This window comes from Microcaecilia unicolor, unplaced genomic scaffold (genome assembly GCF_901765095.1).
Source record: "Microcaecilia unicolor unplaced genomic scaffold, aMicUni1.1, whole genome shotgun sequence".
Taxonomy (NCBI): Eukaryota; Metazoa; Chordata; class Amphibia; order Gymnophiona; family Siphonopidae; genus Microcaecilia; species Microcaecilia unicolor.
The window spans coordinates 179,141-251,229 of NW_021963882.1; positions in this window are offsets into that span (position 1 = coordinate 179,141).

A 72,089-nucleotide genomic window follows, 5' to 3' on the forward strand; every position below is an offset into this window, starting at 1 on the left:
CTGGATTGGCCGCTGTCGTGGACAGGATGCTGGGCTCGATGGACCCTTGGTCTTTTCCCAGTGTGGCATTACGTATGTACTTATGAAAGTGCACAATAGTGTGTGATAAGAAAAATCAGACCAGTGAAACTGCTAATCCAAAAGTAAGGTCCTACTCAGGACTAGTGCCCATGAGACATCAAATGTGGTGTGTTGAAGTGATGAGTAATTCAATTTAAAAAATGCAAAAATATGAGAATGGAAACCTCAAAGATAGAGAAGACAAACTCACCATTGGATATGTGGTTTCTAATGATAAAGAACCAGCTGGAAAGCTTAGGTTCATCAATAAAAAGGAATTTGTCCTTAAAGGATAAATAAAATATATGAATACTTTTGCCAAAACATTATTTGATCTATCAAACATAAAATGACACAGCCTGCCATGACACTGAACAAAGTACGAATCCAAATAAAAGTTGACCGTGTTTTCTTAGAGATTATCTATTTTTGTACATAATAATATTTTCAATTGTTTACAATATAGACCCCTGAGGCAGGCACTGTACCTCGAAACACGGCCTGTGAAGGATTGACGTTATAGGAGATTGATGTACCATTTTGATCCTTGCTGTGGAATGAAAGGATTTGTCCAGATTTTTTTGTTTTCTGGATTGTGCCTTGGGCTTTGAACCCCATCTGTGCTGTTCTGTGAATTTCTTTAACAATGTAATCCAATCTTTTATATGACCCTATAGAAACACTCCCTCTGATATGCAACAATAGGTGGCTCTTGAAAACAATGATGAACCTGCAGCACATTCGAAGATTTGTATAACAGGGACATCACCAGAAACATATGGACAGTGTAGGGAAATACTGCTACCAATCTATCTTGAATACATGTATTACTATATTGCAACAATGTCTCATGATGAGCATACTTAGCTCCATAATAAGCTTTTCTTAAGGCTGAAGCAGTGTAACCTCGATCTTTAAACCTGCAATTATGAATGCAGAGCCCAGATTGTATAGATAAAAGAACTTTCATTGAAAACATGTGTTGGACTCAAAAAAGTAATAGTTAAAAGTCAATTGAGGTATCTAAACTACAAGTTGACCATCTTTCCTGGCTTTACATTACAACCAGGTATATCATTAGTATTACGCTAACATTGTATTATATCTCTGGTATTTGAATCCCACTTTTGTTAAATGTGTATATTTTTGATACTGTTTAACGGTAGTTCCATTATTAGGTTTCATTTTACTGTTTTCAAGTTTATCTCATTTATTGTATTTATGTTTATTCTTGATTGTTTTACTATTGTTATACTGTTAACAAAATTGTAAGTTTTATGTTAAACTGTACCAGCTGTACACTGCCTTGGGTGAATCTCTTCATAAAGGTGGTTAATAAATCACAATGAATAAATAAACCATGCTACTCCATCAAAGCAGCTCAAGTCACAATGTAACTCTACCATCACCGTACAGGATTTCTATGTCCAGCATAAGAATATGTATGAAGTAATGGAATAGTTTGGAGGAGTGGCCTAGTGGTTAGGGTGGTGGACTTTGGTCTTGAGGAACTGAGTTCAATTCCCAGCACAGGCAGCTCCTTGTGACTCTGGGCAAGTCACTTAACCCTCCATTGCCTGCCACATTGAGCCTGCCATGAGTGGGAAAGCGCGGGGTACAAATGTAACAAAAAATAAAAATAGTTGAATCACCCAGCTCATCCCATGTGTTTAAGGAGATCACCATATATAAGTTACATATCGCAAAAGTAATACTATTGTATTGGGCAGCATATTTAAGTATCCACAGAGTTTTCAATTATATCTTTGAGAAACTTCTGCAACTCTTTCAGATCTTTGAAAGTGTGAGTCCTGTTATTTAGAGCTGACCAGATAGTAGAGGCCATAACAGGGATTTACTACTTTTAGCTGCTTCTGGAACCCTAAGAAGAGCTTCGTTGGCTATACATTATTTCCATGTGAGGAGTCTTGCAGTCTGGCACAATTAGAATTTTTGTCCCCATATGTGGGTACTTTCTTTCTGACCTTATTCAATATCTTGTAGGCAGGTAGGAAAGAATGCACCATCAGGGGGCTGGTAAGAGTGGTTACTATTGCTTTGTATTGGAGGATCCTGTAGATCATTTTTAGTGAATTTGATGTCCAACAGTTTAAGCAGAACACAGTTTGAATTGGAACAGAGCCCTCAGTTCCTGCAGGTAGGTTCAGGCTCCTAATGCTGTTTCTTCTACATCTACTGTTCATGTCTTCTACGTTCATTTCTTCTGCAGTAATAGCGATACATTCAATCTGCAGCCTGCCACATAATCAACACTAAGCTTCTTTGAATCCATTCCTTCTAAACAGGATTCCTTTGTATTCATCTCACACATTTTTGAATTCCATTACCATTTTCATCCCCACCACCTCTCGCAGGAGGGTATTCCAGGTACCTACTACCCTTTTGGTGAAAAAATACTTCCTGACATTATTCCTGAGTTGGCCCCCCATCAACCTCAATTCATGTCCTCTAGTCCTACTAACTTCCTGCCTCCAGAAAAGGTTTGTTTGTGGATTAATACAGAATAGGGCCTAGGGCACATTTGTGCATAAACCCTAATGACTGCCAATTAAATGCTTGATATTGCCAATTACTATCACCAATTAAGCCAATCCACGCACAAAATTGAGGGCCTAACTTTAGGTGACCTATACAAAATTCCTCAGTCTATGTGTGGAAGTTTTCTTAGTGAAACTAATGTGACTATTTGGGAAGCCCTAGCTGAGATTCACACATGTAAATACTGGCATTTACACATAGACACATGTAGAAAACCTAATTTTTAGAAAGTTGGTATTTACAGGTATAAAGCTACACTATGCACAGATAGCAAGGGTGCGAGGCTTGAGTGGGGCTTGGACAGGACCATAAGCTATACGTGTTTTTCCAAATTCAGAAGAGGAATGTATGTGGATGCCTTAATTTATCAACATCAGGATTTACAGCTGTTCCCAGGCATGTATCGGTTCTCCAAAAGTGCTCATTTTAGGTAGCCTTTAACAGAAGGGATTAATGCCTCAGAAGATTGTGGCCTTTGTACTTAATTAAGAGCATTTGCATGTATAGGATTTTAAAATGACAAATAAACAAGTATGAGGCAGGAAGTTATGTACATGGGCCAGTGGCGTACTAAGGGGGGGGCGGTCCGCCCCGGGTGCACGCCGCTGGGGGGGTGCCACATGCCTCTTGGCTCCGAGTCCAATCGTTCCCTCCCTGCTGCTCCCTCTGCGCGGAACAGGTTACTTCCTGTTCCGGGGCAGAGGGAGCAGCAGCCAGGGAACAAGCGGACTCGGAGCCAACAAGCGTGCGGCACCCCCCCCCCCCCAGCAGGTAAAAATGCACCCGGGGGGGGTGTAATTTCACCGGTGGGGGGGGGGTGTCACGCTGCACCCGAGGGGGACACGCATCGGCGATCCGCCCCGGGTGTCAGCCAGCCTAGGAACTCCACTGACATGGGCTACCGTTAAGACATGTTTATGTTAACCCCAGTTATCCATCACTAGGTCGCTGTGCATAACTTTTGATTTGATTTGATATAGTTACTTAATATACCACTTAATACAATGAAGTTTTAAAACAGTTTACAAAATTTACAAATAAAAATAATTTAAGTAAATAACAAAATTAACAAAAAGCTCAGACAACAAAATTGCCACTTTAACAAAATTTATAAAATTAATAGAATTTACAATCTAACAAATTAGAAAATATAACACAAAAAACTAGAATAAATAACACTAAATACATTTATAATCCAAGAACAGCTTACTCAAAAATCTAAGTTTTCAAAAGCTTACGAAAACCAGGATAACCAGAAAAACATGGGACCTGAGCAAAACTAGCACGAGTTAGTAGTAAAACAACACATCCTAACAGTAGCCCTTAAGTGTTGGCACTTACATGTGTAAGTTCTAAAATACCATTTTATGCATTTAAATTGCCAAGTTCCCTCCATTGATGTTTTCCACATTGACAATTGTAAAATAGATGTTCCTGTTGTATGTAGCCAGAATATACACGTGTATTCCTGCATGTATTTTAGAAAAGGCTCTATATTGGCATGTCCTTTTCTGAAATATGAATAGAGGTGTCCATGTCCCAACCTGGATGTACCAGTTCTGATTTCTACATTGCAACACATTGAGAGAAAAGTCTTTTTCATTCCTGCAGCACTTCTGAAATGCAGAAGCACTGATGCCATCTTCTTTTTGAAATTAGTAGGCCACAAACAATTTGGTAACTCTGGCAGAGGTGTAAAATTCTCTTACAAAATCCTAGAGTCTTCACCTCAAACCCAGATATTTCATAGGCATAGTAATAATTTTACCTTAAGAGAGATGGGAGAATTTGCTTTTAATTCCCCTCCTCCTCAAATATGCTGTATTTATAGATTTTTGTACATACCATGTTCCTGATATAAAAAAAATACATACAAAATGATTTACAGATTACAAAAATACAATAAGAGCAATTATAAAAATTGTAAACATATGCAATGTACTACTAATTAAGAGGCCTTTTTATTAAAGGTCATTAGAATCTGGGCTTGCTACATCTTAAAGTGGGATTTTCCTGCGAGCTAAGCCCAGATTTAATGCAGCAGTATTTAGGTTTTTTTGTTTTTTTTTTAATTTTGCAGGTCCCACACTAATTTTTCCATTAACCCATGAAATTTGTAAAAATAAAAAAATGCAGGAGCATATACCACCTCCTATTAAGTAGATGCTGAGGGGTTCATTTTCAAAACAGAAAAATGTCCAAAAAGCAGCACAAAGCAGCAGATGGATGTTTTTTCCCGCAAAAAACATCCAAATTGCTGTTTTTGAAACTAATTTTAAGAAATGTTTCTAGGCAGTTCATCTAAATCTCAAGGGGGTGTGTTGGAGGTGGGACAGTTTTTCTGCAATAATGGAACATTGTAAAAACATTGAGGGCAAAAAAAGCATGTTTTTGGCTAGATTTGTTTCAATAACGACTAGGTGCCAAAAAGGTGCCCAAATTGACCAGATGACCATTGGAGGGATAAAGGCATGACTTTCCTTAATCCCCCGGTGGTCACTGATGCCCTCCTATCCCCCTAGCACAAAGCAGCCTCTACTACAACTGCAGATATAATGACCGTTCCTCTTAGAACAGAAACAGGTCCCTGGAATAACGTAGTGATTGGTGCAGTGGACTGTAGAAGACGACCCAGGCCCATATCCCACTCTAACTGGTACATGTGATGGAAAGTATGATCCCTCCAAAACCCACAAAATACCTACTGAACCCACATATAGGTGACACCTGCAGGCATAGGGGCTAGTGTAGTGGTGTACAGTTGGGTGCAGTACATGTTTTTTGCTTTCCTGGAGGGGTCATCATAGAATATCAGGGGGTTATGATGTTATATATACCTGGGACCTTTTATGTGAAGTTCACTACAGTGACCCCTAGGCTGCCCCACTGCTCTACTGGGATGTCTGCAGACCTGCCAAGTCTCCCGTGCTCCCGCCAAAGCAGGAAATTCTCCCGCTCATTGCTGACACTGCACCACTGTTGCTGTTCCTCCTGATGAGCAGCAGTGGTGGCAAAACAGCAAACAGTAAGCACGGTGCTCCAGCCTTCAGGCATGAGCTGACAGCTCTGCCAGTCCCCTGCCCCTGGTGATATCAACTTCCCATTCCGGGGCAGAGAACCAGCAGAGCCGATAGCATATGCCTGAAGGCTGCGGACCTGCATTTCCTATTCCTGCTCTGCAGCTGTTCATCAGGAGAAACAGCAGTGGCCAGCCCAGGAGGACATAGAATGCCGGGTAAGAGGGGAGGGAACAGGAGGGGTATGGAGAAAGGGGCTGCCTATCCATGGTTTACCATCCCCAGCAGCTGCTGCTCCGCTGCTGTGAAAGGAGCAGCGTCGGCAGGGCAGGCGAATCGGGTGTTCAGCTCAGCGCTGGGAAACAGTCGAAGCATGAAGCAAGGGGGGTCTCGAGGTTGGAAGGAGGGAAAAGCGGTGGTGTTTAGCTGAATTGATCAATATAGATACAAAAAAGCAGCCTTTGAGTAGAAGGATGGCGGAAAAAGTGCGAGGGTGAGGTAAATGTAGTCAGTAATAATTACACTAAGGTTTCAAAACAGATGGAATAGAATGCAGGACTTTCCCAACTTGTACATAAACATAGAAATATTTTATAAAATGTAATTACCCCAAATTTGTCAAGCATGGCATCAGCAAGCTATTTGCCACTTCAAACAATTTAAATTTATCTATCTATAATATATATATATATATATATAGAGAGAGAGAGAGAGAGAGAGAGAGAGAGAGAGAGAGAGAGAGAGAGAGAGAGAGATCTGTCTATATTGATAGATATATAAAAGTGTAATAAGGGAATAACTTTTCATAGGTAGAGTAGTAATTTGTTAGAAATTGTAATCAGTGTGTCATTTTGGAGGGGCTGGTTATAGGGATACCCTAGTACTGTTATATTTATGCTGATATTTTTTTTCTCAAGGTAAAGGGCCTCTACAACAGACATCATGCTATGAGAATCAGGTGTTCAACATTCATAGTTTCTATTTATTTACTTATTTATATCATTTATATCCCACATTAAACATGAATTGGATTGAAACCTGGGAGCATTTAAAATCTTTTTTTTTCCTATGCCTACACCAAAAGAAAAAGATGACGTGAGTCTGAGTTGGCGGAGTCATGGCAGAGTGGATGGAGCCAATGCCGAGTGGGCATGGCTGGGGGAGTGTACTAAAATCTCCCTCTCAAAAATTGAGACCCCCTTGGCAGCTCTGTGTCTGTGTGGTCAATCTGGCTTTTTTTTGTGTGTGCATTTTTCCCTTGGATGTTTTTTAGTTTAAAAATGACCCTTAATGAAAGACACGCTAAACATGTGTCTAATGTATAAAATAGGGTGATTTTCAAACCAAAAAAGATAGTCTTTTTCTGGTTCGAAAATGACCATATTTGGTACTAGCTTTTTGGACATTTTTAGTAAAACATCCAAAATTGGAATTGTTTGTCATATTGAAAATGCTCCTCCACTTGCTCCCGCATTAACTCAGCTTCATCCAGCTTGCACGCTCAAATGTGAATGCGCTAGCTGGTTATCGCTTCCATGCCCATTTCCCACTAACACGCTCCCTCTAAAAAACATGCTCCTTCTAAAAAATATTTTTCAGACTAAGTTATTGTTTGCTTAGCATGCACTAACAGACAAAATACCACAAAATGCTCCCCTCCCCCCCAATGTTCAAAACCATTTAACTGGCCAGGAATAGTACCTGGATGATTAAATAGTACTTAGCTGGCTATCCAATGATACTCAATGGGAGATAGCTGGCTGTCTCCCGCTGAATATCACCGGTTAGCACTTAGCAGACAGCCAGTTATATCGTACGATATAACCAGCTATCCGCAGATTTTCAGCTCATTGGTGGCTACGTTTGGAGGCCAAATCTGGCCATCTCAATAGCAGGCCTATCTTTGCTGGTTTCAACTTAATCGTCCAGCGCTGAATATTGACTTGGCCGGTTAAGTTGGAACCAGCCAAAAATAAACTGGATATTCAATGCCAGTCGCCCTAAACAGCCCAGCATTGAATATCTAGGCTCAGCGTTGACTGTGGAAGGCAGCCCAGCTACCTCCCGCAATGTGAATATCAGCCCCTTTAACATGTTTTGCGGTAACCTGTTTTTCATGTGCTAAGCATTTCTTAGGGCTTAACATCCTTTCCTTTCATAAGCAATATAAATTATCATCTTAAACAGAGGAAAAAATATACGGGGTCCTTTTACCAAGGTGTGCTGAAAAATGGCCTGCGCTGGTTTAGACGTGTGTATTGGACGCATGCAGGTCCATTTTTTCAACACACCTACTAAAAAGGTGTTTTGTTTCGAAACTGGACGTGTGGCAAAATAAAAATCAGTGTGCATCAATTTTGGGCCTGGTTTAGACGTGTGTATTGGACGCATGCAGGTCCATTTTTTCAACACACCTACAAAAAAGATGTTTTGTTTCGAAACTGGACGTGTGGCAAAATAAAAATCAGTGTTGTTTTCCTACTGTTTTGTTACTTATTTGTTTGACCTCGTTTTCGTCCTCCTTGGGCTATTCCATATGGAGGATTGAACGTACTAAGTTCATCCAGAAGATTCTGAATTGTTTTTCTTACTTCCATTGTCACCCAGTCCCATGGGGGTCTGGTCTGGGCAGGCATCAGCAGGCGTAATTCAAAACTGATTCCCATGACCACTGCTTTCTGTCTTTCTAGGTCTAGGTGTATTCTGGGCCATTTATGTTCCCACATATAGTCTATTAGAATCTATCAGTATTTTGTGCACAAAATGAGTGTCTAGTGTGTGTTTAGTTTAGTTAGTAAAATAAGTGACAGGTAAGGAATACTTGAAAATGAAGACAGAGAAAGGTTTCAGATAGGAGGCATTTATTCTTACCAAAGTTTCAAATTAATACAGACATCGGATGGATTCTGGGTTCAATGGCACAGCGCTCTGCCGTCTGAGATGCGTTGGGGACGACTCCTAACTTAAGCCAAAATCACCCTTCTTTTATACTCTCATCTCTCTATTGAAGTCTATGGCAGCACCTATTTTGGGACCTGTTTTTTTCAAATATTTCTCAATTTCTGCGGTTAAACTGTCGCGTCCTGCCATCTGTGCATTTTGTACCCAGCTCTTCCGTTCCATGTATTTCACAAGGTTGCAACATTTTCCGGTAATATCAACATGTTTTTTGGAACAAACTGTTTTTGCGGTTACTAACATTTTTTTCTGTTGAGATACCAGTTTCACATATTTCATCAACACCTTTCACAACACCTTCTGATCTCTGTATCAGTATCATTTTATACAAAAATATACTTAAAATAGGCCCCATTTTGAGAACCACATTTTATTCATTTTATCCATCATTCTTTCATTTCAGGTGCTATATATTATTTGAATATTGTACCTGTACCTGTTTGTGTCAAGACTCATTGTTCAGACCTGCTTTCTGCAGATTATCTAATATTATTTCATTCGTTAGTTATTTGGCCTAGTCAGTTCTTTTTCAGATGTTTTAGGCCCTGTGGCCCTGTCCATCACTATTCCAGTGGTAGATCTAAAACCAGGCCATATATTAACAGTGTGCATCAATTTTGGGCCTGAGACCTTACCACCACCCATTGACTTAGCGGTAAGGTCTCACATGTTAACCGGGAGATAAATGTCAGCACGCGTACACTGCCAGTTACTGCCCGGTTAGCGCCCTGCAGTAGAAAATAAAAAATATGTTCTGCTGCACGTATTAGACGCACATAAAAAATGGACTTACCTCCCGGGGCACGTGGTAGCCGGGTGGTAGTTCCAAATTGATGCGCGTTAGACATGAATAGGCACCTTACGCACTTTAGTAAAAGGGCCCCTATGTGTTTAATTTCTTTCTGAATACTATAAGGCTGGGTTCCAATCTTAAGTCAGTGGGCAATTTATTCCATACTAGTAAAAAAGGCCCATTTCAGTAGGCAATGAAACGGGCGCTAGCAAGGTAATCCCCCACACTCCCTCGCTGTCTCGCTCTGTCCCCTCCGAGACCCACACCCCCTCCCTCCCTTCCGAGTTCCAGACCCCCCTCCCTTCCTCCCTCTCTTCCAGTTCAAGGCCCCCTCACGTCCCTCCCACCGAGTTCCATACTCCCCCTGCCCTCCAATTTCAACACCCCCCTCTGATGTCAGACGCACGCACAGAAACTTGATCAGATCATTGAGCAAGCAACATCGCACAGCCGAGAAGTGGACTTCGGCTGTTGGGGGTCGGGGTCCCCCATCAGGGCCGTGCCTAGGGTCTGTGGCGCCCCCCTGCAGACTATCAGTTGGCGCCCCCCCCCGGTGAAATGATCACGCCCCCCCCCCCCCGGTGAAAATGATCGCTCACCACTTGCCACACTGACAGGAACTGTCAGCAATATTCTTAGAAACAAATTGCTATACATTGCAAAATAAGATAGCAGATGTAAATTCTCAAAGTGGACATATTCCAAACGCTAAAATGAAAATAAAATGATTTTTTTTTACCTTTGTTGTCTGGTGACTTTCTTTTTCCGAGCATGCTGGCCCAGTATCTGAGTCTGCTGCTATCTGTCCTCTTAACTCCATTTCCAGGGCTTCCTTTCCATTTATTTCTTTACTTTCCTCCTTTCTTCTTCATTTCTTGCTCTATATCCATTTCCAGCAATTTCTTCTCTCTCCCTGGGTCCTGCCCTCCCATCCATGTCCATTCTTGTCCCTCTCTGCCCTTCCCTCCTCCATCCATAGCCAGCAATCCTCCTCTCTCTCCCCTCCCCTCCATTTCCAGCAATTTGTCCTCTCCCTGGGCCCCCATGTCCATCCTTGTCCCTCTCTGCCCTTCCCTCCTCCATCCATAGCCAGCAATCCTCCTCTCTCCCTTCCCCTCCATTTCCAGCAAATTGTCCTCTCCCTGGGCCCCCATGTCCATCCTGTCCCTCTCTGCGCTTCCCTCCTCCTCCATCCATAGCCAGCAATCCTCCTCCCCTCCATTTCCAGCAATTTGTCCTCTCCCTGGGCCCCCATGTCCATCCTTGTCCCTCTCTGCCCTTCACTCCTCCTCCATCCATAGCCAGCAATCCTCCTCCCCTCCATTTCCAGCAATTTGTCCTCTCCCTGGGCCCCCATGTCCATCCTTGTCCCTCTCTGCCCTTCCCTCCTCCATCCATAGCCAGCAATCCTCCTCTCTCCCCTCCCCTTCCAGCAATTTGTCCTCTCCCTGGGCCCTGCTGCTGCCCTCCCATCCATGCCTCTCTGCCCTCCCATCCATGCCCTCCCATCCATGCCTGTCAGCAATTCTCTCCCCTGCTCTGCCCTCTCCCCTCCTGTCCAGTGATTTCTTCTCTCTCCCTGCCCTGTATCCATACATGGCCAACAGTTCTCCTCTCCCCTGCCCTCCCCCCTACATGTGGCAGGCTGCAGCGTTTTTGCGAGGCAGCTCTGGCTCTCCCTCCTTCCTTCCTTGGTTCCCGCTCTGGCTCCCCGATCAGCAACCCCCCCCCCCCCCCCCCGCGTGTTTTAACCTTTACGCGATGTCAGTCAATGAAGAACGCACAACAGACTCGTTTCCAGCTTCTCTCTTCACACAGTGTCCCGCCCTCGCGGGAACAGGAAATGCATCATCGCTGACGCTGAAGGCGGGACACTGTGTGAAGAGAGAAGCTGGAAATGAGTCTGTTGTGCGTTCTTCATTGATTGACATCGCGTAAAGGTTAAAACACGCGGGGGGGGGGGGGCTGCTGATCGAGGAGCCAGAGCGGGAACTAAGGAAGGAAGGAGGGAGAGCCCGAGCTGCCTCGCAAAAGCGCTATGCTTGTGAGGGCAGCAGGGACGTCCGAAGTCCACGATTGGGCTGGGGCGCCGGGGCGAGGGTAAGCACCGCGGCGGCGCCCTCCAGAGGTGGGCGCCCCCCTGCGGCGCTTACCTCGCTTACCGCATCAGCACGGCCCTGTCCCCCATCAGCACAGGTACGCGACGGCGGGGGAGGGTTTCCGGTGGAAAGGTGGGGTCGAGAGGGTCGTGGCAGGGGGTCCAGGGGCCAGTAACGCGGAGGGGGGGTGTTGAAATCGGAGAGAGGGAGAGTCTGGAACTCGGTGGGAGGGGCGTGAGCGGGCCTTAGACTGGAAGGGAGGGGGGTTTGATACGCCGAGGAGGGGGTGTTGGTACTTATATAAGTACATAAGTAATGCCACACTGGGAAAAGACCAAGGGTCCATCGAGCCCAGCATCCTGTCCACGACAGCGGCCAATCCAGGCCAAGGGCACCTGGCGAGCTTCCCAAACGCACAAACATTCTATACATGTTATTCCTGGAATTGTGGATTTTTCCCAAGTCCATTTAGTAGCCAAAAATTAACACATGTTAGGCAATCACGCCTAATCGTATTCTAAATATCATGTTTAAATCTACGTGCGGTATTTAGAATATACTTAGTTCATACAATTAAATCTATATACGTTGTGACACGTCCCCCTTGTTTGTAATGCTGGGCATATCCTGGATGAAGTCTTTTCTCTCTTTGAATATAAGGCAGCTGCAAAATGAGCCTCCAAACACAAAAACAAACAGCACCTAAAACTACTGTATCCCAATCCATAACTCCGGTCCGGGATTTCTATCTGGCTTCTCACAAAGGAATGGCTTTCAATATTCTTAAGAGGGAGAGTTCTCTCATAGTGTACAGCACTTTGCAGTGTTTTATTCTTGTATTGCTTAAACCAAAAGTGAGGCTCACTTCTCTCTTCCTCTCCCTCAATTCAACTCCTGGACAACCAGTTTGTTAAAGCTCTGTCCTTTTCTTCTTTTCCATGCTTAAGAGGAAAAAAACAAAACACACTCCAAGGAGACTTTAAATATTTGCCCTTCTGAGGATAATCCTGTCTTGCAAATTAAACTCATAAGCAGAGCCCCAAGGCATTACTACTGATCATCAGTCAGAATGCATCTCACAGTTCACAACAGTTCATTCCATAGCTAAAATTAGTTCATTTTATAATTCAAAAAAGGAAATGGTTCATGGTTTTTCACGCCGTTTGCTAACAGCCATAGTATATGATAATGCTGGCTGGTCCCGCCTCCTTACCAGTTAGCACCTACACTGGTCCTCCTGTGGGACGGTGTGAAAGCAAAAGTAAAACACAGATGGGCCAATGATCAGAAGCAAATGCAGGCACTAGAGGCTGTTAGTGCTATACTAGCGCCTACGTTTGCTACAGCACTATGATCAGAGCCCCTGAACATGTGAAACAACATGATCGCAAGTTCTGAATCCAACTAGCATGCGAATGCATGCTAAAAACAAAGCTCTTAGCATAAGTAACATGCAAATGCATGCTAAACCTATTCGTCCCCAATGATCAGTGACTAGCATGCCAAAAATTGGCTCGCTGGCCGCGGCAAACCCTAGGCCATCTCGGAGCTGGCTTTAGGGTTTGCAGACCATTGAGGAGGAATGGTGAGCCCTGTCCAGCATGCATTTGGAGCCCCGACCTGACCCCCCCCCCCCCAGCGACAGGGGGCTGGAGGTCCGGTGGACCTCGGTCCCCCCGACCCCCCCAACACAGGTTCAGGGGAGCTGGAGATCCGGTGGGTGCCCAGCCCCCTAAGCCCCCCAGAATCCCTCAGATGTCCCTGGTGGCCCAGTGGGCCACAGGTCAATCCCCCAACCTTGTGGTCTAGCGGCCCTTCCCCACCCCCTACCTTCAGTTGGAGGAAGGAGGTGGCCTCCCTCCTCTTCCATCGGCGCCACCTCAAAAATGGTGGTGTCCAGCCCTGGCCAGCGCATCCTGGGATGCGCTGGGTGGGGCTTCACACCATATAAGGATGCACTGGGCAGGGCTGGGCATCACCATTTTTTGAGTTGGCACTGAAGGTAGGGGGTGGGGAAGGGCCGCTAGACCACCAGGTGGGGGGACTGACCCACAGCCTACTGGGCCACCAGGGACATCTGAGGGGATGCTGGGGGGGAGGGGGTTAGGGGGCTGGACATCCACCAGATCTCCAGCTCCCTGAACTTGTGTCGGTGGGGGACGAGGGACCAGAGGTTTGATGGACCTCCAGCCCCCCCCCCCATTTCACTTGGCTCAGGGTGGGGGTATTTGGGGCCTTCACTGCCCCCCTGGGGAACCCTTTCCAGGCTTCACTGCTCCTAGGGAACCCTTTCTAGGCTTCACTGCTCCTAGGGAACCTGTTTCAGGCATAGCACAGGGAGCACCTCATCTCTCTCCCTGCTAATCTGTTTCTGGTAGCACTCCAAGGCTGCTCCAGTGTGGGTCACATCCCCCCTCCTCTCTTTTCCTTCTACTTCTTATTAGCCCATTGGAGCCCCTCCCCCTCCCTGCCTTGTCAGTCCAGGAGCCTTGGCTAATTCTGGATCATGGTCTAGCTGAAAGGATTCCTCCCCAATTTGCATTGACTCTATTTGCTGGGACCCTCCTCTTTCTCCTGCCAGGCCAGGTTTTCCTTCTTTTTCCAAAACCTATGTTGTGGCCGAGGTAATACAAATGGGAACTTTTCCTCGCTCGGCCTGCCAGCTCTAGGCAGAGCCCATGAATCATTACAGCGTCCATTTACGCCAATGAAAAGCTAGTGTAAATCCCTGGATGTAGATTTATATGCACTGGCCCATATTTTATAACGTGCAGATTTTGGAACACCCACAAAATGCACATTTACAAGTTCCTAAGCATGCCCCTTTTTGCCTGCATGCATTAGAATTAGGCGCAGTACATTACAGAATACGCTTAGCAATGTATGCACATAAGTTCTAATTTTTGCCAATTAGTGCTCGTTATTGCTTGTTAAGAGCTGTTAACAATGCTTAACAGCTTTGTAAAGCAATCAATGTGTGTAGTTATAGAATACACCTAGATTAGGTGCACTATATAGAATCCAGGGGACTGTGGGCATACATATTTTATTTGTTGCGTTTGTATCCCACATTATCCCACATATGTAAGTAGCAGTAGCTTTTCTAAAAGACCTTTGGACCATTTACATATTTAAGCATGCTATTTGCATGTGCAAATGTTGCACCAGCCTTCTGAAATGGTCTCTATACTAAGCAAAAATATATGAAGTGCATTTACTTGTATAATGGATACCTTCATGCATGTGTATCCTGTTAAATTTTATAAACACCTATTTCTGTATATAATATATTATTTTAAGTTAAAAGAGACTTTAAAAAAATTACCCCCAACCTGTTTATCCCTGAGATATATATACCCCCCAATCTTCTTACATATGTGTATATATATATATATATATACCCCCCAACTGAGATATATATACCCCACAACCTGTTTATCCCTGAGCTTATACTGCCCTGAGGGGCCCTCTTACTAAGCTGCGGTAAAAGGGGCCCTTTGCTAACGGCAGTGGCTGTTTTTGCCACACGCTGAGGGCCTTTATTCTGCAGTAGGTAAAAATGCCGAAAAAAGAAATGGTCATGTGGTAAGATTGCAGTTATGGCATGGCTATGCGGGGGGGAGCTCTTATCACCACCCATTGAGGTAACCTGGAGGTAAAAAATAGGGATCTATTTTCCTTAGCGTGGGAAATGCTGTGTGCTGGGGTGGAACCTGCGTTAGGCCGGTGGTAGTTCCGGATTGCCATGTAGTAAGTCCACAGTGGGCTTAGCACTGCTTAGAAAAAGGGCCCCTAAGTAAATCTTTTTATAAAGACAGTTAATAAATCAAAATAAATTTAAAGTTTAGGAACAGACTAAAGGGAGAAAGGCAGAAATTTGAACTCTTGGCCTGTGGTGCCTCTCTTTCAAAACGCTTGGAAACCACTGCCTTAGACCACTTAGAAATAGTTTCCCATGTGCCAAGAATCTAGTTCTTATATATTCATATACGTGTATTTCTGATTTCTGTCTGACATGAATATTCTTCCCAAATGGATTCAATAGCCACATGTAACAAAGCTTTGATCTACTGATAAAAATATAGCTTATTGGATTGCATTTTTCTTTAATTATGAGTGTGAGTGTGCCAAGAGTCCTGTGCTTCCATTTTGCCTCTCAGCAGTGGGGATAACCACAGCCAGAGAGAAATGAAAAGGGGATGTTGCCTTGGTATTTCTCCAGCATAAAGGGATCAAGGCTGGTGGGGTAGGAGAGGGGGCTCAATGTGTCTGACAGCTGAAACAGATGATGCCGCACACCACCTATGTAAACAGAAATAGGCGCTGGGCTGATGTAGCACAGAGATATGACCCTGCCCATAGAGCCACTGAGTCTAGACTCCAGATGTGTTCTCTCTATTACCAGGCCAGTTCAGATCCAACTGGTAAATATTTTTACCAGATGACAGTAGGCTGTATGTCAGATGTGAGGACAAAGGACATAAATAGGAAGGACATGATTACTGGGTCCTGTTTTTTAAAAATATGCAGTGTTTTGAGAGGGATGATATGTTATGGGTAATTATTTGGATAGATTATGTACATTTTTCAGCTCCTTACACTGTTTATCTGAAAAGAATCCAAGTCAAATTGAAAGCTCTTCGAGTAATGAACAGTAATGAGCAAAACCATAAATCTGGAGACAATATAACAAATTTCTGTTGTGATTTTTAAAAACCTATCCAGCAACATGAAGACCCAAAGATACAAAGAAATGCAGAACAAAAATTAAAACAATTCCAGATAATGCTGACAAGTAAACATCAGTTCATTAGAAAGCCAGAACGATGAAATTTATTTAGAGAAACTCTGAATCAGAGAAAAGGAGACTTTAAAAAAGTATGTCTTTGTACTTTTTTTAAGTCTCCTTTTCTCTGATTCAGAGTTTCTCGTGTGCCAGTATTTCACACTCAAAATGTATGACAGTCTTTCCTGCTCCTTGTGGTGTCAAGAATGTTATATGGCACAGGAGTTCAGAAGCTGCAAAGAAACAGTGATGTAATTTCTAATATACCCTATAACAGAAAGACTTCTGACATCAGTCTCTGCCAGTATTTTGCAGAAAATAATTCAATTGCATTAATAGTAAACTGATCCCTTTCTTAAGCAAGAATGTTAATAAATAAACGAATGCAGTCTTCCTCTTTAGTACAGGAAAAAGGCATTTGGTAAAATATATTTTAATGACTCATTTACAAATTTACCAAAATATGCATTCCATAAAGCAAAGGAATAATGTTTGAAGAATTTATTATGAAATGTTTATTCTATGTCAGTTCTTGAACTAAATAGGGAGTCTATGTTGCAGATTTCTAATCAGACAAGGACATTAGAATCAGAAGAAATGATCTCCCAACCTTTCTGGGTCCATATATCCTACAATTTCAAAGTATACCAAAATTTGAAGGGTGGGAGTAGGGGGGTGCATATGTTGCAGTTATTAAATTCTGTATACAACCATTTTTTCGAAAATGTGAACAAGGGAACATCAACCCAAATTATCCAACACAGTCTAATAATCCCTTGAAAATACTCTTCTGAGGCTGAAAAGACAAAAGGTCATAAGAATACTATGTTATGAAGAAAAAAACCTCAGTTATTATAATGACACTGCTAAATTTGTGCTATACTTATCCATCATGAGCAGAAGGTTCATTAAGGGTTTTTTTTTTTTTTTTTTACTAAGGTGCACTAGTGTTTTTAGCTTTTATTATTATTATTTGTAGCATTTGTATCCCACATTTTCCCACCAATTTGCAGGCTCAATGTGGCTTACATTTGCCGTAGTGGCGATTGCCATTTCCGGTTAGCAGAGTTACAATGGTATTGCATTAAGGTGCATACATACATGGTAAAGAAGATTACATCAATTATAGAGAAATCTTTTTCGACATAAGGATGAAAGTGGTATTGCATTAAGGTGCATACAAACATGGTAAAGAAGAATACATTATGTTATTGTCTATAGGTTCCTGAGTAATAGATTGGATTGTATCATATGATAGGTCATCAATTATAGAGAAATCATATCAGCTTGCACTACAAATCAGCTGGCACTAAATGCCAAGATGCCCATAGGACATAATGGACATCTCAACGTTTAGTGCTAGCTGATTTTTAGTGTGAGCTAAAAATGCTAGAGCACCTTAGTAAAAGATCCCTTAAATTGTCAAAATAAGAATATATGCATGGAAGGTTTTGTTTTCTGCCTGTGATAGATAAGTATAGCACAAATTTAGCGTCACTATTATAATTACTGAGGCGTTTTCCTCCATAACATAGTATTCTTAAGGATTGTCTTATGAATCTCGGAATGTATTTACAAGGGATTCGATTGTGTTTGATAATCTGGGCAGTTATTAAAATGTTATTCTTATGATAAAATAAAAATATGATCATTCAGTATAAAAGTACATGGCACCATAGTACAGTATAGTTGTAGTAACATCATGATTTCACTCCCCACATACCTCTCTCTAAAACATACAGATATCCATAAATATGCACATGTTTTCTCACACAGTATAGACTGGGCTTCTCAATCCAGTCCTAAGGATGCGCACAGCCAGTTGCATTCCTAGGACACTCATGTAACCCCAGGGTCTGGCTCACACTACCTCAGTTCCTCAGGGCCCCGGACAACTTCTCCAACCCTCAACAATCCCAAGACCCGGGGCACGTAATTAATTATACATTTTCTCTCCAATCGCTTTTCTTCCACTCAGCTCTCCTTCCACCTGCACAGTCACCAGTCAAGCTCGGGAGTGGGTAAATGGTCCGGAATAGAGATCCGGAGCTTTGGGAATTAAGCGTGGCTTCTCAGTGAACTTTATCAGTCTAGGGAGCAAGCGTTCTCACTCCTGCTTTAATGAATCACATGGTACTCCAAGGATGTTTTAGATGCAAACTCAACTTTACTGAACTTTCTGCAATCATCAGCCTTATCAATCTCCTCATAACTCCATATATATAGTAGAACTCCTCCTGTCCATTCAAGATTGTGCATTACAACCTCAACACACTTTTTCCATACTTGATCTTCTTCGTAATTTCAATATTTACACATTTACAAATACCACCTGTCCTTTACCCATCCAGACGCTGGTAATAAGCTGAGGCTGCTCCTGAATTTCCCTGATCACAATACACTTTCCTCTGGCACAGACCCTTTAGGCTGTCCTTCTTCCAGCGATACACTTCTGGAGCTGCACCCTGGCCTTGAACAGGCTTCCCCTGTCCTGGTTCCTGCTGTTGGGATGGGCTCCCCTCACCCACCCTAACTTTTCACACCTTCACAGTTGCCACAGTTAGGGGCAGAAACTACTCCTCAATTCAGCCTAAGTTTATTTAGCCACTTTGGGATCCCCCCCTGTCCTCCAAGGGTCCAAGTGGGGTTTGAGAAACCAAAGACCCAGTGTCTCCCCCAACTCTAACATTTATTACCTTTTATTCCTCTGCTTTCTCACTCACACATGCAGAACCATTTCTTCCTTCAACTTCTCATGAGCCCACCCCCTTTGGGCAAGGTCTACACCCCTCACTCAAGTCAAATCATCCCACCAATTCCTCTGGAGAGCTCTACCAATACTTTAGTAATCCCCAGATAATAAGGGATTACATTCACAATAATATGCATGAGATTGATCTGTATGCACTGTCAACGTGGTGGGCAAATTTATATCATACATATTCATTGTGCCTTCTAAAGCAGTTGACAGTTTTCATCATAAAGCATATTGAGACACACTTAAAGATCTAAACATGTATACCCAGGAGGAGAAGCAAAAAGGAGGGGGATTATAAAGATATATAAATACCTTCAATGTATAAACACATAACAGTAGATTCTATACAAGGTGATCAGAGATGGATGTACACTCAAATTTGATCGCCAATATGCAGGAACATATTCAATAAAGGACATGAAATAGGGTGCACCCTTTATAGAATACATTCATAGATATCAGCATCATATCTAAATCAGATAGCTAAGTCTCAGTTAAGCAGAGAAGATTAAGACAGTGATCCAAGCGAAAATCATGAATGAAGTGGGATTTGCGAGGAACAGAGCGAACATTTATAAGACCTACTCTAAGAGGTGAAGGAGGAGGAGATGAAGAAATGACAAGAGGAACAGAGAGAAGAGTATGTGAGCTTACTTTTAAACTGACACTGCATACAGGCTGTCTTCAATGGAAAGGGATCTATAATGGGATATCACAGGATGAGAGTGAAAGAGAACAAAAGTACAATCTAAGAAAATATCCTTTTTATAGAAAGGGCAATGGACACATAGATCAGCTTACCAATAGAGATGTAGGAGACCAGGACAATATCAGAATTCAAGCAAGCATGGGAATATCACAAAGAATTTTACATGACCCAATGCTCAGAACCAAACATGGGTGCTAAAGGCCGTTAGCGGCGGACTAGCACCTGCTCAGAGGCTTTAACATGGGAGAACAACACACCAAAGATTAGTGCAAATAGCATGCTAATGCAGTCAAACGGATGTTAATGAGATCATTTCCTATTCCCTCCCAATGCTCAGAGAAGAGCTCAGAAAACACCCTACCGCTGAAAAACAATCATGTTAGCAATTAAGGTGTTTGAAGGAAGGATTTCTCATGATTCTTTCTTTAAAATCTACTGGGATTTATATAATTTGGAAGCAGAAGGAATCATGTGCAAGCCCCTAAGTGCTGGTAGTGAGAAATGAATGAGCAAGTCAGTGCAAACCCAAAAGTGAAAGCACACAGGCTCCTGTTTCCTGCGTTTAAATATGTGTTCCAAATTAAAAAAAAATTAAAATGCTTATATTTAAAGGCACAGAAAACAGATGCCAATGTGTGCTTTACATTCGGGTTTGCTAAACACATGTGCATTAGACCTGAGCTTACCGCCAAACTCTTCTGTGCATGCACCAAGCACGCCCCCTCCCCCACACTGCTTTCGTTTTTACAGTGCACATATAACTTGAATATCATTTCCTTTGAACATTGGAGAGCTAGGTTTTGCCGTAGCTTGGTAAAAGGGGCCCTAAATGATTTAATCTGGCAGGAGCCTCCAATATTCAGAGGTACTGACTGGGCAATGCCATAGATCAAATCTGACTGGTCATTTATAAAGTGGGCTGGACCAGGTGCTCTGAGGGCAGAATTAAGGAAGAGCTGGCAGCTATACGGGTGCTAGCAATATTCAGTGTCGGTGCCCACATAGCTAAAGGGCCCCTTTACTATGCCGTTATAAAAAGTGGCCTGCACTAGTTTTGGCGCACGCTGGCCCACTTTTAGCTGTGGCAGGAAAAAATGCCTTTTTTTAATGGGGCAGTAAATGGCCATGCACTAATATTAAAATTAGTACGTGACTATTTACTGCCTGAGCCCTTACCGCCACCTATTTAGAAGGTGGTAAGGGCTCAATCGCTGGCCGTGCTGGAATTGGGCAGTGTGCGGCAATGCAGCTGTGCTGCCAATTATTGCCGGGAATGCCCCCCATGGTAGAATATAGAGAATTAATTTTTACTGTGGGACACTGCATATACCAGCTTCAGAACTACTGCCAGGCTCCTGTGCCATCCCAGCAGTAGGCTGATTTGACGGGCACTACCCATGTGTAAAAGTGCCTCTCAGTGATCAAATTGGACCACATAAATAGCAGTCTTATCTTTAGTTGCATAGCTATTTGGGTGCTGGCTCTGAATATTGGCCAGCATCCACATAGCTTTGGATAGCGGCCGACCTTTCAATATAATCTAATATTGATTGATTCCATAAAGCACCTACTTACATCAGAGATTGCAAAAAGCATCTTCAAAATTGCTCTAGTCCACTGAATTTTAGGATGTCTGCACTGAATATTCAGGGATGAAGCTTTTTAGAATTGAGGCCATTTTACTAAGCCGCGGTAGGCTCTACGTGCGTGCAGTACACGCCCAAATGAGCCTACCACCAGGCCAGTACACTCTCCTGGTGGCAATTTCAGGTTTGGCACTAGCCCATTACACGTGGATGAATTATTTATTTATTTCCTCCTATGCACGCTGGTTCTGGGGGTAATCAGCACTTGGCGCATGCTAACAGGTCACTGCGCCTTTACCACTAGATCAACAGGTGGCATTAAGGACTCAGGCCGGTTTTGGGCATGCGCTGGTTTCATTTTTACTGCAGGCCCTTTTCCTGTCCCATTTTAAAATTAAAAAACCCTTTTTTGTAGATGCGGTAAAAACTGGCCCATCGCACAACCAATACACACACCTACACTACCGCAGACCACTTTTTACCGTGGCTTAGTAAAAGAGTCCCTAATTTTGTAAATGTGCCACCTAGTCTAAATTAGGATCCAAGAGTGGAGGGATAATCTTTTCTGTTCTTTCTAATTGATGTCTTATTTTTATCCAGCCTGATTCTGAACCACCACTGTTTGTGTTCATACCATTGGCCAATTTTGTTTTCTGGCCCAGGATTACCACAACTCCTCTCTGCGCTTCTAGCAAGGACCCAGGCAACATGTCACCCAGATTTTCCCAGCACTGTGTATCATACGTGCAGTATGTTTGCATGCACTGTTTCCATTGTATGCAAATTTACATCATGCATATTTATTGTTGATATCTGGAAAATTGAACTGACTTGGGGAGGGTTGTATGAGGGCAGCTTTCAGAACCACTGCTCCAAATGAATTTAAAGATTAGTTATGCCAAAAATCATTCGTGCTGTTTTTAACCTACTTCAAAATTGAATTGTATGCAATAAAACCATAATGACAGATGGTAAAAGTGAAAGTAGTTGCTCTTAACTAATAAATTAGAGCTGCCATGTTTTAATTTTCATTTGTGGTTTGTGCATACTGTGAGAAAAAAGTTAGGGAATACATTTCTGAAATTTAACAGAAAGATGTTCACAGACAAAATAGTGTTAGTCTTAATGAAAAAAATACAACTTGGTGTAGGGCAATATATTAATGTTCCAATTAAATACAGTCATGTTTATTCCTGTTTTTTTTTTTGTCCTTTCATTAAACAAGACAAGTGCATTTCATGCAAAGTCAGTATGAAAAAAAAATTGTTAACGATATATATTGTGTATGCCCTAGAAGAGAAACTCATTTTCCTGATTAAACTCTTCTCCATGATTAACTAAGTGCCACTTCTGTCCCTAGAATGTTTTTATCTTAACAAGGAAAAACAATAATCACAAAATTCGCTTTCAAATGCAAGCAAAAGTGGAGAAATGTAAAAGAGCCTCTGCTAATGAGCCTCTTGTTTTGCTAAGCAGCAGAACACCTGCCTGAGATGGAAAAGACCATGTTGCTATGATCCCAGCTAAACCTGTCAATATTTTTGTTGAACTGCATCTTTATGACATCCATAATTTTTGTGGGGTCGGGGGTTATGGAAAGTTTAATCCTCCCAGTTTGGTTCAAACAATTTCATAACCCCATTGGGTTTATATATAAATGATTAACCACCCCATATAAAGTGAGGGGGGAGAGTGTGGGGTTATGTCTGGCACTTTCCTCTTGCCCTTCAGGACTTCCAATTCAGTCAGAACCAGTGCTTGTAAGCAGTGTTGTGTGCATACCCAAGAGGTTTTTCCTTCTATTTTATATCCCCTCGTGGCTTACTTCATTCCAATAAGTGTGGCAGTCATCTTTGGCAGGAGATCATGCATTAGGGATCATTTCTAAACCCTGCAATCAGGAGTCCTAAATCTGTTCACATGGAGGCAATGCAATAAAAGGTACCTATTCAATAAAGGAAAGCAGCTGTAGTTTTTTTTTTCATTCATAATTTTCCAGATATCCACAATGAATACTAGCAGAATCGAGTATATATGCATGTATGAGGTTAGGCATGAGTATTTTAGGGAGCATATAATATTTTTAGCTGTATTTTAGAAGTAGGAACACATTATTTTGGATATTTAATATGTGTTATTATTGTAAACCATTTACACACTGATATAAATTACTGCATATCAAATTAAAAAATCCAATCCAATTACGTCAGATATACAGCTAGCACCTAGATTCCTAATACTCATGAAACTTATAGTATTCCAGAAGTTATGCATATACATGCCCCACCCACATTCTGCTCAGACTCCATTCATGTGAACTGTAACCTGCAAACTACTCACTATCGAAGATATACATGTAGTTAGAGAATAGCCTGTACCTGGATTTTGGGCACTGCATAAATGTTGGCACCATTTTGACAGAGCCCAAAATCCGGCTACAGGCTATTCTCTAACTACATCTATATCTTATCTTCGATACTGAGTAGTTTGCAAGTTAGAGCTCACATGAATGGAGTCTGAGCAGTACAGGGCTGCCGAGAGACTAGGCCGGGCCCAGGGCAAGGGAGCCCCACCTCTGCCCCCTCGCCGCTGCCAGCCCCTGTTGCTCCCCCGTCGCTGCCACCCCCTGTCGCTCCCCCCACCGCTGCCGCCCTCTGTCGCTCTCCCCACCGCTGCAGTCCCCGGTCTCACCTGCCTGCCTCCACGGCTCCGGGCCCCCTGCATTCGAAGCGGCAGTCGCAGATCTCCTTGCTTCTGGCCTTCCCTCCCTGTATCCTGCCCTTGTCTGATGTAACTTCAGGTTTCCGAGAGGGCGGGACACAGGGAGGGAAGGCCAGAAGAGAAGAGATCTGCGACTGCCGCTTCGAATGCAGGGGGTCTGGAGCCAAGGAGGCAGGCAGGTGAGACCGGGGACTGCAGTGCTGGTGGCCTGACCCCGGCACCGGGCCCCCTTGGAGGCCCGGGCCCGGGGAATTTTGTCCCCCCTGCCCCCCCTCTCGGTGGCCCTGGAGCAGAATGTGGGTGGGGCTTATATATGCATAACCCACTTTATAGAATTAATCTTTAGGAGAGTAATTTTTATAACATGGCACCATTGGTAGGTACCTAGAGAGGCATTAATAATCTACATAATACTTCTGTGCACTGCCCACATTGGTCAACTTATACAGAATTTTCCCCAAAGTTAAGCGCCATAATGATCAATGCAAAGCTGGTATTCCATAATGATCATTCTGCGCATAGGGGGAGATTCTATATATGGTGCCTAAACAATTAGCGCAGAAATCAATATCTGTTAAGCATATTCTATAAGCAGCAACTAGATTTAGGCCCGATATATTGAATATGCTTAGTTCATATCTCAGCGCCTAAAACTATGCATCTCCATTTATACCAGTGAAAACATGGCGTAAATCCCGGAGGGTAGATTTAGGTGTACTGGGCCATATTCTATAACTATTCATGTAAGTTTCGAAATGACCGTGAAACGCCCATGTCCCTGCCCATAACCATGCCCCTTTTTTACCTGCACACGTTAGAAGTTAGGTGCACTGCGTTACGGAAAGCGCTTAGTGTGTTGTGCAAGTAAATTCTAATTATTCATCATTAGTGCTCATTATTGCTTGTTAAGAGCTGTTTTCAACGTTGATTAGCTTTTCAAGACAATTAAGTTATACACATTGTCATAGAATATGCTTAGATTTTGGTGTGGATCTCTAGGTGTGCTATATAGGGGGTAATGACCACTTGAAAACGTATTTTTTAAGAAGACTTTCAACCTGTAACCGGGGGGGGGGGGGGGGGGGGGCAGGAAGGCTAGACTATCTATCAGCATGCTTGCAGTTATTGTTTATTAAGATGCCTTTCTTTTATTTCTTGACTATGTGAAAGAATGATTGTGATCTTCTGTGATTGTGGTTAGGTCTGTCCTGTTGATTTATGGAGCTTCTTTCTATATTTATGTTTGGTTTTGATTTTTTAAACCACTCTGGTCCGGTAAGGGTGAGTGGTATACAGTGGCATTCCTAGCCTGGATGGCACCCGGGGCGGATCGCCGATGCGCTCCCCCCCCCCCAGGTGCAGCGCACCCCTTCCCCGTGAAATGACACCTCCCCCCCCCCCCCGGCAAAATGGGGGGGTGCCGTGGCGCGCACCTGTCGGCTCCGAGTTCGCTAACTTCGCTCGTTCGCTGCAGCTCCCTCTGCCCTGGAACAGGAAGTAACCTGTTCCGGGGCAGAGGGAGCTGCAGCGAACGAGCAAAGTTAGCGAACTCGGAGCCGACAGGCGCACGCTGTGGCACCCCCCAGCGGAGTGCACCCGGGGCAGACCGCCCCCACCCCCCCCCTTGGTATGCCACTGGTGATATATAAAGTTGTTAAATAATCATAAACAAGCATTTTTGCATTTAACTTTGAGTGTGAGCTTTTAAGCCTTCTGAAGGCTGGTATAAATGGTCACACCCAATTAATGGCAGCAAGGCATGAAAATGAAAGTATTCTATAACCCCATGCCTAAACCTAGGAAGCGCCTATGACCTGCCCACACCCTCCCATGGCCACACCCCATTTTGAGTTGTGTGCTATGCAGTGGCGTACCAAGGGCGGGGTGGTCCACCCCGGGTGCAAGCTGCTTGAGGGAGGGGGGGGCTTGATGTGCCAGGGAGGGGGGCTTGATGCACCGGGGAGGGGGTGCGCAGCGGCGATCCACCCCGGGTGGCAGCCAACCTAGGATCACCACTGGTGCTATGGAAATTAGGCATGCATATTATAGACTAGAACATAGAGCAGATCCACATGTAACTCCTACTGACTGCAAATTAAGGGGCCCTTTTACTAAGGCATGCCTAAAAATAGTCTGCGCTGGTGCAGACGTGTGCTTTGGATGCGCTCTGGTCCCTTTCCTCAGCAAACCTTTAAAAAAAGCACTTTTTTGTGTGTGCCAGAAAATGGATGTGCAACAACATTAAAACCAGCATGTGTTCATGTATCAACTGACAATTATCACCAGGTAAGTGACACATGGTAGAAAATAGAAAATATTTTCTACCACATGTTTTGAGCGCGCACCATAAATGGAATTACCTCCCGGGGCATGTGGTAGCCGGGTAGTAGTTTCAAGTTGATATATGTTGGACATGCTTAGGTGCCCATTCGCCTTTGTAAAAGGGCCCCTAAGTTCTTAAAAGCACCAATTATTGATTGATATCACCAATTAGGCCAATTACTTTGTGCACAGATCTTCAACCCACACACACCTAACTTTGGGCAAGCTATACAGAATTTCCCAGATTATGCACAACTATGCCCATGTGTATGCTCATAGGCAATATCAAACCCAATATTATAATAAGCCAAAGTCCAAGATAAATATTTCACCAAACAACTGTACAGAAATGCTAAACAGACCTCAGTGGTGCAACTCAAAGCCAGAGTTTTTAAGCTTTAAGAATCAAGCACTCAAGTCTTCATTGGTCTTTTTACATTGAATTTTCTATATATTGTTTTCATATATCTTTAACATTTCAACAAAAGTTTGATTGGAGTAATAAAACGTTTAATGAAAATTTAGGTTTGTCAGCTCAGGGTAAAACAATCCTAAATGGTGCATATTTCTCATGAAGCTGTTTCAAGGACATGAACCCCCCTATAGCTGAGCTCCTTCTTTCGCTGAGCAGCGATGCTACAACATCACTGGACAATATCCTACTGCAAATGGGGTGCTAATGGAAGAACTGAAAGAAACCTACAAGCCTCTAACACACATATACATTAATCAAAGAGACAAATGGGGTAACAATTAAAACCCAACTAATGTCCAACCCTCTGGTCAATGCTCAACCCCATAACAAAATTATAACAAAAAACCATACCCTATCACATTGCAGTCTCTCAATTCTCAAATAGTCCTTTTGAATACAGAAAGTTTCACTCAATTTTCATGTTTAATTTTGTAATCATTGTTTCACTAAGCCCCGTTTATTAGGGCACATGGCAATGCCGACACAGCCTATTCAAAGTGAGTGGACTGTGTTGGCATTAGTGCACTGCTTTATAAACAGGAGAGTAAATGACATAGAAAAACATTATCCTAATACAATGTGCAGTATATAATTTGGATGGCTGGAGCATACATAATAGACTAAGTATAAAATGCCTGCTGCAGGTTACCATCTTAGTCTACTCATATCCCGTGATTTTCCTTTATTGACTACTAATTCAATTTACACCTCAGAACAGCTAAAGATGTAACTGAATAACCAGAGGTTAAATGAAATCCGATCAGGATCTGAAAAACTTAGGTCACAACACAGGAGGCCCAGGGAAAGTAGAATTCCCAGCATGCAATAACTGACACACAGCTGGCAATGAGTCATTAGTGCATGACAACTATTGATCTAAAGGTCCATCAAGCTGGGAAGATGCATGCTTCTGGTAACCATTGAAACAATGATTAATTACTAGAAATAATAAACAGATACACTTGTTAGTTTATTTTTAGTTGGAAATCATTTTCTTGCTACTTCTTTTCTAAATCATAGATGTGTTCCATTTATTTTTTGGCAAATTAATTATGTGGTCATGGTCCAAACTGGTAATATACAATACCACATCTCAATGTTTTTACTGTGTTAATTGATCTGAGAGGGAGTCTATAGGATGCTGCCACTTCCTCTTAAGGATACTCCCTCACACACTGTCAGAACCATCTTAAAACCCCTAGTCTTGCCCCAGGGGAAAGTGACATGGGAGGGGTGGAGCCAGGAGGGCATGGTCCAGGAAGTATGAAAAGCTGGGCCAGAGGAAAGCGATGACACCCACTGTAGATGCCTTTACTCTGAAGCTGAAAAGCTGCAACCTTGAAGAGTTTGACTGGTCGCTGCAGGCCAGCCTCATGTACCAGCTAGAGACTGTGCTGGAACTCTGGATCCAAGGACCAGGCCAGAGACCAGCAAGAGTTGTTGTGGAGTGGAGAAGAATCCCTGGAGGTTCAGGCCACCCAAAGACACTATTGGGCTTACAGAATTTCTCCCCTCCTGTGAAGTGAAGTAAACAGGAGCACGTCACAGACACCTTTAATAAAATGTGGCTTGTCTTACCGGGCTCCATAGCCCGCCCTCAGTCATAGTACCACAGGATCACACAGAATTTATATTTCATTAAGGCAAGAAAGTAACTATGCTGAAGGACATAAGATATATTTCATTGTAGTAAAATATAATATACCTTCATATCCACAGTATGAGGAATGAATGCCAGTTGATGGTTCTTACAGGCATTTTTATAAACTGTTTGTACAGTAGTCCAATGGTACAGAAAAGCCTCGTCCTCTGAGCTATTCTTTTGCCATAAAAGGATATGCATTACTTTAACTCTTTTCTAAAAAGTTTGAAAGATCCTTTGTGTATTTTATATATTTCCTCTACACTTCCCTAGTTTACAGAACTCTATTAACCAGCAGGAGGAGGAAGCTTAAGGAATATCATCTTACTGGGTGGGCTCCCAGATGTAGTGGAGAAATGCAGGTTTTCACCTAGCTTGCCCTTGGAGGATAATGCAGCATATGTTCTGCCTTTCGATTTCAATCATCTAAGTCTTCCAATGCTCAAGAAAGATATTTTTTCTAGTATTTTGCTATCATAAATTTGGCTGCAAGCAACATTTGAGATGCCAGCTGGTTCATGTGTATAGGGCTACTTAGCTCACTCCAAAATGCCAATTTATTTATTTTCTTTATAAAATTTGTATTCTGTTCCATCCATTTATCTAGGCACATCATAATTTCACGTATACAATTTAGCACAAATTTAACAAAAACAATAAAATCAACATTCTTAAATACTATCCACACAATATTCAAAGGGATTTAAGTGGGCAGGAGAGGCTCCAGCTCGCTTAAATCTCTCCTTTTCAGGCCGCCTAACTGCTGACATGCAGAGGCACTTAACCAGACACTGTTACTGAATATCAGCTCTGACTGGGTGGTGGGGGCGGTCTGACCTGGGTGCACGCTACAGGAGGGGTGCAGGGAGCAGCCGTGTGGCTGTCAGCTCCGCTGGTTTCCTGCTTCCTCTGCTGTTACTTCCTGATCCAGGGCAGAGGGAGCAGGGAACCAATGAAGTTGACAGTCACGCGGCTGCTCCCAGCAGGTAAGAAGAATGCATCCGGGGGGGGGGGGGGGGCTTGGAGATGATGAATCGAGGGGGAATGGCGATGCACCGGGGGGGGGGGGGGGGGGGACACTGCACCTGGGAGGGGTGTCGTCCTACACTGGGGGTGGCAGCCGACCATGGAACACCACTGTTGGGAAGGATCCCGCATTTATGTACATGCTGGTAATATTCAGTGCCTACAACCAGAATAATTAACCAGGCAAATTTAGGACAGCTTCAAAGCTATGCAGGCCAATCCCTGAGTATAGGCCAGGAACTGTATAAAAAAAATTGCAGTGTTTCCCTGCAGTCCACTCCCCCTCTGAGGTCCATAATCACCTCCCATCCCCAATCCTCTATTCCCCACCCCCAACTCAGGTAGGGTCCCCCAGCTCTACCTGAACTGCATGGTGGTCCAATTGGGTGATGGGAGCAAAATCAAACCCCACTTGCTCCAGCCCCTAGCGGCTGATGACAAAATGACTGTCACAACTTCTTGTGGAAGCCTCATGGTACTACAAGAGATTTTGTGTAGGTACCAAAGGCACCTATTCTGAGCAGGTGTGAGGGGACCTGCTGTGGGGTAGGAGATCTTGCTAAATTGGGGGGGGGGGGGTAGGAAGGGGACCTATAGACCATGTCAGGGGGGAGGGGGAAGGGGGTTGGAGATAAGATTAGAGAGAAATGTGGCTTTTTTTTAAAAATTCGGGTCCAGGCTGATATTCAGCCGGGGCCCACATCAGATGATTTGGCTTCAATTCTCTAATGGATTTTTAGGATTACCTAAGCCATTATAAAATACTAGCAGAAAGTTACCTTGGCATGCCAAAATTTAGATGCTCTCACTTAAAAGTCATGGATGGTGCAAGTTGGCATACCTAAGTGTGCCATGGACCAAGCACAACTAATATTCAATAAGCTGGTTGTGTCACTTAGAAATGTGCCTTTGCTTTGCCCACATATATGCTCTCTCACTGTCATATGCTAAGTGACACTGGCATGTACTTTAAAGAACAGCTAGTCACAAAAATACAAACAATATGGGAGTATGCATAATATAAAGATATTTTCCTGGCTAAATTAACTAAAAAATCTGAAAAAAAACACAGGGACCCTTTTACTAAGCCGCAGTAGGACTAACACATGCTCCTGTAAATATATTATGTATATTTTGGCAGCATAGCACGTGCCAAATTGACATTACCGCCGGGATAGGGCGGGCACCTGGTGGTAATTACAAAGTTTGTATGCGCTGTTTCTTGCAGTAGAAACTCATTTTTTAAAATTTTCTACTGCAGGGGTGTTCCCGGCGGTAATCAACAGCGCAGCCACATTGCCGCACGCTGCCTGATTATCACAGGAGTAGCACATGAGCCATTACCACCAAGTAAATAGCTTGCAGTAAGGGCTCAGGGAGTAAATAGCTTCATGTTAATAGCATATGGCCATTTAGTGCTCCATTAAAAAAAAAGGCCTTTTTACTCACCGCGGAAAAAGTGGCCAGTGCGTGCCAATTTCAGATGCCCACACTAGCACAGGCCACTTTTTACTGCAGCTTAATAAAAGGGACCCACAATGAATAATAACTGGCAGCTAGGGCTAACAGAATAATAAATCTCTCTCCAAGTAATATATATATAGAGAGAAAGTAAAAGGAAAGGTGCTCACTGTAAAGTGCACTTATTCACTATATCAAACTGGTGATTCATATCCACCATCATTACACCGTGATAATTAAAATAAGGCTGTGAGCTGCAATAGCATATGATATTCAATAAACACAATACATATCCTTTGAAGAGTGTCTCAATTCACTATATTCCACAACATACAGTACTTATCTTATGAAAAATGAACATCTTGACTTGCGGTACAAATTAAGCAATCACCAGAACATATCCACCAGTGAAGAAAAGGATTTTTTTTTAATCGTATTATCCAAAACTTATAATCCTCATAACCTCACGAATAACATTCACCAGAATAGAAAAATTAAATCCCACTTTCCATTCCTCTCCTCAACACAAAATTGTGTTTCGCCACAGGCTTCTTCAGGAAGAAAGATGCTTGAATCTCGTAACATAGTAGATGATGACAGATAAAGACCTGTATGATCCATTCAGTCTGCCAAACAAGAAACTCATACTTTATCCTAATCTAGGACGTAGACCATAAAAGCCTGCCCAGCACTGGCCTTCTTCTACAACCACTGAGGTTGTCATTGAAGCCCATTTCCAGCACATCCAAATCTGTCCAGCCATGATCAAGGCATAGGCCATCAAAATCTGCCCAAAGCTGGCTTTGCTTCCCAGTTGCTGGCATTGCCATCTAATCACAACTAAGCTTGACTGGTTCCATGTCTTTCGTACAGAATTCCTTTGTGTTTATCTTGTACATTTGTTAATTCTGTTACTGTTTTCATCTCCACCACCTCCCATCTAGAAAAAGAAAAAAAAAACTTACACTGTGGAGGAACTGAAAGAAATCTCTGTGAATCTGGAAGATGTACTGAGCCAAATAGACAAGTTAAAGATTGATAAATTACCTGGACCGGATGGTATACACCACAGCATACTGGAAAAACTCAAACATGAAATTGCTGATGTATTGTTAATGATCTGTAACCTGTCATTAAAATTGTGCACAGTACCTCAAGATTGGAGGGTGTTGCCGATTTAAAAAAAAAAAAAAAAAAAGGGTGATCCTGGAAATTACAGAACAGTAAACCCAACCACTGCTGGGGAAAATAGTTGAAACTATTATAAAGAATAAAATTAAAGAACACGTAGACAAACATGGTTTAGTGGGACAGTCAGCATGGGTTCAGACAAGGGATGTCTTGCCTCCCCAATCTCCTTCATTTCTTAGAAGGCATTAATAAACATGTGGATAAATGTAAGATGGTTGATGTAGTGTATCTAGATTTTCAGAAAGCTTTTGATGAAGTTCCTCATGAGAGACTCCTAAGAAAATTAAAAAGTCATAGGATAGGAGGCAATGTCCTTCTGTGAATTAAGAATTAGTTATTGGACAGCAAACAGAGGGTCGAGTTAAATAGCCATTTCTCTCAATGGAGGAGGGTGAACAATGGAGTGCCACAGGGATCGGTGTTATTTAACATATTTATAATTGATCTGGAAAATGGAACCATGAGTGAGGTGATTAAATTCACAGATGACACAAAACTATTCAAAGATCTTTCCTTTCCCCCCTTCCCCCACCAGAAGTTACAGAAAGAGTGTGTTTTTAACTATTGCAAACCATTTATTTGCCTGTAAAGGCTTAATTTGTGGTATATCAAGTGTTTGGAAATAATTAAATAAAGTTGTAAAAATGCATGCGGACTGTGAAAAATTGCAGGAAGACCTTAGGAAACTGGAGGGCATCCACATGGCAGATGAAATATAATGTGGACAAATGCAAAGTGATGCACATTGGGAAGGATAATCTGAATTACAAAGGATGCTGGTGTCCACCTTAGGAGTCAGCACTCAATAAAAAGATCTAGGTGTCATTGTGGACAATACATTGAAATCTTCTGTCCAGTATGTGGCAGCGGACAAAAAAGCAAAGCGGATGCTAAGAACTATTAGGAAAGGGATGCAAAATAAGACCAAGAATATTATAATGCCTCTATATCGCTCCATGGGCTGTCAGCATTATTGCACCAACAACCGCTAGTGTGGCTTTGTAAAAGGGGGCCTTAGAAACTTTTTCATTTTTCAATTATCCTAAAAATAGTTTAGAAAATGTTACTTAGCTCAAAGCTGTTTAGTTTTATCAGCATTAAGCATTATGTGTCAGGACTTTAGATTATTAAAACAAGATGAAACCGCTGAGTAAGTCAGCGCAATAGTTTCAGAAACAGGGAGTGAAATAAAAATGTCATCGGCATATGAGAATAAGCTAGCTCCTAATGGTACATCAATGGAGTCCACTGTACTCATAAGCAAATTGAATACTGGCAAAGGTGGCAACCCTGAAGTACTCCACACACACCGGTACCCAGGACCTTAGAAACTTGCAGCTGAAATGAAAGCACAGTATCAAATATGAACCCTAAATCATAAAGAGTCAACCATAGGAACAAGGGAATCAAACAAGTTTCTTCGGGAAGCCTTTCTTGGGGAGAGAAAGACGTGGGTCCGCATGGAAGGAAGCAGAGTCTGACTCAGACGATCGACCCAGAGCAGGGGACGCGTGGCGCGATAGGCCCTTAGCCAGCTGTCTCGCCAAACGGCGCTCGCCCTTCCTATGCTGTGACGCTGAAAGCTTTCTCATGGCAACCTCGGACTCACCCAAGACCTTTCCAAGGTACATAGAGATGAATATGAAAGTGGATGCCGGAGGATGAAGCTAATAGAGGTAGGGTAGTGCAGGAGCTAAAATCTCAGGCATCAATTCGGCCCCATGACTTAGCTCATTTGCATTCTGTTTTCGTTAGCTGCTACCGTGACAGGAAAATGGCTCGAAGAACCCTTTTGTGCATGTCCTGGTTTACTACTTGTGCACTAAACTGACTAGAACCAGTTTAAAAACCACGTTGCTGGCTTGTTAAGTTTAGTGCATCTGATCCCCCAGTTCTCCAGGATCGCAGTTTAGTCCAGAATACAGTTGCTAAAATTATGTATGGACGGGGAGAGGGATCTTGGGGTGATAGTATCTGAGGATCTGAAGGCGACGAAACAGTGTGACAAGGTGGTGGCCGTAGCTAGAAGGTTACTAGGCTGTATAGAGAGAGGTGTGACCAGCAGATGAAAAGAGGTTTTAATGCCCCTGTATAAGTCGTTGGTGAGGCCCCACCTGGAGTATTGTGTTCAGTATTGGAGGCCGTATCTTGCTAAGGATGTAAAAAGAATTGAAGCGGTGCAAAGAAAAGCTACAAGAATGGAATGGGATTTGCGTTACAATACGTATGAGGAGAGACTTGCTGACCTGAACATATATACCCTGGAGGAAAGGAGAAACAGGGGTGATATGATACAGACGTTCAAATATTTGAAAGGTATTAATCCGCAAATGAACCTTTTCCGGAGATGGGAAGGCGGTAGAACTAGAGGACATGAAATGAGATTGAAGGGGGGCAGACTCAAGAAAAGTGTCAGGAAGTATTTTTTCATGGACAGAGTGGTGGATACTTGGAATGCCCTCCTGCGGGAGGTGGTGGAGATGAAAATGGTAACGGAATTCAAACATGCGTGGGAAAATGTGGGGTACAAATGCAATAAATAATAATAAACATATAGGAATCCTGTTCAGAAGGAATGGATTCTCAGAAGCTTAGCCGAGATTGGGTGGCAGAGCCGGTGGTGGGAGGTGGGGCTAGTGCGGGGCAGACTTCTACGGTCTGTGCCCTGGAAATGGCAGATACAAATCAAGGTCAAGTATACACAAAAAGTAGCACATATGAGTTTATCTTGTTGGGCAGACTGGAGGGACCGTGCAGGTCTTTTTCTGCCGTCATCTACTATGTTACTATGTAAAATGGGAACTAGGGAAGGGTGGTGAGAACTACTAGTTATCCATTAGGTCACTGTTTTGTCTCTTGAGAATTAGCCTGTTATCAGTAAAACACTGCCATTAAATTCAATTAACAGGAACAAATAAATGGATATCATCCAAATAAAAATAGAATTTTTAAAACAGAACACATAGAAATGCTGAATTTCTGTACCAAAGCTGCCAATAGACGGAGATAGATGTTAAACAAAAGTGGGGAGATAATGGAGCTCTGAGGGACACCACATCTATGGTCATGGCAGCAGATACAGAAGAGCAATAACTGTATAAGAATAACTAGTAGAAATAAGATCCAAGAAAGAACTGTACCCCGAACTCCTTTGAAAGACAAGAAGCTGGTGGTCCACTAAATCAAACATTGCTGAGAGATCAAAGGCCACCAGGAAGACAATTTGACCCCTGTTCGGGCACGAGTGGATCTTGCTGAGTAAAATGTAATAACTGCCTCTGTGTTTTTGTCCTGTCTAAACCCACATTGACTTGGTGCAGTATGTGATAAGAGATAGCATAGCCTGACACTTTCTGGAAAACTACTTTTTTTCTGCCAATTTGGAGCAGTTGTGATTCAATTATTAAATCAGTATGCCAACAATTTTCACTCACCAAAAATGACCTAGTGAGGTTGTGTAAAAGGAAGTGCTGCTCTATCAATAAATCGTGCAGCACCGAGCAAGAAGGAAAAAGGCCTCAAAGAGCTCCCAGATACCAAAGATCTATCAGAGTTAAACAGATCTCTAAGATCTTCCCTTCATCATCGGCCCAAAAAACCTTCAATTAAAGGTCAGCTTCCTGCTATTAGAAGATATGTATGTTTCTATGTGATTTTTTCCTTTTTTTTATTATACTTAGTGCAAGTAGTCGAGCACTGTGGAGTTGAGCTGTGAATGTCCTAATAGTAGCCCTGTGACCAAGACCCTGAAGCAGCAGCGCGAAACACTGGCCACCGTCGGCTTGGGGCAAGAGGGCAAAGACACCATGACACAGCACTGGATCTGGCAGTGTAATAAAAAAGAAAAAAGAAAAAAAAATCACAGAGAAATATTGATAAAGCAGCACTTCTTTTTACACAACCTCACTAGGTCATTTTTGGTGAGTGGAAATTGTTGGCATACTATTTTCTAGCGAATCTTTCATTTCCACACCCCACCAGTTCTGAGTTTCAATTATTAAATCACCTTAAGCTATTAAAAAAAAAAGCTGACCTTTTTCAAATGTGTGAAACTTTCAGATCTTAAACAAAATAGCACCTGCTCTTTACCACTCATGGTTCCAGACAACACAATTTCTCTGTGCACTTCCCCTTTACCTGCCACCATTCAGTCACCAGCTCCTTCAGATAACAGTTTTTCTACTAATCTTTTCTTCCACCCTTCCATCTCCCAACTAGCACTGTCTATAACTACCTAAACAGGATTTTATCGTCTCACTTATTTGTGTTGAGAAGCTCGTCTCCACCTTGTGATTCTCCTCATCACTCTTGTATCCATGGGCTGCCCTTTTTTTACTCTTAAATTGACCCCCCGCCCCCAATTTACCAAGACTGTTGGTAAATTGGGAGGGGGGGGTATCAAGACTGTTGCCTATTCTTCAAAGTAAACTTTCCAAGGGTAATATTCTTCTTCCTTAGACGTATGCTGTGAAAGTTATTCTCAGTCAACTCAGACACTTTTTAATAAATTCAATCACTTTGCATCTTTGACAGGCAGGCTTCTGCTCAGGATATAGCAGAGAATCTATTTTCACAGCAATGAAATCCAAACTGTACTTGACCAATGTAATTTAATTAAAGTAGTCTCCTTCAGTTCTCAGCAGCATTATGAATCATAATCTTCTCCTTCCACTTCTTTCAGTGTCCTTTCTAGTGGGTTTCGGTGTTCTACAGAGCTCTATCCTAGCCCCTACTCTTTTCAATACATTCCTTGCTCTTTTGCATCTTCTGATATAAACCCTTGGTTGCAGTTCCATGCCCAACCAACTCTGCTGAAATATAAATTCTTTTCACTATCCATTCCGCTTCCTCAGATATTACTACTTTCCAAACCTGTCTCATCAGCTGCCACTTGACGACAGTTGCCTCTTCTTTAATGTCAAATATGAAGCAATTCACTTTTTTACATAGTAACGTGGAGGGGCATAATCAAACTGGGTGCCCATCTTTAAGGGTGCCCATCTTTACGGGCGCCCTGGCGAAGGGGCAGGGTATCCCGTATTATCGAAACAAGATGGGCGCCCATCTTTCGTTCTGATAATACAGTCAGGGCTGGCCAAATCTCAACATTTAGGTCGACTGAAATGTTGAGATCACCGACCTTAGAGATGGGCGGCCTCGGTTTTTGCCTATAATGCAAACCGAAGACGCCCATTTCAAAAATGACCAAATTCAAGGCTTTTGGTCATGGGAGGAGCTAGCATTCGTAGGGCACTAATCCCCCCTCACATGCCAGGACATCAACCGGGCACCCTAGGAGGCACTGCAGTGGACATCACAAATTGCTCCCAGCTGCATAACTCCCTTACCTTGTGTGCTGAGCCCCCCAACCCCCCCCCCCAACCCACTACCCACAACTCTACACCACTACCATAGCCCTTAGGGATGAAGGGGGGCACCTACATGTGGGTGCACTGGGTTTCGTGTGGGTTTTGGAGGGCTCACATTTACCACCACAAGTGTAACAGGTAGGGGGGATGGGCCTGGGTCCGCCTGTCTGAAGTGTACTGCACCCACTAAAAACTGCTCCAGGGACCTGCTTACTGCTGTCATGGAGCTGGGTATGACATTTGAAGCTGGCATAGAGGCTGTCAAAAAAAGTATTTTTTAATTTTTTGGGGGGGTGGGAGGGGGTTGGTGAGCACTGGAGGAATAAGGGGAGGTCGTCCCTGATTCCCTCCGGTGGTCATCTGGTCAGTTCGGGCACCTTTTTGAGGCTTGGTCGTGAAACAAAAGGGAACAAGTAAAGTCGGCCAAATGCTCGTCAGGGAAGCCCTTCTTTTTTCCATTATCGGCCGAGGATGGCCATCTCTTAACCATGCCCCCTGCCCCGCCTTCGGTACACTGGCGACACGCCCCCTTGAACTTTGGCCATCCCCACGACGTAAAGCAGTTGAGGGCGGTCAAAATCGGCTTTCGATTATGCCGATTTGGCCGGCCCTGAGAGAGGGCCGCCCATCTCCCGATTTGTGTCAGAAGATGGGCGCCCTTCTCTTTTGAAAATGAGCTGGATAGTAACATAGCAGATGATGGCAGAAAAAGACCTGCACGGTCCATCCAGTCTGTCCAACAAGGTAAACTCATATGTGCTACTTTTTGTGTATACCTTACCTTGATTTGTATCTGCCATTTTCAGGTCACAGACCGTAGAAGTCTGCCCACCACTAGCCCTGCCTCCCAACCACCAGCCCTGCCTCCCACCACCGGCTCTGCCACCCAATCTCGGTTAAGCTTCTGAGGATCCATTTCTTCTCAACAGGATTCCTTTATGTTTATCCCACGCATGTTTGAATTCCGTTACCGTTTTCATCTCCACCACCTCCCGCAGGAGGGCATTCCAACTATCCACTACTCTCTCCATGAAAAAATACTTCCTGACATTTTTCTTGAGTCTGCCCCCCTTCAATCTCATTTCATGTCCTCTAGTTCTACCACCTTCCCATCTACGGAAAAGGTTCGTTTGTGGATTAATACCTTTCAAATATTTGAACGTCTGTATTATATCACTCCTGTTTCTCCTTTCCTCCAGGGAATACATGTTCAGGTCCGCAAGTCTCTCCTCATACATCTTGTAACACAAATCCTATACCATTCTTGTAGCTTTTCTTTGCACTGCTTCAATTCTTTTTACATCCTTAGCAAGATACGGTCTCCAAAACTGAACACAATACTCCAGGTGGGGCCTCACTAATGACTTATACAGGGGCATTAAAACCTCTTTTCTTCTGCTGGTCACACCTCTCACTATACAGCCTAGCAACCTTCTAGCTATAGCCACTGCCTTGTCACACTGTTTCGTCGCCTTCAGATCCTCAGATACTATCACCCCAAGATCCCTCTCTCCATCGGTACATATCAGACTCTCGCCGCCTAACACATACATCTCCTGTGGATTTCTACTCCCTAAGTGCATCACTTTGCATTTCTTCACATTGAATTTTAATTGCCAAACCTTAGACCATTCTTCTAGCTTCCGCAGATCCTTTTTCATGTTTTCCACTCCCTCCCGGGTGTCCACTCTGTTACAAATCTTCCGCAGAAAGGCAAACTTTACTCCTAACCCTTCAGCAATGTCACAAATATATTGAACGGAATTGGCCCCAGCACCATTCCCTGAGGTACTCCACTACTCACCTTTCCCTCCTCCGAGTGAATTCCATTAACCACCACCCTCTGGCGTCTGTCCGTCAACCAGTTCCTAATCCAGTTCACCACTTCGGGTCCTATCTTCAGCCTGTCAAGTTTATTCAAGAGCCTCCTGTGGGGAACCTTGTCAAAAGCTTTGCTGAAATCCAAGTAGAGTACGTCTATAGCACGTCCCTCTTTCAAGTCTACGGTCACCCAGTCAAAGAATTCAATGAGATTCGTTTGGCACGGTTTACCTTTGGTAAAACCATGTTGTCTCGGATCTTGCAACTTATTGTCTTCCAGGAAATTCACTATCCTTTCCTTCAGCATCGCTTCCATTACTTTTCCAATAACCGAATTGAGGCTTACCGGCCTGTAGTTTCCAGCTTCTTCCCTATCACCACTTTAGTGAAGAAGGACTACATCTGCCGTTCTCCAATCCCACGGAACCTCTCCCGTCTCCAAGGATTTATTAAACAAATCTTTAAGAGGACCAGCCAGAACCTTTCTGAGCTCCCTCAATATCCTGGGATGGATCCCGTCCGATCCCACGGCTTTGTCCATCTTTAGATTTTCAAGTTGTTCATACACACTCTCTTCAGTGAACGGTGCTCTATCCACTCCATTCTCAATTGTACTTTTGCCAGTCAATTGCGGTCCTTCTCCAGGATTTTCTTCTGTGAAAACAGAACAAAAGTATCTGTTTAGCAAATTTGCTTTTTCTTCATCATTATCTACATAGCGGTTCGCAGCATCTTTCAGTCTCACAATTCCCTTTTTAGTCTTCCTTCTTTCACTAATATACCTGAAGAAATTTTTGTCACCCCTCCTTACTTTTCTACCCATTTGTTCTTCCGCTTGCATTTCGCCAGACGTATCTCTCTCTTGGCTTCTTTCATTTTCATCCAGTATTCCTCTCCGTGATCCTCTTCTTGAGTTTTTTTTTATTTCAGGAACGCCAACTCTTTAGCCTTTATTTTCTCAGCCACTTGATTGGAGAACCATATCGGTTTCCTTTTTCTGTTGCTTTTATTTACTCTCCTTACATAAAGGTTTGTGGCCATATTTATAGCTCTCTTCAGCCTGGGCCACTGTCCTTCCATTTCTCGTTCGCCCTCCCAGCCCATCAGCTCCTTCCTCAGGTATTCCCCCATTTTACTAAAGTCAGCATGCTTGAAATCCAGGACATTGAGTTTTGAGTGGCTGCCATCCACTTCAGCTGTCATATCAAACCAAACTGTTTGATGGTCACTGCTGCCCAGGTGGGCACCCACTCGGATATTTGACACACTATCCCCATTTGTGAGCACCAGATCCAGCGTCACTCCCTCCATCGTGGGTTCCGTCACCATTTGTCTGCGCAGAGCACTTTGAAAAGCATCCAAGATCTCTCTACTTCTTTCCGATTCCGCAGATGGAACCTTCCAATCTACATCCGGCAGATTGAAATCTCCCAGCAACAGCACCTCTCTCTTCTTTCCCAACTTTTGAATATCTGCGATCAGATCTTTATCTAGTTCCCATTATTTTGATAAGCTCCTTTTCCTCTTTTCCCTGATCCTCCTTCCTTCCGTTTCAACCTGTTCTCTACTTTCTCTTTCTCCTCTTGTTTCCTTTCCTCCATCTCTCTCTCGTCTTCTCCATTTCTTTTTATTTGCATGATTGTGAATGACTTTGCTTTCCTTTCCCTTGAAATTGCAGCATACCAAGTATTTGTAAATTAAAAAATAAATATAAACCAAAGTCAGTGCAGCAAATTTCAGGCTTCAGTTTAAACAGGGCTAGTGCTAACTCAGAAAGGCTAACTCAGCCTTCCCTACCTACTCTTGGATGGCAGAACCCCTACAGGAAATAAAAGCATTTTTCCTTTGTATGTTCACGACCAGTTTCATGAAAAGTATCTTGGAAACATCTGTTTTCATTATAATTATATTTCTATTTCAGCTGCACCAAGCTATTTACAGAAGAGTTTGTTCATAAAGAGCTTTATAATTAAGCAAACAGAAATATCTTTTTATAGGATGCAGATCTAGGGGTGATAATCACACACAAAACACACAGCAACAGTTGCAAATAGAGTGTTTAATGCTAGTTATATAGTTAGTGATGTGCTCTGTAAAGCCTGACGTCTTTGTTCATTAACACAAGAAAATATGGTTGTTCTTACAAAGGAGTATAAACTGTCTTTTCACATAAAAAAGATCATGTTTTCTCCTGTTTTTTATAACCATATGATAAAAACAAACCCACTCTACTCAGAGGCTCGTAATTGATGTGAAAGAGCTAAGAGTGACATTAAAGGAAAAGTTTGAAGATTTGCAGTATAATAGATTGACTGCTATCTGATCTGTCCCAGGAAGACAAATCAGCTTGGATTTGTAGTACTAATTGAAGTTCATGCTCCCCACTCACCTCTGCAATCCTTCTTGGCCCCAGCTCCTTGCCTAGATATCTTCCCCATTAGTCTAATACTATTACTACTACTGCTTATTTCTATAGTGCTACAAGAGGTGCACAGTGCTGCACATAAAGGGCTAGATTTTATATATGGTGCCTAAGAAATCAGCACCCCCCCCCCCCCCACCGCTTAAGCGGTATTCTATAAGTCATGCCTAAAGTTCAATGTGGTTTATAGAATAATGCTTAAGCTGAGAGGTCACACGTAAATTTAGGTGGTGCAAATGCCCATGCCTAAATTTACACATGGATAACCATTAGTCTATAATTACATGCATAACTCAAAACCTCACCCCTGATCCACCCCCAAATACTCATTTCCATGCCCCCATTTTCAAGCCATGTATACATTTTAGCTGCAGATCCCACACCTAAATTTACATGCGTAAGTCTCAATTAAATCTAATTAGTGCCAATAATTGCTTGTTAAAAAGCCATTTATTGGCACTAATTGGTTCCCTAATCTATTAAATTGCAAATTGAGAGTGTGCCTAAATTTGTGCACACTTTTTGGTGGCTTTTATAGAATTAGGGGTAAAATACTTAACAGATAGTTCCTGCTCAACAGGGTTTACTATCTATTCAAGATAAACAGAACAAATAAGTCATTGGGGAATTATCATGGGAATGATTAAAAACAAACATTGGTACTGAACAGGTGAATAAGGGTGAAGAGTTAAAAGCAGCCTCATAAAGGTGGACTTTTAGCCTAGATTTGAACATGGCCAGAGATGGAGCTTGATGTATGAACTCAAGAAATCTATTCAAGGCATAAGGTGCAGCAAAATATAAAGAATGGAGGCTGGAGTTGGCAATGGAGGAGAAGGATACAGATAGGCTCTCCCAGATATCTAGACTTTCTAGGTATGCTTTCCCTTTGGGTACCACTTGCCAGTAGTTTGACATCCCTTGCCAGTTTGTACTAGCGCAAATCCACAGACCTCAGACTCCAAAATCAAACTTCCCAAGCTCCAGACCCATAGGCTAAAAAGTCCAAAAGTGGAGGCTTTTTTTTTTTACCCAAGTTCATCTGCCTATCTGTAATGTGTTTTTTTTTCTTCTAATCTTGTTGTTCTATCTGGAGGGTAGCCAGTCCCAGCTATGGACTGTGGTCCAGCAGAAGAGAAATCTCCAGGAAATTTATAGGCAAGCAGAAGCTACAGGTCGGTAATATTATAAGAATTCTCTGCTGCCCCTCTGCTAGCTCTCCATGCTCTTCCTTATGAAGATTGATGGCACTCAAGGAAGATCAGCAACTTTATTGATCATTGCTACTACCCATATATGGAAGTAAAGCCCCACCCAGCACATTCCAGGATGCACCAGGCAGGGCGGGATGCCACCATTTTGGGAAGGCACCCAAAGAGAAAGTGCTAGTCCCTCCCTCCTTTCACTACCATAACCACAAGGTAGGCTACTTGGAGGGGGGTGCAGATAGATAGCGATCCTACTGGACCATCAGTGTGTTTTTGTTAGGCAGGGGAGTGGGAGGGGGGAAGCTAGCAGTCCCACTGGACCACCAGGGGTTTTTTGTGCTTTGGGGGTAGGGGGCCTGGAGGTCCACTGGACCTCCAGATCTTGTGTTTGGGGGGGGGGGAGGCTTAGATTTGACAGGTCCAGGAGAAAACCCCAGACCTGTCAAACCTCTTCTGCCTGGACCTGTCAAACAATTTCTGAGTGAGGATTGAGACTTAGGCGCATGCCCAGGCACAATCCTCCCACAGAAGTACCCCTATGATCAGAGCTAATAGCGCACATAAATTTGCATGCTATTAGCTTTCATCATAAGGGCGTTATAACCCCGCTCTGTTCTGGTGCTATTTTTAGAGCGCTGTTTGGAACAGCACAGGGCTTCTGATCTTTGGCCCATAAGACTGGGAACGTATAACTCAATGAATGCAAATCTGCAATTCTAGAGATCCTCCTAGAGCCTTCATGGCCCTTCCATGTCTTCCCAAATGTTTTTCGTTAACTTAGTACAGGAGGAGGCTTATATGTATCACCAAGCCTGCAGCCAAGACTTCCATAGCACAACCTACAATGGGCATCCCACCAAACGTTGCTCATTCAGGACCTGTTGCTTGAGATTGGCCATCCACCACTCTGCAAACGCACATAGGCTCCTTGATAACAGCACCACGAATCAGGAATTCCCATGTTACCATTCAGTCTTGAGCCTAACAAAATTCTCTATGCTCTTTGAGGATGCCTGCGCTTCCAGAGGTGATGAAGCACTTTCTGACCCTTCCCTTGATAATGGGAGCATCTAACAAAAATAAGAATTTCTGAGTGATATCTTCACTCATGCCACCCGCCTAATGCACTGCTGGATTTCATAGATCATTTCGAATCAGGAGCCAGCCTCTGTACTCACTTGCTGAGCCATGGAAAAGATAATATAGTCTGAGGTGTGGGTGTGGATGCCATCAAGGAACTGGGTAGGCAATTGGAGATGGCAGGTTGAGTGAGGCCTGCATTGACTGAAAAATGACAGTGGCAAGAAAGGCGAGGGAGGCAGTGACCTTAAGATGGGCTTGCACTGGATTATTCCTGCATGTCCTGGCCTGGAGTAGGGGTTGTAGTAAGGAATTGCTGGTGAGGTCCATGAAGCAGATCCTGGGCCTAAATATTCTGGGATCTCCTCCTGGGTCTCCCCTCCAAACTGTTATCCACATCCAGCAAAGTGTCATTCACAACAGCATTCAACGCATCCATGACTGATGAACAGGTGTCTCACCAGCACAGGTGCAACCCACTAACTCCAGTAACACCACTGTGCACTCCTGTACCCAGTGAGACCCAGCACCAGCAAACAGTCCTCACACAAAGAGCAACACAAAGCACAGTGACAAACTGGGAGTGGACAAACAGAGGAGCAATGAGAGACAGAAGACAAGAAGGTAGGGGGTTTGAATGGGAAGTGTGGGGGTTTGTTGGGGGAAGGGGGTGATATACAAAGCAAAGGATGGTTGTGGCTGGGAGCTGGCAAGTGTGGGCAAGGACTTGAGGAGGTGAGAGAAGAGGTTTGGCAGGAAATGTGAGGGTCAAAATTTTCAGCTAGGGGCAAACAAAGCAACTCTTCACTCTTTCACAAACCAACAATTCCATCTAGCCACTCTCCAACTCAGCCAAAATCATAAATGTCTCCAAAGACAAGTCTGGTCTTGAGCTAGTCATTTTTAAAGCAGGTCTAATTCACAATGTTTTTCTTTTTGGCACAAGGAAATTGTTTTGCTATCCGTTATCGCAAAAAAATTTATTTTATGTAAAACCATCCATTTCACGCCCATGACACTCCCCTGAAATGCCCACTCAGAACACTTTTCTCTGGGCAGTCTCTGGTTTAAATGGTTTCCTGTGAGAAACATGTCCATCTGCCCCTTATACCATTTTTTTGCACATTTTCTTCTTTTGAAAATGAGCCCCATAGTATCTTTGCTAAATAGCTCCTGAAAAGCTGTCAGGAAGTCCTCACAAAAATAAAGAAATTTAATTACACTCAAGTTAGAAGATCTTACTTTATTTTCTAAAGCTTCCATTTTAGCTCTATAATTTGCATAGATTGAATATTAGATTCACAAGTATCCATAGACTACAATTTGGCAAGATCTCTTTTACAAGCAGTTACTGCAGTGGCACAGTCACCTGAGGAAACAAAGCTTGTCAAAGTTCCAAAATCAATTGCCAAAAAGCTTCTAAAGAAAAATGCTCTGGATGACATGGAGCAGAATTAAATTGTAAAACAAGTTTAACAAAAGACTGACATGAAGCATGAAATGAAAGCTAAATATGAACCGAAATAGATTCAGCAAAGAGGCTCCTCTGGTCCCAAAGCTTGATGATCCTCCCAAAACTTGTTCTTGATAATGTTCCCTTTCAAAACTACTACTGAATTCCAGTGCTGTTAAATATGTGTATTTTTTATACTGTTTCACGGTAGTTCTATTATTAGATTTCAACTTACTGTTTTCAAATTTATCTCATTTATTTTATTTATGTTTATTCTTGGTATTATTAACAAAATTATAAGTTTTATTTTAAACTGTTACTGCTGTACACCTCCTTGGGTGAATCCAGGGGCGTATCTGCGTGGGGCCACAGGGGCCACAGGGGCCTGGGCCCCCGCAGATTTCGCCCCGGACCCCCCCTACTGCCGTTAACCCTCCCTCCCCCGCCTACCGCCGTCACCTACCCCCGAGGTCCGCTTCCTCGTGCCGGCTTTTTAAAATATTGCTTCAGCTGGCGGGGGACCCCAACCCCCCGCCAGCCCAGCCGCGGTCTTCTTTAACTTCTTCATCCTTGTGCTGTGAAAGCTGCATGCATTCTTAGTTCCAGTTGGACGGACTCTGACGTCGCAGTACGTTGACGTTACAATGTGCTGCGACGTCAGGCTCCGTCCAACTGGAACTAAGGGTGCATGCAGCTTTCACAGCACGACGAGGATGAAGAAGTTAAAGAAGACCGCGGCTGGGCTGGCGGGGGATTAGGGTCCCCCGCTAGTTGAAGCAATATTTTAAAAAGCCGGCACAAGGAAGCGGACGGACCTCGGGGGTAGGTGACGGTGGTAGGCGGGGGAAGGAGGGAGGGTTAACGGCGGTAGGAGGGAGGGTTGACGGCGGTAGGGGGGGCGGCGGTGGCCGGGGGGGCTATAATGTGCCCCCTCACTCTAGCCCCTGCCCCCCCTACCGCCGAACCTCAGATACGCCCCTGGGTGAATCTCTTCATAAAGGCGGTTATAAATCCTAATAATATAAAAATTGAGCGCAGTTACCAATCAGTTTCTCATGCAGTGGAAAACCTACTCCATACTTTCATCCTCTGGCCAGCAGGACATCAACAGCTTTAGCCTGGGACAGGGGTGTCCACTGTCCCAGGCTAAATGTGATTTCTAAGTTAGGAGAACCCACCAGTCCACTTGCACCTGGCAAGACCTCAATTGGTATATTTATTTATTTCAGCCTATTTGATCTACTTCAATGGCCTATAAAAAGGCATGAAGTGGTCAACAATGTATAGAAGCAAAGATACAGGTAAGAGTAGACCAGAGATCATGGAGAAAAAGTGATCAAGAAATCAGGAAGAGGGAGGGAAGGACATAGAAAACAGATTTTCAGAGCTTGTTTGAAGGCAGGAAATGAGGACTGATTAAGAACACTGAGTGGGAGGGTGTTCCACAGTTTGGGGCCTAGATAGCTGAAAGCTGAATCATGATTGGTGGTTAGACAGATCTGCAAGGGAGTGGGAAGGGTCAGAAGGTTGTGGTCTACAGAGCAAAGGAAACATAAGGGTGTGTAGGGAATGAGAGGGTTGTGGAGGTAGGAAGGAGCAGAGGGGAGTTTGGATTTAAAGACAAGTGCAAGGATTTTAAACTGTATACGAGCAGATTAAGGAAGCCAATGTTCAAAGTGGAGCATGGGTGTAACATAATCAAATCTGCCAACACAGGCTTACCACATGCTAATCTGGAGCTACCACTGGTCCAAAACATGCACTGGTGGTAGTTCCAGCCCTAGCATGCACTATTTCCCATTCTGGGGAAAATAGGGCTGTATTTTTTAGCTTGGCACTAACCCAGTGGTAAACAGGCAGCATCGCATGCTACACGGTTACCACTGGGTTAGCACAGGAGCCCTTACCGCCACCTCAATGGGTGGCGGTAAGTGCTCCCCTTCACATGGCCACGTGGTGAGAGCAATCATACCGTATGGCCATGGCTATTTGCAACCTTTTTTACCCACTGTGGTTAAAAGGACAGCAGTACAAGGCAAAAACAGTCCCGCCGCTAGCGCAGGGCCCTTTTTACTGCAGCTTAGTAAAAGGGCCCCTTAGTTTTTTATCCTTGGAGTGTGTTTGCTATCCCGGAACTTTCTGAAGGACACTGAGCTCACCATGCAGTGCAGTAAGCCCTGCTACCACAACTTAGTAAAAGGACTCCTAAGAATCCTATATACTAGAGTGCAAAATGACTTGTACTTCATGAGAAAAATAGCACAAAATGCCTGCAAACATGTAAAAATTACAAGTAGCAGGCATTCACAAAGGTACACTTTGTGGTAGTAAACTTTTGTGACAAACAGAGCTCATAAAACTTTATGTACATTTGCATTAATGAACTACTCCAATGCAAACTTATTAATGCCAAACAAGAAAGAATGAGACCATGAAAGTGGCTTTGAGGACCTATTTTTGTTAGAAAAATAACTACAGCTCGAGGAACAGGACATGAGGGAACCTCCTATTCAACTTTGAGGGTCCTTTAATTTGATCTCAGTAATAAAGGTGTTTTGTAGTCCATATTCTTTTCCCTGATATGCTTTTGTTCATCGTCACTTTGGAGTTTGTGGATCTGCCCTGTTATTTCCCAGGGAAGACAAGGCCATAGCGGAGAAACTGAATTAATTCTTTGCTTCTGTCTTTCTGGAAGAAGATGTAAGAGATCTGCCTGTACTGGATTTGGCTTTCAAGTATGATGATTCAGAGGAACTAAAAGAAATCTCAGTGAAATTGGAAGATGTACTGAGCCAAATTGACAAATTAAAGAGTAGTCAATCACCTGGACCAGATGGCATACATCCTAGGGTACTCAAAGAACTCAATCATGAAATTGATGATCTGCTGTTATTAATAATTAACCTGTCGTTAAAATCATCCATAGACCCTGAAGATTGGAGGGTGGCCAATGTGATGCTGATTTTTAGAAAGGGTTCTAGGGGTTATCCGGAAAATTATAGACTGGTAAGCCTGACGTCGGTGCCAGACAAAACAGTAGAAACTATTATAGAGAATAAAATTACAGAACATGTAGACAAGCATGGTTTAATGGGACAGAGTCAGCATGGGTTCAGCTGAGGGAAGGTTTGCCTCACCAATTTGCTTAATTTCTTTGAGGGCATGAACAAACATGTGGATAAAGGTGAGATGGTTGATGTAGTGTATCTAGATTTTCAAAAAAGCTTTTCCTTATGATAAAAGTTCCTTATGAGAGACTCCTGGGATAGGAGGCAAGGTTCTGGTGTGGATTAGGAATTAGTTATTGGACAGAAAACAGAGGGTAGGGTTAAATGGTCATTTCTCTCAATGGAAGAGGGTGAACAGTGGAGTGCCACAGGGATCTGTACTGGGACCAGTACTATTTAACATATTTATAAATGATATGGAAATCAGAACGAGTTAGGTGATCAAATTTGCAGATGATACAAAACTATTCAAGGTTGTTAAAATATGTGTGGACTGTGAAATATTGCAGGAATACCTTAGGAAAATGGAAGACTGGGCGTCCAAATGGCAGGTGAAATTTAATGTGGACAAATGCAAGGTGATACACATTGGAAAGAATAATCCAAATCATATTTACCTGATGCTAGGGTCCACCTTGGGGGTCAGCGCTCAAGAAAAAGATCTGGGTGTAGTTGTAGATAATACGCTGAAATCTTCTTCTCAGTATGTGGCAGCAACCAAAAAAACAAACAGGATGCTAGGAATTATTAAGAAAGGGATGGTGAATAAGACTAAAAACACTATAATGCCTTTTTTTAATCGTTCCATAGTGCGTCCACACCTTCAGTATTGCGTTCAGTTCTGGTCGCCGTATCTCAAAAAAGATATAGCGGAGTTAGAAAAGGTTCAAAGAAGAGCAACCAAAATGATAAGGAAGATGGAACTCCTCTCATATGAGGAAAGGCTAAGAGGTTGGAACTCTTCAGCTTGGAAAAGAAATGGATGAGGGGAGATATGTTTGATGTCTACAAAATCCTGAGTGGTGTAGAATGAGTAGAAGTAAATCGATTTTTCACTCATTCCAAAAGTACAAATACTAGGGGACACTCAAGGAAGTTACATGGAAATACTTTTAAAACAAATAGGAGGAAATATTTTTTCACTCAACAAATAGCTAAGATCTGGAACTCTTTGCCGGAGGATGTGGTAACAGCGGTTAGCGTATCTGGGTTTAAAAAAGGTTTGGACAAATTCCTGGAGGAAAAGTCCATAGTCTGCTATTGAGGCAGACATGGGAAGCAACTGCTTGTCCTGGAATTTGTAGTATGGAGTATTGCCACAATTTGGGCTTCTGCCAGGTACTTGTGATCTGGCTTGGCCACTGTTTGGAAAACAGGATACTGGGCTAGATGGACCATTGGTCTGATCCAGTATGGCTACTCTTATGTTCTTATGTCCTTTAATTTGTCAGTACCATGCACAAAGGCATATTTAAAAATTGTCATTGCATTGCCAGAACCTAGAAAATGTGAAGTCACTAGCTGTGGTAACATGTGAAACCTTTCATGCAAAATTTACCCAATTATGTAAATGAGCCAAGAGCTCATTTGCTGGGTACTAACCTGCAAATATTTTGAGTTAATACATAGGTCTAAGGGGCTCTTTTGCTATGCTGCAGTAGTAAGTGGATTTAGTGCAGTAGTTTTCATATGAGGTCCTGAAGGGACCCCAGCCAGTCAGGTTTTCAGGATATCCATAATGAATATTCATGAAGAGATTTGCTTGCAATAGAGGCAGTGCATGCAAATCTCTCATGAACATCCAGTCAGGTTTTCAGGATATCCACAATGAATATTTATGAGAGAGATCTGCATGCAGTGGAGGCAGTGCATGCAAATCTCTCTCATGAATATTCATTGTGTATGTCCTGAAAACCTGACTACTACTACTACTTATAAAATTAAGGTCTGTTGGCTTTAGCATCCAGAGCGCCGACCGCGTTGAGCTAGGGAGAGCACACCAACCTTAGGTCCAGATGAAATAATTACTGCATAGCCATTTACCAGGGCGGCCCGTTAGGCCACCTGAGGTGGGGGCCTCAGGTGGCACTCTTCAGGAGTGGCATCTCCCCCTTCACGGTGTTTTACCTTGTCACGGTGACATTCCAAAATCGGCAGCAATTCCCATATGCTGCCCTGCCACTGCCGGCACCCGCCTCTTCCCTTTACTGCGGCTGCCTCTCTGATGTAACTTCCTGTATCATCAGAGGCTCAAGCAGCCACAGTAAAAGGAAGCGGCGGGTATGTGAATTGCTGACGCTGCCGGGTTTGGAACATGACGAGGTAAATGCCACCCAGAGGGGCAGGGTGGCATGTTAGCTCTGCCTCAGGTGGCATCTTGTCTTGGACTGGCCCTGGCCATTTAGGTAGTAGCAGTTCTGCTCTCAATCCAGGGAAATGGGAATTGTGACCTAAGCTCTAGCTGAGGGAGAATTAGAAGGTTGTGCAAACCAACTTATTCCAACCATCTGGGTATTCTAAAGCTCCAACTTCATTTGAAAACTAGGAGAATGCTGCAGCCTTACAACTGGGAACTGAAAGACCTCCTATATCCTGCATGTCTATCTGGGCTCAGCACATGCATGCATGACACCCTTTTGTGATCTGCAGAATTCTAAGGCTGTCCCAACTTAACATCCAAATTGTGCTGGCTGTATATAAGATTGGAGAGGAGTTTTAAAAGAGAGAGGACTCTTCTCAGAATCTAATTTACTGGGAGTAAAGTGAAACACTATAAAGGAGAAGTGTAAATATTTTCTAAAGCCTCTGCGATGTTACTGCTTCTTCCTTAATTATCCCCTGTTGCTTTTAATCCTGCCTAATTTTGAAGTAAACTATTATTGTAGCTCAGAGCACATCAACTGTGTGATCTGCTTTTATTTTTGAGTGACTTAAGTGGTCCTTTTTCTAAGCCATGGTAAAAAATGGCCCATGTTAGTTTTGGCATGTGAAAGTGCCTTGCACTAGGCCACTTTTTACCATAGCGGGAAAAAGACTTTTTCTTTCAACAGAGCATTAAAAGGCTGTGCACCAATATTAAAATTAGCATGCAGCCATTTACTGCCTGAGCACTTACTGCCACCTATTTAGAAGGCGGTAAGGGATCATGCGCTAACCCAGTGGTAATCATACAGTGCGTAGCAATGTGGTCATGTTGCCGATTACTGTCGGGAATGCCATCCCCAAGGAATAAAATAGAAACATTTCTACTGCAGGAAATGGCACATGCCAATAGCAGAACTACTGCTGGGTGCCTCAGAACACCTTGTGGTGGTGCTGTTTTGACATGTTCTACCCACGTGTTAACTCTACCACACCTTCATAAAAGGGCACCTAAGTGTGGAGCATAACCTTATTTGGCCTCCTGGGTTTTTTTCTAGGCCTGGCCCATGCCCTAAAAATAAAATATTGTGTACCTCACCAACTCTCATGCTCCAGAGTGCACACTAGGCAGCTGCCTAGTGTGATCCCAAACATCAGTGCTTACACTGATTTTTACCATAAAGATTTTAAGAACTTGAATAGATAGCTAGTGAGGTATCTTTAGTTAGGTAAGAAGGCATGCTTGCCTCTTAGATTACTTTATAAATCTAGAGAGATCTAGAGGGCTTGGACTCAGTCTGAAATGTTTTACTTTGGCTTGCAGTCTATCATCTTAGTGATTGGTTTCATGATACAGCACATTAAGCCCATGGAGGCCACACTTTATGCCCCATTACACCAGAGCTACTTTTTACATGCTCATAAGTACATACGTATTGCCAAACTAGGACAGACCGAAAGTCCATCAAGCCCAGCATCCTGTTTCCAACAGTGGCCAATCCAGGTCACAAGAACCTGGCAAGATCCCAAAAAAGCACAACACATTTTATGCTGCTTATCCTAGAAATAAGCAGTGGATTTTCCCCCAAGTCCATTTTAATAATGGTCTATGAACTTTTCCTTTAGGAAGTCATCCAAACCTTTTTTAAACCCCGCTAATCTAACTGCTTTTACTACATTCTCTGGCAATGAATTCCAACCAGATTGTATGCTTCTCTTAAATCTCATATTCTTTTAAAGTCCATGTGACTTTTGGTGGTAAGTAGTCTAGTTTTTTTATTTAATTTTTTTGTCTGGCCAAGCAACGATTGCTTCCACTTTCTGGAAATTTGTATTTTTTTTAATGGACATGGCCTTCCAGGTTTTTCAAGAATGGAAGCAACCAGGTATGTGTGCTTAACTTTACTGTTCAGCTGATTCAATCCTAACTTGTTTTGCTGTTCTATTGATCGTTTAAGGGGAATATTTTAAAAATATACTTTTCATTTGTTTATAACTTTTTACCATTACATGCTCCACTTGAATTACACCTCTTGGGCAGGGCGGTAGCCAGACAACAGATTTTGGGTGGGCCTAGGCAAGAATTGGGTGGGCACCAAGTGTTCCCCCCCCCCCTCCAAAAAAAAAAATTATCTCAGCTGGTGGGAAAATGCTTCTTTCCACCTTGGCAGCAGGCATGCACTGAAAACTGAGCATGCGCAGGTGCCAGTGTCATGGAGATTAGCGTTTTCATTACCATCAGGGGAACATTTTCAGCTGGCCGAGCTTGGGATTCCCACCAGTTACCACTAAACATGTGCTACTGTTGGGTGGGCCTGAGCCATATATGGGTGGGCCCTGGCCCACCCAAGCCCACCTGTGGCTACGCCACTGCTCTTGGGTATGTGAATTTTTATTGCACCTCCTCTTATTTATATGCATGTTTCCTTGTTTTATATGTGTTTTTGGCTGGTCTGGTTTATGATTTGGTTATTACTATTCTTTAAAATGTGATTGTATTTATGATTTATACTAACATGTCTTATGTATCTTAGCAGTTTAACAGCCCTTGAGAGGGCAAAACAGCCATGTTGGGCTTTAAATTAATTATGAATTTATGCTTTTATGTGGTGAATAAGTTTGTACTTTAATATGTTAAACAGTTTTGGACTTCTATAGTTATCAATCTGTTGTTTTGATGCCTGAACAGTCTATTTGATTATACAGTTTAAAAGAAATGTTTTCAGTTCTTTTGAAGTGTCCCATAGATTGTATTCCACATATTTCAGAAGGCAATAATGACCCAATAATATAAAAAATAAATGTTATATATTCTTCAAGTATGACTAAATGAAAAGGGATGTCTAATCGTCCATGCTCAGATCTCAATATTCCTGGAATTTGATAATCTTTAAGATTAGAAGATATCATTACTGATACATTACAATCTCTCCCCAACCCCTACCCTGATCTCTTGAGAGAAATCAGGTTCAAAGGTGGAAGGGGTGAGGTCGACCCTCAGATTATTTTGTTTGAGAGGCCGGGATTTGTAGGGATTTTTTTTATTTTAAACACATTTTAGCCGTGGGTCAGGGCTCGAGGGAGCTTCCAGTGACTAGAACACCAGAGACCCTCTCATAATTGCTATGCTACTAGAGTTTTATATCCCACCATATCCCTTTATTCAGGTTCAGAGCAGGTTACATAAAAACATCACACAAATCACATATGCCATCCAATCATATATATTATTCTGATTTCAAAAAGTTTTCAAACAACCATGTCTTAACTCACCAAAATTTACCCTTTCCTTTCTGAGCACACTACTAGAACCCTCATCCACACTCATCACCTTTCGCTTAGACTATTGCAACTTGCTTCTCACAGGTCTCCCACTTAGCCATCTCTCCCCTCTTCAATCTCTTCAAAATTCTGCTGCACGATTAAAATTCTGCCAGTGTTCTTATGCTCATATTAGCCCTCTCCTGAAGTCACTTCACTGGCTTCCTATCCATTTCCGCATACAGTTCAAACTCCTCTTATTGATTTATAAGTGCATTCACTCTGCAGTTCCTCAGTACCTCTCCACTCTCATCTCTCCTCTCTCCCTACATTCCTTCCCAGGAACTCCGTTCACTGGGTAAATCTCTCTTATCTGCACCCTTCTCTTCCACCGCTAACTCCAGACTCCGTTCCTTTTATCTTGCTGCACCATATGCCTGGAATAGACTTCCTGAGCCGGAACGTCAAGCTCCATCTCTGGCCGTCTTCAAATCTAAGCTAAAAACCCACCTTTTTGATGCTGCTTTTAACTCCTAACCCTTATTCACTTATTCAGAACCCTTATTTTATCATCCTCACTTTAATATTCCTTTATCTCTTGTTTGTCCTGTTTGTCTGTCCTAATTAGATTGTAAGCTCTGTCGAACAGGGACTGTCTCTTCATGTTCAAGTGTACAGTGCTGCTTACGTCTAGTAACGTTATAGAAATGATAAGTAGTAGTAGTCTGTGTAAGAAGTGGAGGAAGTTGCAAGGGATGATGGCCCACAAGGGATTGAAGGCCCCCAAGTGGTCCACGGGTGCTGACTTGAGACAAAGGGCCCTGTTACATAGCAGCCACCACAGTGAGAAAGATCTGTTTAATTTCCATGCAGTTCTGAAAAGAACCACACTTCCGGAGGTGTAGGTATATTTTTATACAGCCCTGCAAAGCTTTTTTATGCACTTATTTTTGTTAAACTTTGGTCACGGGTAAGGGTGTGAGTCTTGCATTTGATATACTACATGCTTGTGATACAACCAAAGCAGTTTACATACTATATAAAAATAGTATTTTTGCGAGTTTCCAAGTGTTTTCTACAAATTTTATGTACTTTACTAAATGAGGACCTCTGTTTACACAGGAATAAAACAAAGATAAAGAAACTTGTTGTTCATTTACTATAAGACAGCATCTTCCAGGTTGACAAATAGAATGAATAAGGTATTAAAGACCTAAATGAGGGTTTCTGGGCTTCATTGAGATGTATTATTAAATATGTCTTTTTTTTTCTTAAATTAGAGAAGACATGTGCCATGTGTGAGCACTTTCCCTTTCTTTACAAATGGTCAAGGAACTGCAGACCTCCCAACTGATGTGGATTGGATGGTGCTTGGTTTGTGTTAAAGTCCTAAAGGCTGGTTTATTTTTTCTATCAGGTTACAGCTTTATTAGGCATACCTTCAATCTTTGTAATTAATGATGGCAAATGGATTTTGGAGCTCAAAATCCTTTGCACAAACCTGATGGGTAAAATCTTCTGTAAACTGATCCTAATCTCTTGGCAAACTTTCTTCAAAAGGCAAATATTAGCTACAGCATCCAGATTGTGTTGATAACCCTTAATAAAATAATCAGCGTCTTAGCATTTTGGAAGTACTTTTTAAAGTCATTCCTGTGTGTATGTGGCCACATCTTATAAAATACTGACTGACATAAGTAATGCCAAATGACATGATGGTGTGAACTTTGCTGGTGGGCATGTACAGAGGCAGAATTTGGGCAAAGGATAAGTGGACTTAGCATATATGCACATAAATTATGAAATACTTTAATCTATATCAGAGTTTACCAAACTTTTTCAGGCCATGACTTCATAGTCAGTTGCAGCAATGTCAGGGACCACACCAAGATAAGTCATAATGATATACCTATGTATTTCCAGGCTGGGTCACAACCCCAAGCAAAGCGTGCATGAGTCCATGATGTGAGGTCACAGCTCACGGTTTAGGAAGCCCTGATCTACGTGCATATGTGCATAAAGTATTTGCCTTCATTTACACCAGCTCTAGCAAAAAAGTATTGATTGCACCTACATTCAAAGTGCATCTAGGAGTGGAGGAGTAGCCCAATGATTAACGCAATGGGCTGAAAACCAGGGAAGTCCAGTTTAAATCCTTGTAATCTTGGGCAAGTCACTTAACCTTCCCTTGTCTCAGGTAGAAAACCAAAGGTAAGTCCTCGGGGGAGAGGTAAATACCTGCTGGACTCAAATGTAACTCATTTTGAGCTACAGCTGAGATAAAAAGTGAGCAATCCAAAATCCTTTTGTAAAATTGTGCCACAATAGGCACCTACCCATGGTACTCTTTAATGCCAGTACTCTAGTCATTCAAAAATGAAAAGCAACACAGTATCAACCAGTGGCCATAGATATAAATAACTGAGAAACCAACCTCTGACAGCAGTGTGAATATGTTGTCCAAAGAGGTTAAAGAGACAAAGGTCACACAAAGATAAACACACACACTCACTTAAAACCTAACCAGCTAAGTAAGCATATAAAGTCAGGACAGCCTCTGGGGGCCTTTTTACTAAGCTTCACTAAAAAGTGGCCTGCACTATTACTAGCATGTGGGTTTCCCACACGCTGAGGCTATTTTAAGGGGCATTTTTACTAAGGTGCGCTGAAAAATGGCCTGCGCTGGTGTAGACATGTGTAATGCACGTGCGCAGGTCCATTTTTTCAGAGCACATCCATTTTGGGCATGAGCTCTTACCGCCACCCATTGACTTAGTGGTGAGGTCTCATGCGTTAACCAGGTGGTAATCGTCAGCGCACGTACACTGCCAATTACCGCCTGGTTAGAGCCACACAATAGAAAATAGAAATTATTTTCTGCCGCACGTTTTGGACGCATATAGAAATTAGAATTACTACCCAGGGCATGCGGTAGCCGGGCGGTAGTTCTAAATTGATGCATGTTGTACACACGTAGGCTCCTGTGTGTCTTGGTAAAAGGGCCCCATAATGCCTTAGTAAAATGGCTGCATTTTCTATTTCTCCCATTACTAGCTTCCCAATTAGCATGTGGCTATTAGTGTGTGAGCCCTTTCTGACATGTAGATACTAGGCAGTAAGAGCTCTCATGCTTGCCACACACTAAGTGATGCAGCTGCACTAGCTGATTAGTGCTAGGCACGCCTAGCTCCCAAACACCCTCAGCGCAAAAAAATATTTTCTATTGTTTAGCGTGTGATTAGCCTGCACCAAACACAAAACTACCGTGGGATGCCTGAGCACACCTCACGGTAGTGGATTTTAACCTGTGGTAAGGACCCCTTTATTTGCTGAGTTAACCAGGCAGCAGTCTGGTGTGTTAAAAGCATCTTCAATGGTTGTATCAACTGAGAAGAATTGCAACTCAGTATAAAGGTTATAATGCAATTTTAAGCAAGATACCAATTTGCAAGTGATCATATATAGATTTAAAATTACAGCAGAAAGCGTAGATCCCTGTGGGACTCCTGAGTCAATCAGAATCCAAGATGGAACACTAGCATTAGTTCTAATCTGACAAGAACACCCATTCAAAAAAACAGTACCAACCATCCCAAAACTCAAGATTTTTTTTTTTTTAATTTTCATCATGGTTTTTGTCTCCACCAGCTCTCTCAGGAGGGCATTCCAGACATCCACCACCCTCTCCATGGAAAAAAATACTTTCTAATATTAATTTTACATTGACACCCCCCTACAATCTCAGATTCCTTCAGTACTCTCAGATGTATGCCATCTAGCCCCATCACTTTGTCCACCTTTAGTTTAGCCAGCTCCTCATAAATACAGTCCTCTGAAAATCATTCATGAACTACCATCCCTCCATTCCATTCCTATATGTTTTTGTCTTCTGTGGTTTTGCTCCTGGTCCTTCTACCAAGATAAGAAAAAAAATAAACCAACAGTTTTCCCAGCAATATAAAATTTTATATTGAAATAAACCTGTTCACAAATAAATCAATCAGACACGGCACATGTTGCAAACAAAACAACAAGAACAACAACAAGCCCAGAAAAATCTATTGTAATAGGTTGCTGGGCGTTGCTCAGCCTCTAGGGCTATCCGCCCTTCTCAGCAGCCTTTAGCATACAAGTCTTGTTCAATAAAGAAACAAACGAAAAAAACACATCAGGATCAAATACAAACTTTTCCCTTTTATTGTTCTCCCAATCCGCTTGGTAGAACACAGCCTAGGCTTCAGCCGCTGATTCCCCTTTCCCGGCTTCCTTGTTCGGAGAGGCTCCAAAAGAAAGGCACCCTAATTTAGTCCCTACCCGGGCTTGTTATAACACAGTCCCCATACAGCCTGGGTTCAAAAAAAAAGAACAAACAAAAAAAACAGCTCAATACATCTTGGTTTTTAAATCCACAGTTCATGTAGTCAAGCTCTTCAAAACCGCAATATAACCTGGCTTTTTAAATCCACAGTTCATGTAGCCAAGCTCTCCAAAATAGCAATATAACTTGGCTTTTTAAATCCCCCAGTTCAGGTAGCCAAGCTCTCCAAAATAGCAATATAACTTGGCTTTTTAAATCCACAGTTCAGGTAGCCAAGCTCTCAAACAGCACTATACCTTGGCTTTATAAATCCACAGTTCCTCTGGCTTTGCGCGGGCTCAAAGCCTGGGGTCCCACCCTCTTGGTCAGACTTTTACTTACTCTCTGACCTCCTCCCGCTTGACCCCTTTCCTTCTCTGGCCTGCTTAGCCAGGGACTGTCTTACTTCTGTGGCTTTCTCTGGGCCAGAGCTGATACTTCCATGGGCTCCTCCAGGGTTTGCTCGGGTACTGTCAGCTCCATGGGCCAAGGCCCAAACTCCCCTTTCTCCTTCTCAGGAGCCCAGTCCATACTCTCCTCGCCCCACCCTCTTCCCAGCTGCTCCTCATTTTCCTCATTAACCCTTTCGGGCTTTTTCTCTTCTTTTTCCCACCTGTTCCACCTCTCCTTCCTCCAGGTTGGAGAATTAGTATTACTCCTTCTCCTGTAGCCCCCTTCTGGTGACTCTTGTGAATGCACCCTGGTTTGTCTCTCTTTTTCCCAAGGTGGCTGCTGGGATTTGTAGTTCTTGCCCCTAAGTTGTCTCTTGGGGAAAAGCGGCCGGTAAGGGAGAATCTCCTCTGTGGCTTTTTGGGGGTTGTAGGATCTGGTTCCCTGGGTTTCTCCCAGGTCCCTATGGTTTTCCACATTCCCTTTACATACCCCCCCCCTTAAGCTCGCCTCTCTCCCTTTTCTTTCATTTGCTCCCTTTTCTTCGTCTACCCGGGATAGGGCGTCCACATGAGCCAAACACTTCCCAGGACGATGCTCCACCTCATATTGAAATGGCTGTAAAGCTAGGTACCATCGCCTTAATCGTCCATTATTGTTTTTCATCATGTTCAGCCATTTCAATGGAGCATGGTCCGTTACCAGTTTGAATTTTTTTCCTTCCAAATAAACATTACATTCCTGTACGGCCCACCGTATGGCCAAGCATTCTTTCTCTATTGTGGAGTAATGCTCTTCATGGGGCAATAATTTTCGGCTCAAATATAACACGGGATGTTCTTCCCTGTTATGCTCCTGGGATAGTACCGCCCCCAACCCCCTCCCTGAGGCATCTGTTTGCAGGATAAAGGGCCTCTCGAAATCTACTGCCTTCAAGACCGGCTCTTGACACAGGGCCTTCTGCATCTGTTCAAAAGCCGTCAGTTCCCCCTCCCCCCATCTCAAAGGATCAGGGTTCTTCCCTCTTAACATGTCCGTTAAGGGGGTGGCCATAGCTGAAAACAGAGGGATGAAACGGCGGTAGTATCCTACCATTCCCAGGAAGCGCCTCAATTGCTTTTTGGTCTTTGGGCGGGGAAACTCCTGTATGCTTTTAACCTTATTTATCAAGGGCCTCACCTCCCCTCGGCCCACATTGTAACCTAAATACTTCACCCGAAATTGCGCAAAATGACATTTCTTTGGGTTCAGGGTGAGTCCTGCCTCTCGGAAAGCCTGCAGCACCGCCCCTACCTGTACCACATGGGTATCCCATTCCCCACTGTGTATGACCACATCATCCATGTACGCCGCTGCGTAGGCCTGATGTGGTCTAAGAACCCGATCTAGCAATCTTTGACAGCTCGCAGCTGCTGAATTCAGGCCAAAAGGCAACCTTTTGAACTGGTACAGGCCCATTGGAGTGCTAAAAGCTGTCTTTGCCTGAGCCCCGGGAGTAAGTGGGATTTGCCAATACCCTTTTGTTAAGTCCAGGGTGGTGAGATATTGGGCGGTTCCTAACCGGTCCACCAGCTCCTCAATATAGGGCATAGGATAGGCGTCTGCCCGAGAAATGGTGTTCAGCTGGCGGAAATCGATACAGAACCGCCACTCCCCCTCGGGCTTGGGTACTAGCACCACGGGGCTGGACCAGGGGCTATTGGATTCCTCAATCACCCCAAAGTTTAACATTTCCTGCACTTGTTTTATTACCTCTTGTCTTTTCATGGGAGAAAGCCTATAGGGTTTTTGTCGTACTATCTTTCCCCTCTCCGTTACTATGTCATGCTGCACTAGCTGGGTACTTCCAGGGCAAGCTGTTAAGACGTCCCTAAACCGTCTTAGTAGGCTCCCTAACTCCTTTTTTTGTACCGATGTCAAATGGGGATTAACCCCCGGCTCCCCAGGCTGGAAGATATCCCTTATTTGGGGTCCCAACTCCTCTCCCTCTTTTTCTTCCACCCTAGCCTGTAAGCCTACCCTGGCTACCCAGGGTTTTATCAGGTTTACATGGAAAGTTTGGACTCTTCCCTTCTCGTTTTCTACCTCATACGTGAGGGGGCCTAGTCGCTTCTTCACCACCCAGGGGCCCTTCCACCTAGAAGCGAACCTATGCGGGTCCTCCGAGATTAAGATGAGCACCCTATCCCCTGGTTGAAACTCCCTTTCTTTAGTACCCCTATCATAATATTTCTTTTGGAGAATTTGGTTCTCTTCGAACCTCTCCTGGGAATATTCTTGTATCTTACCTAATCTTGCCCTCAGATCCTGTAAGTACTCGACTACTGACTGATCCGTGGCCTCTGGGGTTACCCACTGTTCTTGCAGTATGTCCAAAATGCCCCGGGGCCTCCTGCCAAACAGGAGTTCAAAAGGGGACACTCCTAAGGAGTCGTGCACCTTTTCTCGGTAAGCGTATAACGCAAAAGGCAGCAGTTGGTCCCAGCTGGTCCTATCTTCCCCTAGAGCTCTTTTTATCATGCCCTTTAAGGTTTTATTAAACCGCTCTACCATCCCATTGGTTTGGGGATGGTAGGCCGCTGTACGGAGATGTTGTATCCCAAACGCCTCCCACACTTGCTTTAGGGTCCTGGACATGAAGTTGGATCCCCTATCCGTCAGAACCTCCCGGGGAAAACCCACCTCACAGAATATTTTTATTAGCTCCCGGCCAATAACTTTAGCGGATATGCTCCGTAAAGGCACAGCCCATGGATATCTCGTGGCCATATCCATTACCACCAACACATATAAGAAACCCCTTTTTGATTTCGTGACTGGGCCAATAATATCCATTGCTATCCTTTTCCCCGGTTGTTCCACCCTCGGAATAGGATTTAAAGGGGCTTTGGGCGGGAACCTGTCTGACACCTTCTGACAGTTGGGGCAGGATTTACAATAATTTTCCACCTCCCTATAGACTCCCGGCCAATAAAATCTAGCCAAAATCTGAGTCAAGGTGGCTTGGGTGCCCTTATGCCCACCTAACGGGTGATCATGCGCGAGCCTTATGACCAGGGGACGGAAAGCCTGGGGAACTACCAGCTGTCGCCCCCCCCCAGGGCTCTCCCAGTTTGGCACTTGCCGATATAAGATGTCCCCTTCTATCCGGAACCCCGGAGCCTCTTGATCTTCCCCCTGTCGGGCCCTCCCCCAGGCATATTCTAATGTCGGATCATTTGCCTGTTCCCTGTGAAATTGAGGAAACTGTTCCCTCAGTTCTTTTGGGGCTACCGGTAGATAGCTTTCGGCCCTCACCTGCTCCAATGCCTCCTGTCTACCCCTCTTCTCCTTTTTTTTCACGGCCTTCCCTTTTCTCTCTTTTCCAGGCTCCCCTAAGACCTCGCCCTGGAAAGGAAAGATATCTTCTATTCCCTCTTCTTGCCCCTCTAGGTCCCGAAGAGCCTGAGCCCGAGTAGTTACCCATACTCTTCTCTCTCTAATACAATCGGAAAAAGGGGGCCAATCCCTTCCCAAAATCATCTCCTGGGGTAACCTTGGAAGAACCGCCATAGCCATTTCTATGTCGCCTGTGGGCCCTTTTAGGTTCACTCTATGGAGGGTGTATCGTGTACTGGCCCCATGGATACACTGTATTGCTACCGCTCCCTCATAGGTATCCCGTCCCCTATTCCTCCTCCCTCTTATTCGGTCCCATAACCGCCGGGAGATCATGGACTGGTCTGCCCCGGAGTCCAACATGGCCACTACCGGTAAACCTTCCACCTCTAAAGGGGCCGTATACCTGGGTTTAAATCCCTCGTTAACCTGGGAGATCCATCCCTCCCGACCCGGGCAATCCTTCCTGAAATGCCCCGTTCTCCCACACTTATAACACTGCTGTACCCCATAAGAGGCCACCTTCTTTTCCTCCCATGGGAGCCCTCCTTTCTTTTTCCCCAGCCAAGTGGAGTCCGGCATCCCTTCCTTTTGCCCCATCTTGGAGGAGCAACTTTTAGTACCCCCACCCCCCTGGGGTCGGGGCTTTTCCCCCCCCCCTCTCGGGTCCTCCCCAATGTTGGGCTTCCAGATACCACTCCAACCCGGCAGTCACTCCCTCAACTGTCTTACAGCCTCTTTTTACCAACTCCGCTCTTATTTCTCCAGGTAGGCCTTGGAGGAATTGCTCCACCACCAATTCTTGGAGAATTTCCTGGATAGTGTGGTGGTCGGGTTCTAACCATCTTTTTAATAAGTCCATCAACCTATTGGCCACAGCTTTCGGGGTTTCTCCCTTTTCCCACTTAGTGGCGCGAAACTTCCGCCTATAGGCCTGGGTACTAAGGCCATAACGGTCCTTAATGGCCTCTTTCAGCCTCCCATAGTGGGCAGCATCGCCTGGAGACAGGTCTCTAAAGGCGGCCAGGGCCTCCCCTGCCAGGGAAGGGACTAAACGCATGGCCCACTGTTCTTGTGGCCAACTAGCAGCCACGGCCACCCTTTCAAAGGCTGTTAGGAAATCATCCACATTGTCCTGCTCTGTTAACTTTCCCCAGGTCAGTGTGTTCATGGATAGTGTTCCTACCGCACCGCTGTCTCCAGTCCATGATCCTAAGGCTGCTGGGTCCATGTCCCTTGGAGCGGGGATCCCCCTCTGAAAGAACTCCTGGAGCATCTTTAGCACCGGCTGTTGTTGGTCTCTCGCTGCCGCCAAGGAGTCCTCCACCATCTTAGCTGTTAGTTCCTGCTGTTTTTGGAACTGCATGGTCATCCACGCGAAGATTTCCTTCGGATCCATCCCCTGGCTCCAGAACCGCCTCCTGGAAGAAAAAAAAACAGAGGACCACTCCAAGTGCGATTTCCCCCACTTCCTTGGGTCTTTCTAAGATCCCTCCGGCCCCCACCTGTCTAGGCCCCGCTTACCGGAACCCAAGATGGGTCTGCGCCTTTATCAGCGTTGGCCCCTCCGTCGGGCTTTTCTGCTGGGCTGGTCTCGACCTCCTCGAGCGACAGGTTCAAAAAAAAAAATTAAATCCCACTTCTGACACCAATTGTAATAGGTTGCTGGGCGTTGCTCAGCCTCTAGGGCTATCCGCCCTTCTCAGCAGCCTTTAGCATACAAGTCTTGTTCAATAAAGAAACAAACGAAAAAAACACATCAGGATCAAATACAAACTTTTCCCTTTTATTGTTCTCCCAATCCGCTTGGTAGAACACAGCCTAGGCTTCAGCCGCTGATTCCCCTTTCCCGGCTTCCTTGTTCGGAGAGGCTCCAAAAGAAAGGCACCCTAATTTAGTCCCTACCCGGGCTTGTTATAACACAGTCCCCATACAGCCTGGGTTCAAAAAAAAAGAACAAACAAAAAAAACAGCTCAATACATCTTGGTTTTTAAATCCACAGTTCATGTAGTCAAGCTCTTCAAAACCGCAATATAACCTGGCTTTTTAAATCCACAGTTCATGTAGCCAAGCTCTCCAAAATAGCAATATAACTTGGCTTTTTAAATCCCCCAGTTCAGGTAGCCAAGCTCTCCAAAATAGCAATATAACTTGGCTTTTTAAATCCACAGTTCAGGTAGCCAAGCTCTCAAAACAGCACTATACCTTGGCTTTATAAATCCACAGTTCCTCTGGCTTTGCGCGGGCTCAAAGCCTGGGGTCCCACCCTCTTGGTCAGACTTTTACTTACTCTCTGACCTCCTCCCGCTTGACCCCTTTCCTTCTCTGGCCTGCTTAGCCAGGGACTGTCTTACTTCTGTGGCTTTCTCTGGGCCAGAGCTGATACTTCCATGGGCTCCTCCAGGGTTTGCTCGGGTACTGTCAGCTCCATGGGCCAAGGCCCAAACTCCCCTTTCTCCTTCTCAGGAGCCCAGTCCATACTCTCCTCGCCCCACCCTCTTCCCAGCTGCTCCTCATTTTCCTCATTAACCCTTTCGGGCTTTTTCTCTTCTTTTTCCCACCTGTTCCACCTCTCCTTCCTCCAGGTTGGAGAATTAGTATTACTCCTTCTCCTGTAGCCCCCTTCTGGTGACTCTTGTGAATGCACCCTGGTTTGTCTCTCTTTTTCCCAAGGTGGCTGCTGGGATTTGTAGTTCTTGCCCCTAAGTTGTCTCTTGGGGAAAAGCGGCCGGTAAGGGAGAATCTCCTCTGTGGCTTTTTGGGGGTTGTAGGATCTGGTTCCCTGGGTTTCTCCCAGGTCCCTATGGTTTTCCACATTCCCTTTACACTATTTCAATCTACAATGTCTACCTCCTAACTGGCTGGAGAGCATATATATAAAAGATCAGCCTTAGGGTGGGAAGAAGGAAATAAAACACTAAAGAGACTTCCCTCAACTGATATCTGTGCTCTAAACCAGTGTTTCCCCAAGTCTGGTCCTGGAGTACCCCTCGCCAATCAGGTTTTCAGGATATCTACAATGAATAAGCATTAAAGATTTGCATATAATGGAGGTAGTATATGCAAATCAAGTTCATGCATATTCATTGTGGATATCCTGAAAACCTGACTGGCAAGGGATACTCCAGGACTGGACTTTGGAAACAGTGTTTTAAACTGAAGTTATGTCAAGCTCTAAAATGCAACCTAAAATACCCTATGGCTCTAGCTACTTTTAAAATCTTACAAATCGATGGAATCACAAAAGTGCTAGGGATCACCTTCGACTCTGCCCAAACAGGTAGCAAACCCGATCAAAAAGTTCAGATCCTCCACTACAGAAAGAGGACTTCAGAGTTCTGGCACAAGCGACAGTCCTTCCTCAACTAGATTACTGCAACTCCCTTTATGCCCAAATTAAGAAACTGATAACTCACCTTCAACTTCTCCAGAACACCGCCGCCAGACTGACTCTCAGGCTAGGTCGCTACGACTGAATTTCCCTCTCGCTGAAGGAATTACACTGGCTACCAATTAGCTATCGAATCAGCTTCAAAATGCTTTGCCTGATCTACAAGGTTCTCTTTGGATCAAATGCCAAAGGTCTGACTTACTAGAAATCCTTTCCTTCTTGAAGAAGCTCTTCTACTGCCAGACACTATCATTGGGCTACCCTTCCACTATTTATTTATTAGGATTTATTTACCGCCTTTTTGAAGGAATTCACTCAAGGCGATGTACAGTAAGAATAGATCAAACATGAGCAGGAGGCAATTAGAGCAGTAAAAATATTCGAACAACAATACAAAGTATGGCATGGTATACTGCTTGCAATGACAACACAATATGTACTAGAACATTATAATTGGTAGTGAAGGGTAAGGCAAAGTTGTAACATATAGATGAGTAAGAAAGTAGGAAGAATTAGAAAGTAAGGTGATTGATTTGAAGAAAGTTGCATGTGAGGTCAGAGAGATGGTTAAATATTATCTCAGCTAGGGTAGGATTGGATAAACATGTCCCGCTGCAGTATGTGCAGTCCAAGTCAACCCTTGTGTCTAAAAAGCAAAACTAAAATTCATTCTTGAGAAATCATTCCATTTTCATGGGGCATGCCAATGGAATGTGCTTCCCCTCACTGTGAAATCACAAGCTTCCTACACACAATTCAAGAAACAGCTCAAGACCTACTTATTTGACAGCTAATCTTCACCAGACCAATGCCCACCATAATCCCTACCCCACACTCCCAGTGATTCCCTAATGATGTAATTTTGTTAACCGCTGTGAATCCTAACGGAACTACTGTTGATATATAAAAACCAGATTAGATTAGGTGGTTTCTGCAAATTCCAGCATTAACCGTGAGAAGGAGGACTTACGGGTAGAAAAGAGGGGATCCCAGCCTGAGATGAGGAACAGTGAAGAGCTGTTCAGAATCAAAGGTTGTAGCCTGGAGATATCCTCTTTGAAGGTGGACAGACAGGGAGGTCTGGTCCAAAAAGAAGACCTGCTTGTTGCACAAGTGCCACAGGCACAGAAGGGACAGGTGTACACAGGAGGAGTTGTAAATATGTATAAACTGCATTGAAGGAGGTACACCACATCCTTAAAAGTGCTCTGGATTTATGCATCTAATATCAAGTTGGATTATAAAATTGACTTTCATAGAAGATTTGAACTGCCTATTGCAGAATTCAGTAAAGTTTGAGCTGGCATAGAACATCTTTGGTGTGGAGAGTACTTCTCGGAAGTGAGTGAAACCCTTGTTCCCAGACTGATCAAAAAATACTCAAACAAGCCCAGCTTAACATCCTACGGCCTACCGGAATAAGTCTGGCCCTGGCCTATGCCCAAGCTCATGTGACTGATACCAGGCACCGGGTGAGAGAGTGGTAGTGGACCTAGTGTTGTTTGTGGCCAGGTAGAGCAGAGTGAGCTGGCTGGTGAGACCCAGGTTACACAAGGAAAAATTTATGCATATTGTTTTCATCTGTTCTCAGTTATAAAATTATTCTCTAAACTTCACTGCATATGGAATTATTTGAATACCAAGCAAGCTATATAAAATAAGGCAGAGAAAATGTAACAGCTGCTGGTTTTGTGAATTATGCATCAGTACTGTGCCTACCAGAAAGGAAGAGTCAAGAATAGTCATAGAACAATCTGGAACAAAGCTAAATACATTATTAACTTTAATATTGACTTTTCATATAGGGCTAGATTTGCTGAAACGCACTACTGCTTTAATGCACACTGACTATTCTGAACGTCTTCCTTCTATATTGTTTGTCTAGCTCTTTTTTGTCATACTCTTTGTAACACCAATTGTATCTTTACCCTGGAATGGCGATGCCATAACAGATCTCTGTAAGCCACATTAAGCCTGCAAATAGGTGGGAAAATGTGGGATACAAATGCAATAAGTTAAAAATATGCATCAAAGTGGGACCTGTAGCACTGGCAAACTTTGATAAATTTGACTCCTGAGTGTCATAACTTTAAGCTCAAAAAACTTTTATCATATCAGCACTTATCTGATCATGCCAGCTGCTTATATTGTATTTCAGAAAACCAACCAATGGTGATCATATTTCAGGCCAGTAGCAGTCATAAGTACATAAGTAATGCCACACTGGGAAAAGATCAAGGGTCCATCGAGCCCAGCATCCTGTCCACGACAGCGGCCAATCCAGGGTTTCAACAAGCACTCATTAGAAAAGTACAAAAGCATTAACTTAATAATATAATTCTTTAAATCCCTTTAAATACAGAATCCATAAATATACAAAGCTAAAAACATTCATCCATTTATACCCCTATGTTCTCTTGTGGGGACTAAAAGAACAAAGCTGTCTCCCAGCATTTTATACAAACCTTCAGTTCAAAAGAACCAATCAAATTCAGTCACATGACACCAATTCACCAACCCCTTCATCTACTACCTATACAATAACAAACGTGTCTGCCATTCAATACAATCATTCAAAACCACAAGGGAAATGTATATGTACATGCAGATGAGGAGTTTCTGGGCAGATGGTTTTCTGCTGATTAAAGAACCTCTTAAAATAATATGGGAATATTTATGATATATTTTTTTTTAATTTTATTTATAAGAATTTAATTTTACAAGCACTAAAATAACTTGCCAGAAATACAGACAAAATAATACAAGAATTATTTCAATCAGGTAATTATAAACTCTTCCTTAGACCACAAAATAGGGAGAGTGAAACAAGACAAGGAGATCAATTAAACAACAATAAACAAAGAAAACGTGGTATTAAACCTGATTATCCCCAGTTATTTATTATCTGAATCATTATTCCACATTGATCGTCTGGTTGGCTTCTTCAAACCCAAAATGGTGTATAGTCAATTTATTTCATTGGAAACATACTTATTGTCCAGTATTAGTGGAAATAATACAACAGATTTCATTTTTTCTCTTTTAAAAGCAGAAATTAACAATACAAACACTTGAGTCTCTAATCAAATTCCCACTGATTAAGGTAATCCCAGTTTCACAGGCTTCACTCCTTTTGAATAAATATACTAAGAGGAATCATTTCAGAGGAAAAATCTTTAGGAGTCATACCTGGAACTCTGGGAAAACAGCAATCTCGATATTAATCATCTGTAATAATATTCATTTTGTTCAAATTTTTCTGGTCTATTATAATCTTCAAAATCTTAACCATTTCCTATTCCTGTAGAACTTAATTTGCCATTTCAATTTTTCATTCTCAAAGGATTCAATTAGATTATCCATGTGGCTCACTAATAAGATTATATCGGAAGCTAACTTATTTACTACCACTGTTAGGTCCTGGAGCGCCTTCCAGATGATATTCAATGTAACCTCCATGGGAGCCAAAAACTCCAAGCTGATAGATCTTGCGGATTTAGGAGTGGCACCGCCGACACGAGTTCAGCTGTAAACGACTTCCGTTTCAGCATACACTCCTAACTCATTCCTCCACTCCTTTGGACATGGTGGTTAAATGATTCGGGAGTGATGAAGTTGTTTCCAGGTCCAAGAGTGTTGACGCTCCTTCGCCGATGCTAATCAAAGGACTCACCAACCCAGTCATCTGTGGGCAGCTCGTCACGCAGCTGTCCCACACTTGCTGCACAGGGGACAAAACGCTGGCCATCAACGGCTGACCCCACGATTGTCCCCTTCCTCTCAGTTAAGGTAACTGCAATTGCAGAGAGGAAATTTCAAGTAAACAAAGACAAAACTTCAGAGGTCAGCTGGGCCGTTGAGTGTACGAGCTTCAGGTCGCCATCTTTTCACTCTCCCTAATTGGGACACTCTTTGTCTGGTTTCTCCTCAGAGGCCTGTCTGATATGGGTAACCCTTCAGCATAGCCCTCTGAGTCATTGAAACACGGAAGCCCCTCCACCACTAACAAGGTGGTGTCCCTTCGGAGGGGATATTTATGATATTTACTGGAAATGTTTTTTGAAGTATGTTATAAAATAACCACATAGACGTTTATGCAGAATGGAAGAACAGCTCAATGATTAGAGAAATATATTGCAAGCCAAATCCTACTATAGCTCGTTGTGATTTCTTTTTAATGTGAGTCTTCCAGAGACAGAAAAATACTTACTGTATCTGAATATACCCAGTTTAAATAGCCTTTGGTACATGGACATCAATTTCTCTTGTATTTTAGAACAGGCTATAAGTCAACAGATCCTGTTCTAAAATACTAGCACCACCAGTGGTATGCTGAGAAGAAGTCTTTATTCTGAGATGGACATCCTTTCTAAAATGTCATTCCACATGCCTTGTAAGGAAATAATTTAGAGGAGAAAATTCTCAAATAAAAATGTTAAAGGGCCATCATATAATTGCAAGGCCAGTCATGATGAATATTTTCCCTTGATTATTATAATCATGGTTCCTAATCTATATCCCACAAAATTATACTGTATGTTAATCAGTCACAATTCTTGGGGGTCACCTTCAAGTTTATTACGGGCTTACTATCCCACCCATCAAACTGGTATCTGAGCAGCTTCCATTCTAAAGGGGAGGAGAGAGATGGATACAGACGGACATTGAACTAATAGGACAAACTGATACATGAGGCAAAAGGGGGAGAACTACAATATCGTAAAGGAAAGTAAGAGAGGAGGGAGGAAAAAACATTGGGATAAGAAAAAAAATTCTGCCATCATGCACTCCAGGCTAAGCTCCATAAATCTTCAAAAATAGGTGGGTTTTCAGGTCAGATTTAAATTGAGAGAGAGTGGAGACTGCTTTTATGCTCTGTGGAAGAGAGTTCCAGAATTGTGGGGCCCTGTACTGAAAAAATGGAACGACGTATAGTTGTGAGGAGAATTTCATGGAAGGAAGGAACAGCGATAAGATCCTGGCAGGAGGAGCGCAAAGATCGAGAGAGAGCATAAGGGAGAAGAAGTGCAAAAGAAAGGAAGGTTCTTCTGTACTCTGGATTTTGTATACCAGAAAAAGCAGTGTATGTTGGATACAGTATTAAACAGGTAGCCAGTGTACATCTTTTAGGAGTGGAGTGACATGATAGTATTTTTTGTGTCCGTGATAAGTTTAATTAAAGTATTATGGATTAGTTGTAGGCGTCTTATCTCATGTTGAGGAAGGCCAGCATAGAGAAAATTACATAAATCTATCTGTGATACGACAAATGAATGTACCAGGATTGATACTGCAACAGGCAAGAGGAATGGTCTAATGGATTGAGTACACCTGAGATGAAAAAATGTCTGACGCATTACTGAGGAGATTTGTAGGATGAAGGTTAATGCACTGTCAAGGAGAACACCAAGAATTTTGACTTGATTAGTTAGAAGAATTGGAACCTTCCTGTCATACAGCTCAGGACCAAGTCAAATATATGGTGGGAAGGTATCCAAGAAAGGAAATGTTGGATCGTAACTTCTTATTTGGTCCCCATAGCAAATGAAGGGTAATTCTATAACAGGGAACCCACATTCATATGCCACTTCAGCATGCAAACTTACAGAATAATGTCACTGTCTCAGGTAACTGTACACTTACATGAGTAAGTAGTAGCAAATCACCTAACCACAGATGTGGCATGGTGTGTAAATGCTAGTGGGGCTTTCACATGGGTGGAACATGGAGAGGTATGATTGGGATTGCAACGTATGCATACAACTTACAGAAAACAGTATGTTAAGTATCCTTGCTGCATTAGGTTGCCTGTCATTACACCAGGCCTATGGCTGATGTAACTGCAAGGTCCTAAATGTAAGGTGTGCTGTTAACGGGTTATGCTGGTATTCTGTAATGGAATCTGGACACCCAGGTGCTGTTACAGAAAAGGCTTTCACCACATCCTTGGTGAAAAGGAGGCACCCATTATAAAATTACATAATACAGTATTGGACTTATGAATTGTTTTTATTAAATAGTAGGTGCCCTTGGCCTGGCTTGGCTGCTGTCGTGGACAGGATGCTGGGCTCTATGGACCCTTGGTCTTTTCCCAGTGTGGCATTACTTATGTACCATTGAGTCAGTGATGATTCGTGGCACTGGTAACCCTCCAGATATGTGACCTGAACAGTCTTCAGTCAGGTGACTAATTGATGTTAGAGTGCTATGGTTCTTGTATCAATCCATTGCATTCCTGATCTTCCTTTTTTTAGGTTATGTTGGCCTTCAATCTTACTAAGCATGATGTCTTTCTCTAATGATCTTTTTCCTCACATGACGTAATCAAAGTATGAAAGTAGAACTCTTGTCATTTGAACTTCAAAGGAAAGCTGAGGTTTGATCTCCAATACCTATTGATTTGTTTTTTGAGCAGTCCATGATATA